Consider the following 69,719-nt stretch of genomic DNA (forward strand, 5'->3'; position numbering starts at 1 on the left):
CCCTTCCCTCCTGCACTTCCCCCCTGCACTCCAGGGGACCCGCAGCCCCTCCCAGGGACACTATCTTCCCTGCACTCCAGGGACCCACAGCCCCTCCCAGGGACACAGTCCTTCCTGCACTCTGGGGACCCGCAGTCCCTCCCAGGGACACTGTCCCCCCTGCACTCCAGGGACCCACAGCCCCTCCAAGGGTGTGTGACTTCAGCTATTAGGTGACAAGTACAGCAAAGCCCCAAGTCAGAGCCATGGTTCGCTTGTTGAATAAGACAGTAAATGTGGCCTGACTGGAGCTGTTTCTTGAAAGAAAACCACCAGCGTTTGTGTGACTCAGGTGAGGAATTTATTGAGCTTGCGGCCAGGGATCCAGGCTGGTGCTCAGTCCTGCTGATAGGGGACGTGGAACCCCAGGGTGGTCCCCAGGGGGAAGTGAGCGAAGAAGGTGCGGGCCAGGTCCTCCAACTGGGGGTAGGCTCCCAGGGTCTGGAAGTACTGCACATAGTTCCAGAAGTCAGAGGTGGAGAAAGGCCAGTAGGGCATGGCCGGCGGCTCAGCATAGGGGTCTGAAAGACACAACCACCTGCCTCAGGGGCTGTCCCCGCTCGTCCTGCCCCGAGGCCGCCCCTCCACGATGCCTTAGGGCAGGTGGCCGGGGCCAGCAGCCCCATGCAGTGAGGGGACCCTCCCAGCTGGACGCCAGGCCCCGGGCTATCCCTGATCCTCTGTGGCAGCATCCCGGAGCCTTGCCATCTGGACAATGACCTGGGTTCTGCCTCTCGGGACTCATGGTCCGAGGGGACAGCTCAGGGGGAGGAGAAGAGGGAAAAGGAGGACAAGGAGGGAGGGGGGAGGAAATCTGGCCCCTGTTCTGGAGACGCTGAGGATGGGGGAGCATCCCGGTGGGATTTCAGACGAGGCCACAGCCCCCAGCCCTGGAATCCAGATGTCGCTGCCCTGGGGTCGGACTTGGTGGGAGGGCCCTGGGGTGAGTCCGGTCCGAGGGCAAGAACGCGAAGCCTCGGGAGTTCAGAGGGTCTCTCCTGCCCTGTGCAGCCCCAGGTGGCTGGAAGGCAGGGCCCAGGGAAGAGACTCAGTCCCTCTGCTTGCACAGCTTGGCCTTCAGCTGACCCAGGCTCCTGCTTCCTTCATTGGGGATAAGAAGCCAGCTCCCACCCAGCTCCCTCTTCTGACCCCACCCCACCCAAACACACACCAGAAAAGGCCAGGAGGACAATACAATACCTCCCTCCTCCTGCACTGGCTTGGCTCCTGCAGAGGAAGAGAGAGCAGTCACCCTGGAGAACCCCCGAGGGTAGGACCCCACCGCACATGAGCTGCCCAAGCGGCCAGGGGGATGGCACGAGGGACAGAACCGCCACTCACCCGCCAGAGGTCCCAGCAGGAGGCAGAGGGCCACCCCTTGCACCAAGCAGGCCTTCATCTTCCCCAGGTGCATCTTCCACCAACCGATGGAGCTCCGGTCCCCCTGCAGCACGAGGACCCCAGAGGGTGAGACCCGCCGCCCATGAGGGCCCCGGCTTCCTCCCAGCACCCCTGCACCGGGCAGCTCCCTGGAAAACATCTCTGGAAAAAGGACAAGCTCTGAGTGTTTTCACAGCAATTTCAGTCTCGGTGGCTTCAGACGGTGGTCCTGAGGCTGAGCCCACCACCCCTCCCCGCCCCCGTGGCCGGCGGCGACCCCGCACCTGCCCCCCGCAGAGGTTACTGGGCTCCTGTTGTTCAGCCTCAGCCGGAACGGGGACAGGAGTCTGCCGCCAGCACGCAGGCCCCTCTTTATAAAAGGCCAGAGACAAGGAGGCAGACGTCACCTACGTGAGCTGTCAAACCGAATATTTCATCCCTGGCCAGAGCACTGAGGGCTCCTGTGACCTTGTTGGCAGCGGGACCTCGAGAGTCCACTCGTGGGAACCTGATCCAAGGATCAGATCCGGAGAAAAACATCTCTGCACAGGCACTGCTAGGATCTCCAGGACTGAATTCAACACCAGTACTCAGACGCGATTTCCTCTCCACCGGATAGAAGGACGTTCTGAGTCTGACACTGAGGCTGAGGTCCCCGCTTACAGGAACAAGGTCATCACAGAGCGGCCCCTGGGGGGACAGGCAGGCAGGCAGGCAGGACGGGACCCTCGGGGAGCCAGGAGCAGCCTCAGCTCAGCACCCCCCACCCCCGCCGACGGGACATGTTGAGCACAGTCCGTACAGGAAGTGTGGGCATCCAGCCCCGCTTCGCATCTGCAGACTAGAGCCTTCCGGCTCACGCACGACGATTAAGTCTATTGTCTGGAAGGCAGCTGTCTGGCCCCAGGGACACCATGGACGACTCCTACGGTCTCCAGACCACTCTGATTACCCCTCAGGGCTGCTCCTCAAGACTGCGGCCATGCCTCGTGGCCCTGCCCACAGGGTCCCATCGCCCACTGAATCCACACAGCTGGGGACACAGCATGTGGTCTGGCTGGTGGCGAGTGGCAGAGAGCAGGTCTTCCGTGATGGATCCAGCCAACACACACCTGGTCTCCCCAAGTCTTTGGGCGCCTGCCCGGACCCGGGACCAGCCTCCTGCATGGGCCATCTTTGCACAAACGGCTAGAACCGCTCCCGGTCTCCTGAGAATCCAGAGGATCCTCTGCCAAGTGGGCCCAGGCCAGCACTTCCGTCGTCTGCACCCTGATCCACCCCATCTATGTTCCCTGGGCTTTGGACGCCACATATGGGCGTATGTGGACCCTCCTGGGGACACACGTTGTGCCTCGCTTTCTAAGTCACATCTGAGCCTCAGGGTCTGGTCACGATTGTGGGTGGGGTCCTCAGGAGGATTAGCAGCCCCTGGCGGATGACAGCTCTGGGGGGGCTACAGGTTTTTCAAGCACGGGGGACTAACCCACCGGATAGGGAGGAAGGACACTTCTGCTGGCAAAGGAGACGCAGCTGAATGTAGGGGCTCAGGACCCCAGCTTCATCAGTCTCCCCACACGTCCCCGTCCAAGTGATAAGAGACTCATTCCTACCCAACAAACCCTAACCTTCACAAAAGATGGCCTAAGAGAGAAAAAGTTCAACTTTCCTTGTGAGTTTCAGACCCACCAGCTTAGACCTCGGGTTTTATTTTCAGAAATCTGGACTCCTCGCCTGCAAGACGTAATTCTTTTAGGGCAATTGTGTCAGGGTCCTCAAGACCACCCGGCTCGGTGACTCACGGGCCCCCCCCCCCCGAGACACAGCACAGGCCGCGCTCCCAGCTGGGATTCACAACACAGAAATGGTAGGGCGCGCAGGAAGGGAGAAGTCGGGGGAGCAGGCCCGAGCTCCCGGGCGCCCTCCCTGTGCGCTCACACAGGCCACCACCAGGTGCCTGTGAGAGACGCAGCGCCCGGGGTTTTAATCGGGGGCTGGGCACGGGGCCCCCCGGGCCTGGCGTAGATCCCGGATGCCCGGGCGGAAGCGGGTGCTCAGCTCGAACCACGCCGCACAGACCGCACAGACGTCGGGGGGCAGCGAGGTCCTCTTATCCATGAGTTCCAGCCGCGGGCCACCTGGCGGGCGGGCGTTCCCGAGGAGGGCAGCGGGGCCTGCTTGTCAACCCTTTCTGCACAACACAGAAGCTTTGGGTTCCTTATCTGGCCCCTGAGCTGGGAATTTTGAGCTCCGAGCTCATAATTTGCTTTCCCCACATTCTCCGGCACATTTAGAAACCACCAACCAACCCCACAGCCCTTGCTTCCACTGCTAAGTGGTCTGTGGCCTTAGCCACAAAGCCCGGCTTTCTGTAGCCCGTTGGCTCCGGGGACGGCAGCGCCCTGTTCCGCTGCAAATGGCACTGCGGTCGGGCCAGAGAACCAATTCCCGATTCCATCCCGAACCCGATCCCCTGGGGATGAATCCCTCCCGGCTCCAGTATTCCACCCATATGGCCCCTGGGCGTCCTGCGGGACGTGATGTTTATTGCAGAGCCGGACCCGGGAGCACCGGGGCTGAGGAAGCCCTGACGCGTGGCCTGCGTGTCTGTGGGGGCCGGGGCCTCTGAGGTGGGCGGCGACCGTGCCGGGCCGGGCAGGGCGTGGAAGGCACAAGGACCTGCCGGCAGACCCGTCGCGCCTCGCCGCTCCAGAGGGTGATGGCTCTTTGTTCATCGCTGACCACTCCCCGCTCAAAGATGACGCCCAGGGAGCCGTTCCCATGATGTCGGGAAAAAGGAAATAAACTGCCTGTACTATATCTTTATAGCTATTTTCTTAATTAAAAAAAACCCGACCTAGAAAGCATCTACGAGTGATGAGCGGTGATGGTATTGGGTGGGAGAGCTGTGGGGATACTAGTTTTGTTTTCTTTCTGGGTGTACGTATATCCCTTGACTTAGCACTTACGTGGTGGGGAGAAAACCTTACAAACCGCCGCCAATAGCTCCTTCTTACTGAGCTGCTGCCCTGGATACACCTCCCAGGTCTCCCACAACCACGTGGCCACCCCAAGTCCAGCCCACACTTTTTCCCTCTTCCCGAGTCCTTCAAGCCACTCTCCTTTGCTGGCCTGTACACAGACCTTCCTGAGACCCACCTGGGGGACCCCACCTGGAGGGCCCCACCTGGAGGGTCCCATCTGGAGAATCCCACCTGGAGGGCCCCACCTGGAGGGCCCCACCTGGAGAATCCCACCTGGAGAGTCCCCCTTGGAGAACCCCACCTGGAGGGCCCCACCTGGAGAATCCCACCTGGAGAACCCCACCTGGAGAATCCCCCCTGGAGAACCCCACCTGGAGGGCCCCACCTGGAGAACCCCACCTGGAGAATCCCACCTGGAGAACCCCACCTGGAGGGCCCCACCTGGAGGGCCCCACCTGGAGGGCCCCACCTGGAGAATCCCACCTGGAGAATCCCACCTGGAGAACCCCACCTGGAGGGCCCCACCTGGAGAGTCCCATCTGGAGAATCCCACCTGGAGAACCCCACCTGGAGAATGCCACCTGGAGAATCCCACCTGGAGAATCCCAGCTGGAAGGCCCCACCTGGAGAGTCCCATCTGGAGAATCCCACCTGGAGAACCCCACCTGGAGAATCCCCCCTGGAGAACCCCACCTGGAGGGCCCCACCTGGAGAACCCCACCTGGAGAATCCCACCTGGAGAACCCCACCTGGAGAATCCCACCTGGAGGGCCCCACCTGGAGAATCCCACCTGGAGAACCCCACCTGGAGAGTCCCCCCTGGAGAACCCCACCTGGAGGGCCCCACCTGGAGAATGCCACCTGGAGAATCCCACCTGGAGAACCCCACCTGGAGAATCCCACCTGGAGAACCCCACCTGGAGAATCCCCCCTGGAGAACCCCACCTGGAGGGCCCCACCTGGAGAATCCCACCTGGAGAACCCCACCTGGAGGGCCCCACCTGGAGGGCCCCACCTGGAGAATCCCACCTGGAGAACCCCACCTGGAGAATCCCCCCTGGAGAACCCCACCTGGAGAGTCCCCCCTGGAGAACCCCACCTGGAGGGCCCCACCTGGAGAATGCCACCTGGAGAATCCCACCTGGAGAACCCCACCTGGAGGGCCCCACCTGGAGGGCCCCACCTGGAGAATCCCACCTGGAGAACCCCACCTGGAGAATCCCCCCTGGAGAACCCCACCTGGAGAGTCCCCCCTGGAGAACCCCACCTGGAGGGCCCCACCTGGAGAATCCGACCTGGAGAATCCCACCTGGAGAACCCCACCTGGAGGGCCCCACCTGGAGGGCCCCACCTGGAGAATCCCCCCTGGAGAACCGCACCTGGAGAATCCCACCTGGAGGGCCCCACCTGGAGAATCCCACCAGGAGAATCCCACCTGGAGAACCCCACCTGGAGGGCCCCACCTGGAGAATCCCACCTGGAGAATCCCACCTGGAGAACCCCACCTGGAGAACCCCACCTGGAGGGCCCCACCTGGAGAATCCCACCTGGAGAACCCCACCTGGAGAATCCCACCTGGAGGGCCCCACCTGGAGAATCCCACCTGGAGAATCCCACCTGGAGAACCCCACCTGGAGAACCCCACCTGGAGGGCCCCACCTGGAGAATCCCACCTGGAGAACCCCACCTGGAGAACCCCACCTGGAGGGCCCCACCTGGAGAATCCCACCTGGAGAACCCCACCTGGAGAATCCCACCTGGAGGGCCCCACCTGGAGAATCCCACCTGGAGAATCCCACCTGGAGAACCCCACCTGGAGGGCCCCACCTGGAGAATCCCAGCTGGAAGGCCCCACCTGGAGAGTCCCACCTGGAGAATCCCACCTGGAGAACCCCACCTGGAGGATCCCCCCTGGAGAACCCCACCTGGAGGGCCCCACCTGGAGAATCCCACCTGGAGAATACCACCTGGAGAATGCCACCTGGAGAATCCCACCTGGAGAATCCCAGCTGGAAGGCCCCACCTGGAGAGTCCCATCTGGAGAATCCCACCTGGAGAACCCCACCTGGAGAATCCCCCCTGGAAAACCCCACCTGGAGGGCCCCACCTGGAGAATCCCACCTGGAGAATACCACCTGGAGAATGCCACCTGGAGAATCCCACCTGGAGAATCCCAGCTGGAAGGCCCCACCTGGAGAGTCCCACCTGGAGAATCCCACCTGGAGAACCCCACCTGGAGGATCCCCCCTGGAGAACCCCACCTGGAGAATCCCACCTGGAGAACCCCACCTGGAGGGCCCCACCTGGAGAATCCCACCTGGAGAATCCCACCTGGAGAACCCCACCTGGAGGGCCCCACCTGGAGAATCCCACCTGGAGAGTCCCCCCTGGAGAACCCCACCTGGAGGGCCCCACCTGGAGAATCCCACCTGGAGAATCCCACCTGGAGAATCCCCCCTGGAGAACCCCACCTGGAGGGCCCACCTGGAGAACCCCACCTGGAGAATCCCACCTGGAGAATCCCACCTGAAGAGTCCCCCCTGGAGAACCCCACCTGGAGGGCCCCACCTGTAGAATCCCACCTGGAGAACCCCACCTGGAGGGCCCCACCTGGAGAATCCCACCTGGAGAACCCCACCTGGAGAACCCCACCTGGAGGGCCCCACCTGGAGAATCCCACCTGGAGAATCCCACCTGGAGAACACCACCTGGAGGGCCCCACCTGGAGAATCCCACCTGGAGAGTCCCCCCTGGAGAACCCCACCTGGAGAGTCCCATCTGGAGAGTTCCACCTGGAAGGCCCCACCTGGAGAATCCCACCTGAAGGACCCCACCTGGGAGGCCAACTCGTCTGGCCCTGGACAAGGGCCCCTTCTCCCCCTCACCCGGCAGCTCTCCCACAGTGCCCCTTGCCGGGGGTCTGCACGGCCAGCCTTGCATCACTCTTGTTCTGCGGGATCCCTAGAGCAATGGTCCTCACACTGCATCCAGACCAGATGGTCCAGGGATCTGTTAAATCCACATTCTGATCTAGCAGGTTGAGGGGAGAGCCTGGGAATCTGCATTCCTAACAAGCTCCTGGGAGATGCCCACGCTACCAGCCCCTAGAGCACATTTAGGGTCTCGAGGCAGGTTCTCAAGCTGGGCAGGGTCAGAATCACCTGAAGGAGCTGCTCGCAGAACGATGTCGGGGACATGTTAGAGGGCAGATGGCCGGGTGCCACCCTGCAGAGTTCTGCCCCAAGGGCTCGCGGCTGGGACCGGGACTCTGCACGTCTGCCGTGTTACCAAGGGTGCTGAGCAGGTTCAGGGCCAGGCTTCGAGAGCCACCGTCAGAAGCAGAGGTTCGGACCCTGACTGCACAGCAGACCACCCGCGGAGCTGCTCAGCCGTGGGGATTTCAGCCCCGTCTCCACGGGCAGGATTTACTCTAACGGGTCCAGGTGGGGCCCGGCGTGCTGTTGCCTGGGGGTGGTCAGGCCCCCTGCTCCTCCAGCCCCTGCCCCTGTCCTGCACGGAGGCCTGCAGGTGCACTGGAGGCCTGCAAGGACCCCCCGCCTGTAGCGAGAGGCAGCTCTGGTTGCATAATCGGGTCTTCGTGGACACGGGTCTGCCCCCAGGCTAACTCAAGGGAGGGCCGTGGTCTCTGCCAGATGAGCAGGAAGGGAGCAAGTCAGGTGGCTGGGCTGGGAGCCTTCTGTCCCCTGCTGCTTCGCCTGAATGACCCAGGTGCGTCCTCCCCAGCCGGCACAGCGGACACTCCTGTCATGAGGTCTCCGGGCGCCCTCTGCCGTCTGACTCGGGAACACTAAGCGTGGCCTCTCGCTGAGGTCACTGGTAGCTGCAGACACCCAGGCTTCGGCCCCGGAGGACAAGGCCCAGCCCACCTCAGATCTCCCGGAAGGGTGGGCAGGACCCCAGGGCTCACAGCCCTTCCAGCCGTCCCCGCGCAAGCCCGAGCCTTGCTCCTTATTAAGTCCCAAAGACATAGGTCCTCCTACCCATGGGCTCCTTCCGGATGTGCCTCTTCTTGGACCCTTCCTGCAGCTGCCACCAGCTCAGCCCCCATCCACGGCCTCGGTTTGCTTCTGGAAACGTCCACACTGCTCATCCACTCCAGCCTGGGAACCTGAGCCCTGGCTGCAGGCCTGCTCCCAGGGTGCCTCCGGCCAGCCGGCCGGCCTTCGGGCCCCTGCGCTGTGCCCCGCTGCTCCAGCACGGGGGGTCCTCCGTCTCCGCCCTCCCCGAGCCCGGGAGCCTTGCCCCCTCTGGAGCCTCCGCCATCCCCAGCGCACAGTCACTCTGCCCCACGTCCTGCCCTCCTGCTTGGCTATGTGTTCGAGCCACTTTCCGAGCCACTGGCTGCTCGAGCGTTCCCGAGTGTCTGGGGCCTGGAACGCTCCCGTCGCCCCGTGGGTGGGGCTTGGTGACGTGCTCACGGGCTGAACACACGGAGGGTCGGTGCCCGGCCTGGGGCCCCCCGTGCGCGTTAGGGCCACATCCTGCAGGCCTCTTCTCACTCAGCTGTAACCTGGGCGTCTGGGCCAGCGCCTGGCTGTGTGTGCCGTTCTCCGGGTCCCCTTGGGAAGCGCCACCCCCTCTGCGCCTGCAAGTGAGGGGGCGCTTCTCACACTCACCTGTTTTGTCCCCAGATTCATGGTTTCTGACTGTGCGTGTCGTTTTGAGAAAAGGATTTAATTAAATATCATAGAATCTAAAGAACATGAAACGTGTGTTGTGGATGAAAACAAAGTTGCTTTGGAAAGGCCCACTCGAGGTGGACGTTTCTGGAAACTACTGTCAAGTTAGATGTGGCTTGGACGATGCTGAGGTTGGGGCCAAAGTCCTCACATTCCCCGGTGGACCTGCCTTCAGAGTCCCCCATCAGAGAAAACCAGACCCTAAAATCTTGGCTGGTGCATCCCCGCAGCGGGCACCAGGGGGCGCCATCCCCACGGGAATCCTTACAGGCCAGAAGGCGCCGTGACCAGAGGATTGATGGTCAAGACGGGTACCGTGTAGATTTGAAAGCTAAGATGTGTAAGGTCCAACGATTCTTTGTAAAACTCATCTTTGTATTTAGCTGATTTGTGAGAACTTCTGATCAGGTCCCAGTTTGGTCCCTGAGAGGGCTTCTCCTGAGCCCAGGACACCTGGGCCTGGGGTGTCATTGAGGCCAGGCAGTGGGGACCCGTCAGGATTCTAGGGTGGACTCATAAAATATGGGAGAACTCGATGCTAACAAAGCACTCACTGATTATTTGAAATCCTAATCTAAACGGGAAACCTGTATTTTTATTTGCTAAATCTGACAATCCATGTGTGTGGCTCTGGGCACAGGCTGGCCGGGAGAGGGGGCCCCAGTCCCGGAGGGGACACGTGTCTTTTCCAAGATGCTTCCTCCTGGAGCTGTGGGACTCTGGTCCTGACCCAGACGGGCAGGTGGGCTGCAAGCCTGCACTCCCCAGGTCAGCGAGGCTCCTGGTTCGGCACACCGAGCGTCTCCACAGCGGGAGAGAAGTCGAAGCAGCCAGAGAGGTGGGGTGCAGCCTGCTAGCCCAGCAGGGCAGGGTGGGGCCGGGACTCGGGGCAGAGAGGCACTGGCCTTAGATGTGCGCTGTCACAGGTGCCTGGGGGCCACGACATGCCCACTCTGGGTGCTTGGTGCCCCCAGGCCCCCAAAGCGGCTAGCACCCCGGCCTTCCTTCTGGAAGTACTCCCTGAGAAGGCAGCCCGGGTCCCCAGCACCACGGTGGTGTGAGAATTCCGCTGGAGGTCATAGTTGTGGTCCCGGACAGATGGGAAGAGAGACCCAGAGGGAGAGGCCCTCAGTCCCCCCGGGACAATGTTCGGGGATGCAGAACGTGGGAACCCCCCATATGTCCTCCTCCTTCCGGGTGATGAGGGCTTGCAAGGGTCGCACCCCAGCACCCTGAGACTGAATCAGTGCCAGCTCAGTGTGTGGGCATGCATGAGCATGGGAGCCCGTGTGTGCTCCGTTGGGGGGGGGAGGTCCCAGGGGGCCCGATGGAGGACCGGACGGGGCTGGAGACAGGCGGGGGAAGCCGGAACCTGCTCTGAGAGCTCAGACCAGGAGAAGCGTTTATCCACTGCCTTCTGTCTCTGCTGCTGGGGGCCGGGCCCCTGGGGGTTAACTCCCCCTCTCCAGGCGGGGTGCCCGCTGGGCCCCTGCAGGCGTCCAGTGCTGGGTGAGGCCTGGGAGCTCTCCCTGCGGCTGACACTGCCTCTGTGGGGCAGGAGGAGTGAGGGGGGAGCTGCCCCAGGACCTTGTACTCCTCAGTCTTCCTGTCTCAGGTGTTCCCTAAGGACACAGAGCCAGACCTGGGTCCACACTCGTGAGGAAGGCAGACCACAGCGCTCTGCGTGCCAGAAGGCAGTGAGCCTCGGTGGGCATTCGTTCCCCTTGTCATGTGATACAACACGGAGACGCTGGCTCAGATGATCCCGTGTCTGGGGGTGTTCTCCCCACCGAGGACCCCGCTTCACTTGCTAAGGGCCTGGTGCCCCCACAGCAAATGTCTCCGAGTGGATGCTCTATGCCGGCCCTTCACGGACCACCCCACTGACATCCTCGCTCCTGGTGAGTCCAGAGCTGTTCCTACCTTCTCCGTTGTATTGGGGAGGGGACCGAGGCTTTCCAAATGAAGGGACCTGCTGGAGACAACAGCAAAGGGTAGAGGCCCGGGGGCGGCCCCGGGGGAGGGCCCGACTCCCTCCTTCCCTGGGCCATCATACACCCTGAGCCGGTGTGCACGCCCGTCCCTCCTGCAGAGTCTTGTTCAGAAGGCCCGGCCTGCCCCAGCTCCGGCAATGCTAACATGCTCCCAGGCCCGGGGGTTGCAGGGCCTGATGCCTTCAGTGGGCTGCCCAGAGAGCACGCTCTGGCCCGTCCCTGGGGGCACAGGCCCCTGGGTGTGCTGCAGGCCCCCTGCCCCGGCTTGAGGTCCGCCCCGGCCGAGGGACTCCTCCAGGATGGCTGCCACAGCAGGACAGCAGCTGACTGGCTGTGGCTCGAGTTTAAATTTGTCCAGCTATGGGTCTGGATCTGTCTGACCGGGGACTTCGAGAGCCAGGTGGGCACACAGGGCCTCCATCCAGACATGGGCACGGGCAGGGAGCAGAAGTCTGGTGGGCAGATCCTGGGAGAGAATGCCACAATGGTGTTCTTCTGATGCCAGCCCTTCCGACCAGAGTCTGGTTCCGCGAGCAGGGAGTAAGCGCAGGGAGAAGAGAGCACCTGGCACGAGTGAGCGGGTTACTTCCGGGCACTCCTCCGTATGGGCATCCCTGATGCCCACGTGATTCTGAAAGGCTCACTAGAGAATCCACTCAATGTCAACCCAGGGACAACCCACTTCCTCGAAACCCACACCCCCTCATGTCCCATAAGTACGGCAGGAAAGGGCTGAGGGGGGAGAGATATCTGTTCTTGGCCAGTGGGAGTGTGTCCCAACTCTTCTAGGCCTGGTGTGTGATGGGGACTTGGGGACAGTGTGGATGGTGGGGACTGTGGGGACAGTGGGAAACTGGGGCAGTGGGAGACAGTGGATGATAGGCACTGTGGGGACAGTGGGGTGCCACGGGGACTCTGGGTGTCGGGAGCAGGCCGGGCGGTTGTCCAGGGGCCAGGCCGGGAGGAGGGCAGTGAGGTCTGACCACAGGCCGCCAAGGTGACGGTGGCGTCACAGAGATTTGCACACAGATTTCTGAGAGCTGGCCCTTCTGTGGGGCTCGCGCAGGTGCAGTGAGGGGAGCGAGCGGGTCTCTGACGCCCAGCTGGCTCACCTTCGCCTGCACCTGCCTGGCCCCGCCTGAGGGCAGGGCAGGACGTGCCTAGTGCCCCAGGCTCCCCTGGTGCACCTCTGCTTCTGATCGAGGAAGCACACCCAGGGGACGGACCCTTCTTTCCTTGGGTGGGTCTGTGTTTCTGCACCCGGAGAGGATTCGGGGTCTCCTGGCCTCTCACCCTCTGGCCCCCCAGCCTCCCCACCCAGGGAAAGGAGCAGCTGGCAGGTGCGGTCCAGGAGGCAGCACGTGAGGCTGGGGGAGAGGGGCTTGCACGGGGCGTGCTGGGGTCCCTGCATCCTGGGATCCAGGACCTCAGAGGGCGGAGGGAGTCCTGTGTCACCCGGGCCCGCCGTGAGGCTCGAGGGGCCCTCACACACTGATCCTGCTTCATAAACAAGAAACGGAGGCCAGGAGGGTGAGAAGCCCCACGGGATGATTGCTCTGTCCTGAGCCTCCCTCTCCCTCTGCTACTCCGGGAGGTGAGGGCAGTTCAAACCCAAGCTCTTCAAACCCAGCTCTCTGGATGCCCCTCTCCCGCAGGGAGACAGCTATCTGCTTCTTCCCGGCCCTTCTCCAGTTGGGGATCTTGGGCTGGGCCGGTTCCCCGTGGGATCTAAGGCCAGCTCCTGGGGTGCAAGGGGCAAGCAAGGAGGGGCGGGTTCTGCTGGCCGCCGCTGCCCAGCACTGCACCCCCTGAAAGCCTCACCTCCCTCTGAGAAGAGCCAAGGGATCCTGGGTGTTGGGACCTGACCGAAGGCACAGCCACGCACGCACGGACCTCCCCCTGGCCAGGTCCTTCCCAGCCTAGGGGCGGGGCACTGGGCGCTGGCTCCAGATCACAGCTGTGCTAAGGGGAGAGCATCTCGGCTTGTTAACCGGGAGGCCCAGGGCAAGTTACTCGGTGCCCTTGGGCCCGAGCGTCCTCATGTGTAAAGTGGAGACTCGGGCGCTGATGTCACGGGGCTGTGAAGGGGACCGAAGGGGCAGGACCTGGCGTGTGGGAAGCTCTCAACAAATGCTAGCTTCGCTGCCCTCTGAGCTGCTATGTCCACCTCCCCATCCTCGTCCCGAGGGACAAATTTTGAGAAACGGACCAAGTGATGAAATAACGTCTAGGGAACCCCTGGCATCTGGCGTTAGCTGCTGGAGATGTCAACAGGATTAAAGGCGTGAGCCCCGATTTAGTGGGACAGGGGGAGAAAGGCTTAAAACACGAATATTATCAGGGCCGGGTAAGATATGGTGCCCATGAAACAAAGAGGGAGTCACAACAAAAGTAGCATTCGGAAGACGAGGACTGTTACCGGCAATTCAAAACATAATCATCTAAATTTTAAAAATCAACAGGAAGGCAGGAGGATAGAGTAGAGAAAGCCTCTCCTAAAGTAAAATAAAAAGACGAAAACATGGAAAGTGACCGGAAATGCAGGAACGTCAGCAGGTCAGTTCGGGAGATCTGGTGTGGACAGCACAACAGTAAGACGAGAAAAGTTCCAGCCTGGAAGAGGGTGTCCAGAATGACAGGGTTCCCTCCCTCTCCTGTCCAGAGGAGAAGACCCAGACAGACCCACGAGAAAGCACAACTTGGGAAATGTCAGGACACTGGAGACAAAAAGCCTACAAGTTTCCAAACTGCAAGGGCAAACCGTATAAAAGGAAAGAGAATTGCAGCGGCGTCTGATCTCTCTATGGCCACACTGGAGGCTGGGAGACACGGCGGGGTGCCCCCGGCACCTGCAGGGGAACCAGGACCTGGTGCCTAAGCACTCTAGCAGCCAACCACCGGGAGATTATGTGGACAGCGCAGACCTATAAGGATGGAAATGTGTTCTCTTTCTTGGCAAGCTGCTGGGCCTGGGTTTTGGGGCACAGTGTGCAGGGCAACTACAAAATATGCGAAATAAGTTGCATCACCCCGGGGAGCGGTGAAGGGAAGCCCCAGAGCAACAGAGGTGCTGACGAGGGTGCTGACGAGGGTGCTGACAGGGGTGCTGATGGGGGTGCTGCGGGTCTGGGCAACCAGCACTCCAGAGGAGACGTCGGGAGGAAGGGAAATGAAAACTACACATGATCTGATACATTTGAGCATTTGGACAAGTATTGAGCATTAAAAACTCTGAGCATTTGGATTGTCAATGGGTATATGGAAAAACAACACTTGTTGAATATAAATGAACAGGGGCGCCTGGGTGGCTCAGTTGGTTAAGCGTCTGATTTCGGCTCAGGTCACGATCTCACGGTTCGTGAGGTCAAGCCCCCCATCGGGCTCTGTGCTGAGAGCTTGGAGCCTGGAGCCTGCTTAGGATTCTGTGTCTCCCTCTCTCTCTCTTTCTGCCCCTCCCTCAACTTGCTCTCTCTCTCTCAAAAATAAACATTACAAAATAAATTTAAAATAATAGTAATACATAAATACGTTTTAAAAAGCAAGGCAATAACCAACTCTGGGAGAAAAAAAAGGATGGAAAATGGGAAAACGTGGTAGTATCATCAGAAGGTGCTATTTAGCTCAGAAGAACATTTCCTTTACATAGTCATAATCCTGTGAGGCCTGAGTACCGATTTAACCTAAACTTGGATGTGGCTGTGTTGGGAGGAAGGGGAAGGGGAAATCGCGTGGAACAGCAAGACTCAACAGATAAGGTCTAAATGTATGCAGGGGGTGTATGAGTTCCTTCTCCCAGTGTAGGGAGTCACCCCAAAGTGTCTGGGCCCAAAACAACAGAACCCCAACTGAAAGACGTTTATCATCCCCCAGTTTCTGTGGGTTAGGAATCCAGGCCCAGGACAGCAGGGTCTTCTGACGTGGGGTCCCTCACAAGGTATCAGCTGGGGCTGCGGTCATCTGAGGGTCTAACTGGGGAAGGGGCCACCTCACTCACAGTGCCATTGCCAGGATTCCGATCCCTAACAGCTGCTGGCCGGAGGCCTCTCTCCGCTGCTTGTCACAGGGCCCGTCCTCCGGGTGGCTCCCACTGAAGCTGCTGCACTCCCTCAAAGGGAAGATTCTGACTCCAGAAAGGGCACAAGGGAAGGTGAGGAAACGCAAGTCTTTCCGCAACCTAGTCTCAGAGACGGCCTCCCGCCGCACTCACCGTACTTGCTAACTGGAATCCATCACTAGCTTCCTCCCACACTCAGGGGCAGGCACACCAAGGGTCAGGACTCACTGGGGGCCGTTTCAGCGGCTGCCCACAACAAGGGTGTCCAGAGAAACAGAATCTACAGGATGTGTCCGGAGAGATAAAGGGAGAGAGATTTAAGGAATGGGTTAATGTGATCGTGAGGTCTTGCAAGTCTGAAATCCGCGGGGCAGGCGGGCGAGCCAGGGAAGAGTTGCAGCTTCCGTGTCTGCTTGAGTCCAAAGGCCATAAGGAGGCAGGGTCCCCTCTTCCTCAGTCTTTCCTCTTCCGTCCTTCAACTGATTGGACAAGGCCCACCCACATTATCGCCGGCCATCTGCATTCATTTAAAAATTCCCTTCCTGGTGACCTCTAGACTGGTGTTTGAACAAATACCTGGGTGCCGTGGGCTGGCCCAGGTGACACACGGAATTAATCATCACAAAGTATAAACCGATTCTTTGGAGATATGTAGGCGAAGGCCAGAGGTATAGCTGATGGAGGTGAACACGATTGCTTCTGAGAGGTAAAGCTGGGAGTTGGGGAGGGACAGGCTGGCGGCCTTTCTCTGCAGGGGTGGGGCGTGTGGCATGAGGCGGCCAGCCAGTTATTCCTTGGGCTGAGTGAGGGCAGTGTGATGCTAAGGTCTCTCTGTGAATCCTGTCCCCTCGAGGTCCTCACGGGGGCTGGGCGATGACAGTCTGCAGAGTATGCCCTTTATGGGACGGCTGCCTGCAGGCGGAAGGACTGGGGGGTGGGTCCTGGGCCACCTTAGACCATGGGGTGGGGACTGCTGTGCAGGAGTGGCTGCCCGGCTCGGTCTGGCTGCCACCAGCACGTGCACAATGGCCACCCTTGGGGGTGGGTGGGTGTTGGGCGCCCACAGGCAGGGCAGCGTGTAGCTGGTGGAGGCAGATGTCACCTACAAGTTGTCTGCATGGGTGGGTTTGCCGCTGCAGGAGAATTGCAGCACAGGCTGACCACCACGGATGAGGACGGGGCAGCAGAGGGGGTCCCGTTCGGGGAGGAGTTGGGAGAGACCAGCCAAGGCCAAGGGCCAACTCCATGCTCCCTGAGATGGGACCAGGGGGCAGTGACCACCAGCCGGGTCCTGCCGGCAACTGGGGCGGCCAACGGCACTTCCTCTTGTGGTTGGGGAGGGGGCCCTGCCAGCAACAGACCCCAGGGGATGGCGGAATCTCCCCCCCCCCCCCCGCCCCCGCCACCAAACACTGGCAGGTGGCTGTCTTTGTGAAGCTTTGAGGCCAGGCACGGGATTCCAGGACCCGCCATGTTGAGGCTCCTAATTGCAGGAGAGGGACCCAGGCTGGGCCAGTTTCTCTGCGGCCTGAAATAGATCCATTGTTCACCCCTATTCATTGCCACATAAAAGCCGGATTTATGGGAACCGGGGCTCAGTGTGTTTCTCAGCCTGGCTGAGGCGTCTGGGCAGCATGGCCCCGTCCCGCCACCATCGGGGGTTCCTCAGGCTCTCTTGTCTTTGAGGGGCTCTGCTGGGTGCTGGGCACCAGCCATCCTGCTCCCCCTGGCCAGCCGCCCACCTGGCCTCCTCCCTCTGACTTTCTGGCTCCTTCTTCCCTGATGTTGGTGGAAACAGGTTGATAAAGGAGCAGGTTGCCTGTTTCCCTTCTAGCTGGTTGTCCTAGATTCATTGACTCATCCAAGAAGCAGGTATTGTGAGCCCGGGGGGACGTGGGGAGCCGGGGGCTCTGGCTGGGCAGGAGCCCAGCTGGGCCGGGAACAGCACCTCGGAATTAAAGGGCTGGAAATGCCTTTGAAACGCACACTAAATCGGTCTCCTTGGACGTCTGGGAGGCAGCCCGAGGACCTTGAAGCAAGACCCAGCCTCCTGCTTTGCTCCCAGGGAGAGGCCCGCCTCTCACTCCGTAAGCACGCCAAATAATGGGCACACGTTGCAAACAAAGAAATATTTTTAAAGTGGAAGAAAAAGAAAAAAAATGATACCCCACCCCCTACCCTCCATTTCCTTTCTCTGAGTACATGCTCAGGGCTGCTGGCCTAGTGTGGACAGATGCCCCCCTTCCCCCATCCCCTCCCTGCCCCCCCAGGCCGCCCCCATCCCCTCTCTGCCCCCCAGGCCACCCCCATCCCCTCCCTGCCCCCCCCAGGCTGCCCCCGTCCCTCCCTGTCCCCCCAGGCCGTCCCCGTCCCCTCCCTGCCCCCCAGGCCGCCCTCATCCCCTCCCTGCCCCCCCAGGCCGCCCTCAGCCCCTCTCTGCCCCCCCCAGGCCACCCCCGTCCCCTCCCTGCCCCCCCAGGCCGTCCCCGTCCCCTCCCTGTCCTCCCAGGCCATCCTCGTCCCCTCCCTGCCCCCCAGGCCGCCCCCATCCCCTCTCTGCCCCCCAGGCCGCCCCCATCCCCTCCCCTTCCCCAGGCCATCCCCATCCCCCCCGCCCCCGCAGGTGCAGGTGCCACCAGGGTGCTGTCCCTCCTGCTCCAGAATCAGACTCAGACCACACACATCCGCCCCTGACTGCCAGGTCCCGGTGTGTTAGAGTCTCTTACGCTTCCTAATGGTTGATGACACTGTGGCGTGGCGCTTCTGGGCCACGGCACGGCGGACGTGGGTGCGTGACTCTCCATGGCGCGGCTCTGCTGTGTGTGGAGGCGTGGTTAGCAGCACCCCCGGCCTCCGTCCGTCCCCTAGACCCGGGTCAAGACAACCCGAAATGTCTCCAGACCTTATCGCGCGTCCCCGGGAGCAAACTCCCAGGAACCCGGCCTCTCGCTCTGTGGTTCGCCCAAAGCCGCGTTCACTCAGCAACCGTGTTGATGAAGACCCAGGCCATTTGAGGGCCCCACGCGGCGTCGCAGTAAACATCTTGAAGTGCGTCTTACATGCGTGGCTTTACTTTATCCGATCGGCCTCCCAGTCGGATCCCCTACAGGCAGCCTGCATCCGGGCAGCTGGGACGCAAGGGCGCGTGAGTCTGTCCAGAGCTCTGCTCACGTGCTCACGCGGGTCTGTAAATTTTCCCAAAAACAAAACACAAACCAGATGGCGATATTTTGCCAACAAGGAGTTAAGCCCATGTCCTTGCTCTGCTGCCCACGTGCGTGTGGTGGGCCGGCCGTGGGCACCTGGGGACTGTGGAGGGGATCGTCCACGAGGGTCTTGTGGGACACGTTTAGGAGGCCTGCGATCACTCCCGGGCAGAGAAACTTCTCCATCGTTGCTGTCTTCGGAACAGTCCTCAGAATAGTCCTGTCACCGCCTTGCTGGTTCACGGTGGGGGACGGTGGGGGTGGGGGGGAGGCAAGAGGTCTCGTCACATCTCGAAGGCGCCCCTCAGCGCCTGGTACCCAAAGTGTGAGCGGCGAGAGGAAGCCAGGCAAGGCGGGACTTGCAGAAAGGCAGAAGCCGCTCCCGAGAATCGAGAATCGAGAATCGTTTAAGTGACGGATGCCCTTCTCTCTGATGCTCTGGCAAAACACGAACCGCAGGGGGTCCCGGTTTCTCGTGCCACGGGGGGTCCCCATTCATCTCCTGTGCCAACCTGCCTGGGCCAGAGGGCACCCCAGGAACTGGCAAACGTTATTTCTGGGCGTGTCTGTGACGGTGAATCTGTGAACTCTTACATGGTCTGCCCCTTCCGCATTTAAGGACCCTCGTGAGGACACGGGCCCCACACGGACACCCCAAGACAAGGTCCCCGCTCATGAGCTGAAACTTAACCCCACCTGCCATGTGGGTTCTGGGGGTCAGACGTGGTTGGGGCTGTGATCCTGCCCCCCGAAGGCCCAGTTCTGCCCAGCAGCCGCTACCCCGCGCATGATGCAGACTCAGATACAGAAAGAGGCTCCGTGTCTGCTGTCTCAGGGACATCGGGGACACGTCTGGAGGGGAGGATGCCCAGGGAGAGGGACGCGGCACTGGCTCTGGCTGAACTGGGAGTGCCTGGCCACCCCTGCACCTTCCCTCCCGGGTTGCTGCCTCCGCGCCTCTCCCTGCCTGGCTGGTGGCTGGGCCCCCAGGAGGGGCCTGTTGTACCATCACAGAGCCCTTCACGTGCCCCAGGGGTGCTCGGGGCCCGCCAGGCAGCCTTCGCGTCCTCGGAGGGTCTTTCACGAAAGTGTCTCCCCAGCGCCTGACACGCCCCCACCCCCTCCCGCCTGCCTGCAGGTGCGCCCGCCTGGGTCTGTGGCCCTCACTGCGGAAAGACGGACGGATGGAGGCCAAGCCGCCGCTCCTGAGCTCTGAGCTCTGAGGCAGGTGGCCGTGCTGGCATCCCAGGGCCTCCGTGGGGCCCAGAGGGAGGCGCTGAGGTTGTCCCGGTCCTCGGTGGTGAGGGAACCTGGAGGAGGGCCAAGGCCTTGGCCGGGAAGGTGCTGGGTCAGCTCAGCTGGGTCCTGGGGTTGGGGGCGGGCCCGTGCCAGCCCAGAAGGAGGGGGAGGGAGGACGGGAAGTGCAGGGCCAGCTCAGGGAGAATCCTGGGAGAGCAGCAGTGGTGGGGGGATCGGGGGCACAGACCCGGGAGACATTGGGGGTTGGGGACGGCTGGGCTCAGGCGGGAGGTGGTGAGTGTTGTTTCAGGACGGGGTCCACGTTAGGAGCAGCTGTGATGAGGGCTCTGGGCTGGGGGCCGGTGGAGGGCAGGGCCGGGTGTGAGTGATGTCCCCGCCTCTGGACAGTTCAGCAGGTGCAGGTGGTGGGGGCCTCGGAGGCTTCTCCACCAGTCAGTCCTGATCCCAGGCGCGGCTGCCTGGAGGAGGAGACCCAGTGTCTTCGGTGAAGTGCAAGCCCATCCACCGCACACACAGCAAGCGTGCGAGGCCTCCCTGCACAGCTCTCCCCGGGACTCTCACTGCCTCTCGTCTTTCCCCGACACGTGCTCCCTTCCGTGGGAGGCTTTGTGGCTCTGTGACCTTCTGAGAATTGACTTTCAGCGAACTTGTGGCTGACGGCCTCATTCTTGAAGCCTGAGCCTGGCCTTCCTTCTGGAGAGGGGCCTGGGGTAGGGCGTCCGTGGCTAGAGGCCCCCCGTGCCCAGGCCATCCCAGGGATTCTGCGCAACCGCTCTGATGTGAGTCACAGACGGTGGCCACGGGATCCAAGCCGGGGGGAGGGAGAGAGGCCTGCCGAGGGCAACCGTGTCCCCGGAGGCCTCTGCAGGAGCAAAGGACCAAGCACCGAGCGGGAAGACAGTACCTCGTTGTTAGGAGTTGAGCCGCGTCCCCCCAGAAAGATACGGCAAAGCCCACCACCCCCGGTGCTCCAGCCCTGGGACTTGTTCGGGAGTAGGGCTGCAGCAGATGTGATGAGTCAAGGGCAGATGAGGTCCTGCGGGAGAAGGGTGGCCCTGATTTCAAGCCGAGGGACGTCTGGAGCCAGCGGAAGCTGAAAGAGGCAGGAGGGACCCTCCCCTAGGTCCCCCGGAAGAAGCTGGTCTTGCCCACACCTTGATTTGGGGCTTCTGACCTCAGAGCTGGGGGAGAGGTCATTGCTGCCGCTTCCGGTCCCCCAGTTTCTGGTGCCGCATTATGGTGGCCCCAGGACGCTTCCTTTCCCCCGTGTGCTCGTGTGTAAGGGGACTCTGGCCTCTGGGACCGCTGCAGCCCCCGGGTCGGCCTGGGCTTCCACAGCGCAATCTGCCCCCTGGGATGACGCAGCCACGCTGCGCGGTCTGCCTGGAAGCCTGCACTTCCTCCCACAGTCAACCCCGGCTTTCTCTTCCGGGAAGCCCTCCTGGCTGTCCCTGCCCGATCGCAGCCACTTAGCAGCAACATAAGCGGCAACGGACCAGGGCTTCTTGAGTGAGACAGGAAACGCGGGGTCCCCACCAACACAAATAAATGAGCTCACGGCAAGTCTGAAGAGGGACGGGATACGTACGCTGTTTCCGAGAGTCTTCCACAAAATGTACATTCATTGCACGGGACACGTCAGAGTTACCTAGTAACACAACAACACGGTCACTCTACAGTTTGGAAGCGTGCTGGACAGCACTCAGTCATGCGGCAGAAGGGAGTACCTTCCGTGGTGGAGAAGCTGAAGCCACTCGCCAGCCGGCAGATTCCACCCCCCCCCCTCTCCCCGGGAGCTGTCTGCCGCGCTGGGCGCCGGGACCCAGCGTGCTGGAGGGAATCAGAGGAGCCCACACGGAGGGGCGGCTATGCAGGGACTGGCCTGCGGGCCTGGCAAGTGTCAGGGTCGGCAAAGCCAAGAAGAGGAGAGGTTCCTTCAGGCGGAAGGAGACCCGGGGGGGGCGAGACAGCTGAAAGTGACGTGTGCTCCTGAGGGGACTTCGGCTGGAGGGACCCTTCAGGGACAACAGCAAACTGAATCGTGGAAATCTGGGTGGCAGCAATGTGCCACCATCAATGCCCTGACCGGGGTGGCTCCCACGGGCACCAGGCAGCCGGCGGGCAAGGGGAGGGGGTGTGTGGGGGCACGTGCAGACAGGCCGACACGCAAGTCGGGGTCGGAGGCACCCAGGGTGGGGAGGAAATGCCCGTTTTCTCTAAAGCTACAGAAAAAGTGATCCAGGAGCCCGGCCCGCAAGCCAGGGGCCGGGCTCCCGGGCTGCTGTGTCCCAACTGCGCCGTCAGAGGCAGGCCGGGCCCTCCGGGGGTCTTAGCCGCCCGGGGCTGACCCTCCCTGCTCCACAGTTCGGGCGCCTTCTGCCACGGCCTCTGTACTGGGCTTCGGTTCAGAAGCTCAGCGCTTACAGCCCCAGGCAGCCCCGGGGCAGAACCGGACCAAGGGAACCGTGTCTGAGCTGTCCTGAGTGCCCACAGGTGCTGCGGTCCCGTGGTGGGAGGTGCCCATGAATCCACGAGGCAGGGGGTCCGCGGAAGGGATGGGCCCGTGTCAACGGCCCCGGGCCTCGCGGGTGCCTGTCGCTTCAGGCGGCCGTGACTGTGGAAGGCAGATCCGTGATGCCCTGGGTCCATGCTTTTAAAAGCAGTGCCACCAAAGTCAATAATTTCCGGTTTTTCCCAATTCATGACTTTGAGCTCAAAACCGCACCAGCGGGCAAGGACGGCCAGCGGAGGCTGGGACACACAACCGCTCCCCCAGCTCCCGGGGCAGCTCCTCTGATGGGGTCTGGGCTGGGACGCGTGCCTCCGGAGTCCTGAGCGTCCCCAGCCCAGTCAGGGTGCAGCGGAAGCTGATCCGGGTGGGATCGGCAGAGGGCAGCTGGCAGGGCAGGGTCGCACCGGACCGCTCGTGGTCCGGGCGTGGGCTCCTCTCTAGACACGTGGCCCACATCAGGGCCGGGGCCCGGCTTCCTCCGCGTGTCCGCAGTGAGACCTCAGACAGGCTGTCTGACCCCCCCTGAGGCTGTCTTACCCGCAGCCGGGTGGGGGTGCCTGGATCACGTGCGCCCCTTAGAAACGCCGGCAGTCCTGGCAGGAGAAACTGGGCACGGCTTAGGACCTGCCGTTGAAAGAGCCTCCTGAAGGAAACTGGGGACAAAGGACGTTTTCTGGAGGAGCCCAGGGGTCCTGATGGTCCCCAGGACCTACAAGAGGACTGTCGGCCAGACCTCATGGGGACCGGAAGTTTAGCAGGCGATGCCACCCCGGCCTCCCCGCCCCTCTCCCCAGACCCGCGGCCTCCATCCGTCTGTGCCCGCTCTCTCTTCTCTCTGACGCCTGCTGCCCCCACCCCAAGCTTCATCTCTGCTCTCCGGCCACCGGGTTTGGGCATGGCTGTGACCAGCCCTGGTACTGGTGACTTCATGTGACCTCCCGGCTCCAGGTCACTTCATGTCCTGGAGACACCCTGGTGCTCCCCCGGGTCACGATCCAGCCCAGCCTCAGCCGGCTGTGACCACAGCCTGTGCTCTCCCGGGGTCTCGGGCACCCCATCACCTGTCCGGCCTGATGGCCTGGAAACGCGGAGCGCCGTCTGGGGGTCAAGGAAGCGCCAGCCTCGGGGACCCTCGGCCCGGACCCTCTCCCTGCCTCCAGGGCTGACTGTCGCGGAAGCGCCTCCCACACGCAGTTTTTCAACACTGAGACCAGTCCTGCCGGGTGCGGGCTGGTCACGTGACTGTGACAAGCGGTCACAAGGAGGACACGCGGGATGTGGATCTCGCAGCTGGCGCCGGAAGGGCGACCGCGCATCCCGGCCTCCCGAGGGCTCCCGTGCGCGCCGGCCGTCCACGCCTCCCTTCCCTGTGGCCAGGATGGAAAGTCCACCCTCGTCACAGTCAGGCTTTGCTCCCGCAGACCAGCCCGTGGGCTCAGGCAGGTGGCGTCTGCCGGGGAGCCGTGTGCCTCTTCCCGGCTCGGGGCAGAAACGCCGGGACTTGACAGAGAATTTCTGAAGACGCAGAACTCTTCGCTTCCTTCAGTCTCGAGTGGCAAGTGGTTCAAATGCGATTATAGGCTTGTTTATTAAATCGAGATTTAATTTGCTGTTTTATGCGGTCCACGCTGCTGAGTCAAGTGAGAATCTGATTTTCGGGGCCGACGTAGACGGTTGTTCGTGTCACGAAGTTAACCATGGAGAAGGTGAATCATGTATTTTCCACCTATTTTCAGTCATTTAGGTTTGGTTGAGAGATTAAGGACCGAACTCCGGTCGGGTGACCTTTTGGCTGCCGCCCAGCTGCTTGGTGGCGGTTCCTTGAGTTACGTGACGTCAGATCAAATGCTGGCGCTCCCTTTGGGTTGTTGACAAGAACCCGGGCTCCCCGTTGATAGTGCGCGAAATAAGAAGCCCATTTTTATCCGGCCGGAGGGCGAGCGCCCGGGCGTCTACACTCCACAATCACGCGCTCGGCCACCGGGTCCGCGTTGCCTCGCTGGAGGCCCAGCTGGGCTCTGGGTGCCGTGGAGTCACCAGGCGGGAAGCTTCACAGAAGGTGACAAAGGCCATGCTTCTGTTTTGCAGGCACTGACCACGTTCAGTCCTTTGCGTCTTGCGCGTCCCTAGTCGGGCCCCTCCTGTGCCACGTCCTCCCGTGAGAGCGTCTGTTTTAGGCAGTGTGTCGCTGGCCACGCCTTCGCGGGGCTTCCCGGTGTGCCAAGCCCCGGACCCGTGATGGGGACGCACGGCTGGTCTGGGTGGTTGGGCACGAAAAGCCTCACGAGCGGACGGTGGTCGGTACTCCGGGCTGCACGGCAAGCTCCCACCAGCACGGCAGCTCGAAGCAGCCTCATTTCTTACCTCTCCGCTCCTGCCGGTCCCGAGTTCAGGCACAGCTCAGCCCTGCTGTCCGCTCAGGGTCTCACCAGATCGTAACGGAAGTATCAGCCGGGCTGTGTTCCCACCAGCCGGAGGCTGCTGCTGTGACTCAGGCCGGCTGTTGGTGGGACTGGTGGTGGGAATCCCTTTGCGGCTGAAGGATTCATGGGGCTGCTCCTCCCAGGCCTTCAGGACACCTGCCGAGACCTGAGCCTCACATCACACACTCACGGAGAGGCCCCCCTGCCGTCTCTGCCGTATTATAACCGCTGGAAGCAGGTCATTCTTTCGGCCACACTCCAGGGTGGGACCACGCAAAGGCAAGACTCACTGGGGTCCCTTTGGGTTTGTGACCCACGTAAGGGAGGCTGGTTGAGTAAAGGGGTGTTTCTAGCCAGGAAGGGCAGGCAGGGTTTGATGTCAGCCCTAGGCCAGGAGCTCGAGGGTGAGGGGTCTGGGGAAAACGGTGAGCGAGGCTGAAAACGTGAGTGTGCTGGGTTGAGGGATTTTGACTTCATTTTATAAATAGCGGGAGCCAATCATTGTTTTCGGACTTTTCAAAAACATTAATATGAAGATAGGCAGGTAGTGGGATCGGGCCAGAAACCTGATGTTCCTGAGGTTGTGGAATCCCGAACCGCCCCCCCCCGCCCCGCCCCACCGCCACCTCCGCGCACGCCCATGGAGCCCAGCTGGCCCAAAGTGGCCTGTGGTTCCCACCATTGTCCAGAATTGGCCACATTCTTGCAGGAGTCACGTGGAGCGGTACCCACGGTTTCAAGTTACTTCCCCAGGTCACCCAAACGTTAGGAAAATGAGCTGATCGGACTCTGGCGGCTGAACGTGCCAGCCCTTCCGGGATACTGCTCTTTTGTTTACCTGAGTGAGGCTTCCACGGTAGGATTTCGAGCATTCTCGCCACGGAAGTGTTTAGGTTCGTAAGGCCTCCAGGAATTCTCCGTCACCATGGCCCACTGCCCTGCGCTCTCCGCTCCCCAGCGCAGGCGTGGCTTACGAGGACAACTTTCATCAAGCAAAACGTTCCTGTGGCACAGAGATGCCTTGGATGAGGTCTCTCATTTTTACTCTTTTCTCCCGGGTGCCCACTGGAAAGGCAACAGGCTTTTCTCCTGATCCCAAGTTTATCTTTGACGTACATGTTCGTCCGTTGGCTGGCCAAATGCAAACCAGCGCGCGCCAAGAGGGAAGGATGCGCACCAAATGGGGGCTTTAGCGGAAACTGACGTGATTTCAATACTTACTTTTCAAGCATTCTTAAAATAACAAAGGGGTTTTAGAAACAAAACCAGCAATCTTCCAGTTCTCCGTTTATTCTTATAAGCTGCCTGCTTGGAATATTTAGAAGGTCCAGAATAAGTGCCAATGTTTCCTTCCTTTGTTTCGCTTGGGTCCCACCCCCTCCCAAAATGGAAACACCGTTATTATTCGGTGAGGATAAATATGTACCTGATGAAAAATGTCCAAACTTTACAGAAATGTATAATGTCAAACAGTGTGAGTCCTCCCCTCATCTGTATGCAAGTTGATAAAGGGAAACCTCATTTAGAATAGCGTAGGGAGGCCAGCAGGCACAGCCTTGGGCTCAGCGCGTTGGTTGACAATCGCAGGCCCCAAGGGAAGGGACCACCCTGCAGGTTCACACTACTATGTTATCCCAGCAGGAGGAGGGATGGTTTCTTCCTGTCCCCCAGAGAATTACAGCTCAGCCAATGGGAGACAGTCCCTGCCCAGCCAGTGAGAGACTGTTACAGTCCAGCCAAGACGGTCAAAGCCCAGCCGGTGAGAGACAGTCAAGGCCCAGCCAGTGAGAGACAATCACAGCCCAGCCAGTGAGAGACAGTCACAGCCCAGCCAATGAGAGACAAAGCCCATCCAGCCAGTGAGAGACTGTTACAGTCCAGCCAATGAGAGACAGTCACTGCCCAGCCAATGAGAGACAGCCCAGCCCAGCCAATGAGAGACAGTCACAGCCCAGCCAGTGAGAGACAGCCCAGCCCAGCCCAGCCAATGAGAGACAGTCACTGCCCATTCAATGAGAGACAGTCAAAGCCCAGCCAATGAGACACTGTTACAGCCCAGCCAATGAGAGATAGTCACAGCCCCAATTAGAGACTGCCTCAGCCCAGCCAAAGAGAGACAGTCACTGCCCAGCCAATGAGAGACAGCCCAGCCCAGCCAATGAGAGACAGTCACGGCCCAGCCAGTGAGAGACAGCCCAGCCCAGCCAAAGAGAGACAGTCAAAGCCTAGTCAATGAGACAGTCACAGCCCCAATTAGAGACTGCCTCAGCCCAGCCAAAGAGAGACAGTCACAGCCCAGCCAATGAGAGACTGTTGACAGCCCAGCCAGTGAGACACTGTTACAGTCCAGCCAATGAAAGACAGCACAGCCCCGCCAATGAGCGACAGTCGCAGCCCAGCCAATGAGAGATAGAGCCCAGCCAGTGAAAGACAGCCCAGCCCAGCCAATAAGAGACAGTCAGAGCCCAGCCAGTGAGAGACAGCCCAGCCCAGCTAATAAGAGACAGTCAGAGCCCAGCCAGTGAGAGACAGCCCAGCCCAGCCAATGAGTGACAGCCCAGCCCAGCCAATGAGCGACAGCCCAGCCCAGCCAATGAGAGATAGTCAAAGCCCAGCCAGTGAGACACAGCCTAGCCCAGCCAATGAGTGACAGTTGCAGCCCAGCCAATGAGAGACAGTCACAGCCCAGCCAATGAGAGACAAAGCCCAGTCAATGAGAGACAGTCACAGCCCAGCCAATGGAGACAGTTGCAGCCTAGTTAATGAGAGACTGCACAGCACAGCCAATGAGAGACAGTCATGGCCCAGCCAATGAGAGACAGTCACTGCCCATTCAATGAGAGACACTTGCAGCCCAGCCAATGAGAGACAGTCACAGCCCAGCCAATGAGAGACTGTTACAGCCCCAATGAGAGATAGTCACAGCCCCAATTAGAGACTGCCTCAGCCCAGCCAAAGAGAGACAGTCACTGCCCAGCCACTGAGAGATGGTTACAGTCCAGCCAATGAGAGACAGCCCAGCCCAGCCAAAGAGAGACAGTCACAACCCAGCCAATGAGAGACAGCTCAGCCCAGCCAATGAGAGACAGTCACAGCCCAGCTCACGAGAAGCCACTGTACTTAGAACGCCCAGTCCAACTCTGATGGACTGTTAGCTTACAGTAGCTTTCCCACCCCCTGCCTTTCCTTTCCTCTATAAAGGAGCCTCCTCTCCTTTGCTCTTGGGACTTGCCTAGGGTTTTGCCATAGCTTGCTTGTCCTGAGTTGCAATTCTCGGCTATTCCCAAATAAGACCCTTTTTTTTTGCTGGTGAAGTAACTGGCAGTTTTATTTTTAAGGTTAGCAGCTATAATGAACAATTTTCAGTGTGTTCTTTTGTGTATGCATAATTTATTTGATATAACTGAAATCCTCTCTGTATTCACTCTGGGATCTGCTTAATTTGCTTACTGTATCTTGAACATCTATATGCAGAGACATGTGGGTTTTAAGGTTCTATTCTGGCATGAACTGAACTTGGAGTTGAGGCAAAAATTAGGGAAGTGGATTTTTACCTGACGGTGGGAATTTCTTCTTTAGATTCCATTTCCTTTTTTTTAATATTCAGCCTGTGGAGGGAGAGAGTATACAATTTGGCCCAAAATGAATCAAAACTAAGCCAGAAGAATTTTCTTTCTTTTTTTTTTGTTTGATTTTTAAAAAATGTTTATTTATTTTTGAGAGAGAGAGAGAGAGAGAGAGAGCACGCACAAGTGGGGGAGGGGCAGAGAGAGAGGGAGACACAGAATCCGAAGCAGGCTCCGGGCTCCGAGCTGTCATCACAGAGCCTGACGAGGGGCTCGAACTCACGGACCGTGAGATCATGACCTGAGCCAAAGTCTGACGCTTAACTGACTGAGCCACCCAGGTGCCCCAGAGTTTTCTGATTTGTTAAACTTCTCTGCCTAATTTTTTTTTTTTTTTTTTTTTGTAATCAGTGCACTTGGCAGTAATGATAAATCGTTCTCTGCCCCCTTCTCCTCCGTTTCTGAGCTGACAGCCTCGGGAGAGTGGAAGGGGAGCCGGGGTGAAGGGCAGGGTCAAGGTCAAGGGGGCTGGGATGAAGGGCAGGGTCAAGGGGGGCTGGGATGAAGGGCAAGGTCTGCTTCCGGGTCACACAGCAGAGAGGCAGCAGCAGAGCTCAGGGCACAGACCGGGCTTCTCCAAGTGGAGGCACAACTGATGTGTCGGTGGGATGTCCCGAGGCCTCCTCGGGAGGTGCCGCTGGGTGTCCCTGCAGCACGAGGGCAGGACTATATACATAACTACACTTCATTCTCTTCTACCGGGCGTAAGATCTCGCTGCGTCAGGATGGATCTTTAGAGATCCCGACAGAGGAGCATTTGCTCATTACTTTGCCCCCTTGCACAGCAGGCTTACTGAGTGCCTAAACAGTGACAAGCCCTGTTCCAAGATTGGGGTGTCACAGGCAGCAAGTGGGACTTGTCCTTGCAGAAGCATGGGGGGAGGGTGGCCGCAAAAGACTGAATATAACCTGTAGAAGGTTGATAGGTGCCATGGGTGAGAATGAAGGAGCAAAGTGGGCCAGGACTCGTGTGAGTGTGTGTGAGTGTGTGTGTGTGTGTGTGTGTGTGTGTTGGCAGAGAGGGGTGGAGACGGCTGATTTTAAACAGGGTGCTCAGGGAAAGTGTGCTGGTGAGACAGAACGAAGCAGACCCTGGAGAAAAGCATTCCAGGCATCGGGTACGGCGTGTGCAAACTCCTTCAGGCCCCAAACCGGTAAAGAGTCCTCCGTGGTTGGGGTAGACCAAGCAAGGGACAGAGTTTTTGGAATTAAGGTCAGACGGTGAATGGAGGACAGACCACATAGGCTCTTGCAGGCAAGTTTTTACCTGCAATGAACCACACGTTTGAAGAGTACAGCCTGGTAAGTTTCAACCTGTGCTTAACAGATACAATCATCACCACTGCCAAAATACAGACATTATCCATCACCACCCAAAGCTTCCTTGTGCTCCTCATGGCCCTGTAATCCTTCCTTCCCATCCCTCCCTGCCTGGTATGGATCTTTTTTTCCAAATGGATATCGAATCATGCCAGGATCATTTGTGAAAACTTCCCTTTCACCACTGAATCACCTCTGCGCTTTTGTCGAAGGTCAGCTGTCCGTGTGCGTGTGGGTCTCTCTCTGGACGGCGTCCTGTCTCGATGACCTAGACGTCTATCTTCACAGACACACTGTCTTCGTTACTGTAGCTTTACGGTAAGTCCTGAAACCAAAGTCTTGAAACCACATAGTGTCAGTCCTCTGACTCTCTGTTTTCTTTGAAGTTTATTGTATTTATTTTGAGAGAGAGAGGGACAGGCGCGCACACATGGGAGAGGCAGAGCCCGACATGGGGCTCGGTCTCACAAACCATGAGATCATGACCTGAGCCGAAATCAAGAGTCGGATGTTTAACCAACTGAGCCGCCCAGGCGTCCCTGACTCTCTTCTTTTTAAAGTTGTTTTGAGTATTCTAGTTCCCTTGCATTTCCAAAAGAATTTCAGAATCAACGTGTCATCACATTTGTTTCAAAAGATGCTCTGGGGATTTGTGATTGGGATTGCACCCACAATATCCATCAAAACGAGGAGAATTGCCACCTTGGCTACATCAAGGCTTTGGGTCCATGAACATGGGATATCACTCCTGTTTTTAGTGCCTCACGTTTTCTCAACTTTGTGGTGTTTACACTCGGTCAGGTCTGTCCCTAAATATTTCATATTTGTGACACTACTGTAAGTGGTGTTCTTTAACTTTCAACCTCCAGTAGTTTGTTTCCAGGATGGAAAGATATAGTTTATATCAATATGTTGGTCTTTTACTCTGCGACTTCGCTAGACTCAATGGTTAGCTCCAGTAACGTTTTCGTGAACTCTATTGGGCTTTTCGACATAGACGATCAGGTTAGCTAGAGACAGTTTAACTTCCTTTCCAATCTAGATCTCTTCACTTTCTCTCCTGTGACTTACTTTACTGACCAGACCTTCCAGTGGTGTGTTGGGTAGAAGGGGTGAGAGCTGCATCTTTGCCTTGTTTCTGATCCTACAGAGAAAGCAGCACTCGGTGTTTCCCGTCAAGAAATGTTAGCAGTGGGGTTTTCACAGATGCCCTTTATCAGGGTTTTCACAGATGCCCTTTATCAGGATGAAGGCTCTGTTATATTACTGACTTTCCCAGAGTTTTATATTGGGAGTGGACGTTGGGCTTTGAAGGGTATGTTTTTAGCAATCTACTGAGGTCATCTATTTAGAATTTTACTTTAGTTTAATGTTACTTTTCAAATGTCAAACCAACCTAACGTGGCTAGGGTAAGCCACACTGAGTCCTGGCGAGTTATCCTTTCTGTGTATGATTGGACCTGATTGGCTAAAATTTGGTTAAGAGTAGTAATATCTACATTCATGAGAGACACTGATCTGTAGTTTCCTTTTTAAAGCTTACCTATTGATCGTCTCTACACCCAACACGGAGCACGAACTCACGAGCCCGAGATCAAGAGTCACCTGCTCTACTGACTGAGCCAGCAGGGCGCCCCTCTCTGGTTTTCTTATAAAGTCTTCGTCTGGTGTTGGAGGCAAGGTGATGGCTTCATAGAATGAGTGGCGACGTGTTTCCTCTCCTTCGATTTTCTGGAAGAGTCTGTGTAGGGGGTATTATCTCTTCCTTTCACGTTGGGTTGAATGCATCGGTGAAGCCATCTAGACCCGGAGTTTTGTCGGTGGGAAGGTTTCAACCACCAGTTCAATTTGCTTAATGGATATACGGTTATTAACATACATGTTTCCACTTGAGTGAACTTTGGTCATTTCAAAAAACAATTATTCATCTCACATAAAGTGTCAGATTTATTAGCATCAAGTTGTTCGTAACATTCCCTGAAAACCCTTTTAATATCTGTAGTGTGTCATGTTACCTCCTCGTTCCCGACACTGGTCATTTGTGTCTCGTCCCTTCTCTTTACCGATCAGTCCGACCAGAGATTTATCACTTCTATTGATCTGTTCTGAGAACTAGCTTCTGGTCTCATGGATTTTCTGTATCTTTTTTCTGTTTTCCATGTTATCGATTTTCACTCTTCCTTCTTCTCTTTTCACTGGATCAGTTCCCGCTGCTTGTTGTATTTTCTCCAGACGGAAGCCGAGGTCACTGACGTGTGACCTCTCTTCTTCTCTAGCGCAGGCGTCCGGGGCCAGCTAGTACGGCTGCCCGGCACCTGCAAATCTCGACGAGCCTTGTTTTCGTTTTCATTTACTTCACATTTTTTGAGCCGCGGGTTAGTGAGAAGCGTGTTTCTTAGTTCCCAGGTGTGCGGGAACTTTCTAGATGTCCTTTTCCTGTTTCCACGTTAATTCCATTTTTGCCTGGGAATGTGCTCTGTATCCCCAGAATCTTTTTAAATGTATCGAGCCTCACTTTACAGTCTGTTATAAGGTCTGTATTGGATCAAAAGGGCGCCTGAAAAATGCATTTTCTGCTGTTTGGGGGCCGAGGGTTCTGAGAATGTTAAGTTCCAGGTGTTTGATAATGGCATTCAGGTCTGCTATGTCCTCGTGGGTTTTCTGTCTACTTGTTTTTTTCACTGTTGAGAGAGGGGAGTATTAAATGCCCCTTGGACACTTCCACTCTCCCTTGTTAGGAATAATGCTGCGCTGAACAGGTTTGTGCCTTTGCTGGTGGCCTGGTGTCCATCTGGTTCTTCCAGAAACCTTGTGCCACTCTGTGTTTCTGCCGGCGGTGTGTGAGCTCCCCGCGTCCCCAGCCTCTCTCAACTCTGAGGTCACACCATTGGTCTCCACACGTCCGCAGCGTCCCCGGATTGTGTGTCGCCGAACGGCAGCCTTTCACGGGGAGGGGACAAAAGGCCGGGCCGAGTGTCCCAGTCTTGGCTTCTGTAGGGCGGCCTCGCCTAAAGCCAGGTCTCCCCTCGTGACCTGGCCCAGCACCCCCTCGGCACCCCTGCGCCCACCTCTGTCTCTGAGCTCAGTCTCGCCCTGCCACTGGGAGAGGAGGCAGGGCATCTGGACGGCCTCTGTTTCCTCAGTGCTGGGTGGCTCACCTCCTCCCCCGCGCCCTGCCCCTCCTCCTCCCTCACCCCCCCTGTGGTTTCTGCATCCGCCTGTGAATCCTGTGCTCGATGCACTTCCCCGGTAGCTGTCTGTGTCGGGGACGCTCCGGAGAAGTTGCCAGCGGGGCCCCCAGGAGCTCGTGGGCTGGATATGGAGGACGAGAGAACCCTATTCTCCGGGTGAGGCGGCTGTCGTCCGGGGGAGAAGGGAAGGAAGAGGCCACCCCGGCCCCTTGCTTGGATGTTCACCTCTGGCAAACCACGTGCTCAGGACACTCAGCCTCTGGGCCACTTTGGCCACGACTGACCCCTGCTGGCATAGGGACGCACGACACCGTGGCCTTCCAGGGTTCACCCAGTGTCACCCATGGAGGGTGGACACCGTGGACCCAGATGTCCCCTCGTCTCCCCATCACACAGCTGTGGGAAAAGGCAGGGGACATTCACAGCTTTGGGTGGGTCTTCCTAAACCTGCCGATGGCCACACAAGTGGTCCCGCTCTTGGGACCGTCCACCTGCTCCTTGGGAGTGTTTTCAGCCCCTGACGCGGCCCTTGAGCAGATGCCCACGGAGACGTCCGTTTTCCCCTGGAGGAGCCTTGAGGAGAGAGGCGGCTGTCGGCAGAGAGCCGCCTTCCGTGAGGAGGCCGCGTGTGGGAGGGAGTCTGGACGGCCATGTGCGCGGCGGGGAGCAGTCGGCCCCCTGAGCCAGAGCAGTCTGGACCCCCGGGCAGGGATGGTCCCTCCAGGGAGGCCCGGGCTCGGACAAACGCCTCAGACTCTGTCGTCTGTCTTCTCCGCCAAAGCGCTTCAGGGAGGTGCAGTGAAGAATGACGGAATGTATGGCGCCCCCCCCCCCATCCTCTTTGGCTCGTTTAGGGTAGCCCCGTGTGCCCAGCATCTTCTCCTGTCATCCCAGTGACCCTGGGAAGGCCATCCTATCTCCCCGAGCCTCGGTGTCCTTGCCCGTCCGGTGGCCGCCTGACCGGCCTGATCTCTGAAGGAGCTCACGTCAGTGTGCCTGGGGGACCCGCTGTGACGGGCTGGCTCTCCTGAGAGCACGTGTGCACGCACGCACACGTGTGCGTGTGGGCCTTTCTGCCACCACACCGCACCCACACCCCACCGTAAGTGGGCCCCCATCCGGGCGCTGAGCTGCGGTCGCCTCGTGGGAGCGGGTCTCAGGACCCTCTGGGCGAAGGCACTGGTGGAAGAGAGGAAGGGGAGAGAAGGGCCCGCTGGGGCGTCTCCTGGGTCTAGACCGGGTCCGGGCCGGGTTCCGGTCACAGCCTCGCCCAGGGGGCCCCAAGGGAGCAGGTGCCGAACCCCGTGAAGTTGAGACTTTTGGTTTTTATCTGGTCTCTGGGGCCTCCCTGGAAACCGTGTGTGTTTGTAACGGGGGACTAAGATTCGCACGTGTGGTGCGGGCGAGCAGTTGGGTCTGGGATCCCAGCACACGCTTGGGACCTTGGTTTGTGGTGACTCTGGGTGGCCGGCCCAAGGCCCCGAGGAGGAAGTTCAGGGACACGGGGCCCAACGGGCTCCCTCTCAGGGCCCGCCGAGGGCACCGCCTAAGCATCCAGGCTCCCGTCCGGAAGGCGCCCAGCCTGGCCCGCGTGTCCTACACTGCCACGTCCCAGACAGCTGCCCAGAGGCTCTTGAAAACGCTGGAAAGTGTGATCTGTTTCTATTCCTCACTCCTCAGGATACAGCCCGTCTGAGGGCCAACAGCCACGGCGTCCTGTCCATCCACCTCTCCTTGCCCTTCACCACCCACGCCCCACCCCTGCCCAGCGCCCTCCAGCCGGGCCAACCTTTCCAACGTGTTTCCTGGCCACATGTGGCTCCACCCGTCATGGCCACCTACCTCTCTGCTGGATTCTGCTCACTCTGTGCTCCTTCTGCCCCGAGGAAGCCAGACACATCCCCCTCTTCCGGCCTTCTGGTATATTCCAAGTCCAAACTCTGCCTCGGCCTGCAAAGGAAGGTCCTGGGCACCAGGTGCTGGGGCTCCGGGGTGGGCAGGGGGTGGGGGTGCTAGACACAGTTTACAAACCAGGAGGATGCTTCTGGGCCAACGCAGGCAGCCGGCCAGCCTGGAGTGTAGGGGTGGGGCTCGAATGCAGGGGCGTCGGATCAGCTGGGGCAGGGGGTTGGGAGGGCAGAGGGTGGGCCGGAGGGAAAGGGTGTCATCCTCCCCCCCCCCCCCCCCCCCAGCTCAGCCGCAGGCCCGGCGCGGAGGCTCAGGGCCCGCACTGAAGCATGTCTGTGCAGGAAGCGAGCTGTGCTTCGGGCTGGCAACCGGGGCCATGTGTCCCCGCTGTGCTTTTACAGGTTTAATTAAGTCTCTCCAGGACCTTGGACTTGTCAAGTGCTCCTCAGAATGACCTAGCGGGGTTTCCCCAGCAATGCTGCCCTAATTAAAACGAAGATTAAAAACCTTCATACCACGGCCTCGCCTGCAATAACAAGTTAGTCCCGGAAGTCTTCTGGTTAGAATTTCTCCAAAGCCCCTCATCTAACCGCCTTTCCCGCGGCAGCAGGTTCTGGGTGACGGTGGGGGGACCTACAGTCTTGGTGCTGACAAGGGAGGGGCCCCGAGCCCCAGTCTGTGCCCCTTGGGCAGAAGTCCCTCAGAGGCACCTGTGGCCCTGGGGTCCCCTCCACTGAGGGGGAGCCTTCTCCAGAGGCAGTCCGAGGAAGGCCCAGTGACCCCCGTCTTCACAGCCGGTGACCCGTCCCCACGAGCGAAGCCCAGAGAGGACAGCCCAGCAGCGGGTGCCCTTCTGGGGTTAGCGTGAAAGACGAAAGCCGCCTGCCAGGCTGTGAGCCGCTCAGTGCAGGGGCTCCCAGAAGGGGAGGAAGCGTTGGGTGGGGGCGGGGGGGGGGGAGCAGGGCACGGGGGTGGGGGGGCTCTCCCACGCAAGCCTTCAGGCCAGACCTCCAGCCAGAGGAGTCCGTTCGGACCACAGAGACTTCTAACTGCCTGTTGTGTCCAGCTGCTGGTTAGCTGCTGGGGCCACAGCTGCTGAGTTTGGGGCAATCGATGCCAAGTAGACAAGCAGGTTCTGTGACCTTGAGACGGGGCAGGGTGCCAGGGAGCCCCCCACCGCCCACGGGCCTGCGGGCCCCTCCCCCAGCTCCAGGGTGCTCTGTGTCTGGGCATCGCGCACCGCCCTGGGCTGGGCTCCCATCCCGTTCCCATACAGCCCCTCAGGAAGCCAGTGCAGAGTTCACACCCCAGGTGCCCCCCCGCCCCCCACCCCAGGAGGACATCCTGGAGGAGTTGGGGTGTGACAAACCCGGAAAAACCTGGGGACCATGTGGGTGGGGCTTCACCTGAAATAGTGCCCCCGCTTAACTTCTTGCCCTTCCCTGTCCTGCTCCCTCCCGACCCCCGCCAGCTACAGCCCCGGACTGATCTGTCTGTAGCTCAGAATCCTGTCTGGGTCTGGGGTCTGCTTCTGGGAGGACAGGAGCTGAGGAGAAGGCGGAAGGCGGCACCTTCCTCCACCTGCAGTGCGACCAGGAAGTGGGGGCCGCATGAGGGTGGGCCTGGTGGCTGTGGCCAGGGCCCAGGACACAAGGAAAGTCTCCGGGCGCCTGGCTGGCTGCAGGTTGGGGGGGTGGGGGCCACGGCAAGGACCATGAGGCCCGGTCCTGGACGGCAGGGCTCCTGAACGGGGAAGGCCTGTTCGTGAGTCCTGTGGGTGCTGACTCGGTCACCCAGCTCGCTGTCCACACCGCCCGCTGCCCGTCACCTGCATGGGCACCGTCCCCTTGCAGCCAGCTCCCCTGGGACCCTCTGACCTGCTGGTCGGCAGCGTGAGGAGTGAACCAAAGTAAGCGCCCCCCCCTCCCTGGACCCAGCCCGGCTTGTCATTCCTACCCATCCTGGAGCCCATGGGCCGAGCACCAGGCAGGGCAGGCCGCCTGGGGTGGAGACAGGAAAGCAGACATGGCAGGCGCAGGGGGAGCGGGGTGCGGTGGGGGAGGAGAGGGCAGGGATGTAGACACAGGCTGTGTCCTGGTGGCCTGGCCATCGGGCTCTGGGTCCCCCCCTCGAGGGCCGGAAGGAAGCCGGTGCTCAGAAGTGCTGAGCGTCTCTTCTCCCCTCAGTCCCCAGCTCAGAGTGGGGAGGGGGCTTTCCTGCGCCAGCTTCCTGGTGCGCCGTGGGGTGGGCGAGGCGGTGGGGAGGGTCTCGGTCTCAGCCGTCCAGCCCGCCTCCCGCAGAGCACCTCTCCCAGAAAGACCTAGAACGCAGTTCGGATTCCGTGCCTGCCCTGCTGACAGCCCCCAAGGCTGCCCACTGCCCGCTGTGGAATGGCCACCTGACTGCGGTGGCTGGGGAATCCTTTGGTCCCCGAGGCCCGCCCGCCACAGGCGAGCGCTGGATGCATCTGTGTGTGTGCGTGACCGTCCGCGAGGTTCCCGGGAATTACCGTAAGGAGAAATCCTGGCTCATGATGATAAAGTACAGAACAGCTCAGGGATGTTAAAAGAGTCTTAGACACTCGTAGAGACGTAGGGACGCGTTCTGCTCCGGGTCGGAACAACAAAACGGAGGCAGGGATCAATCCTTTCCTAAAGTAACTGATACATTTCGCGCCAAGTTCTCCTGCAATCGCGGTGAGCCTTCAGTCGGACTCCAAGGCGCACGCAGGGTTGTGTGTGATATGGTTGTGAAGCGGTGGTTACATTTCTGAAAAGGAAGGGTCGTGAGGCATGGCCGGCTCCCGCGGACGCCTGGCAACAAGGCAGCGATCGGCCTGTGCGACGCTGGCACCGAGTAAACCCATTTCTGATGGGGCAGGTGTCCTAGCGCACAGCCCGAGACGGGTTCCCGTGGTTCTCAGGAGGCCGGGACGGAGGAAGGAGCGGGCAGGGGGAGGGCTCTGAGCAGCAGCTGGTCAGCCCCGGTCCACGGGGGCGCCCGACTCTGAACGGCTCTGGTGACCCAGAGCTGGTCCCAGCTGGAGGCGGGCTGACCTGCCGTCGCTTCATGCCAGCTCGTCACTGACGGCAGTTGGCTGTTGGGACCAGGTGGCTTCTGCTTGGCCTGGGGCAGTTCTCCGGGGAAGGGCGGCCGTGTAATCGGCCAGCGTGGGCGGCAGCCAGGGGGTCGGCGAGGGGGATCTGAGCTGGGCACGGCCCCAGCTGCTGCGGTCTGCGTGCCTGGTGCCAGGGGGACGGCGCACACCTTCCTTGCGGTGCGCCTGCCATCCGGCCTCCTCTCTGGGGAAGCACGTAGGCAATTATGTTGCCAATTTTTCCAGCGGGTCGTCCGCTGTTTGTCAATGTCTTCTCCGGGGCTTTGTCTTTTTATCGACTTCTGAAGCTGTGGAATGCTCAGCCTGACCAAGGACACCCTCCCCTGTCTTTCTGGGAATCGGGGGAGGGATGCGGAGCCTTGTCTGAGCAAACAGAGCCCTTTCACCACCACACCCGCTTGAAAATTATGAAATCTGATTAAAATGAGAAGGGAGAATGCATTCTCCACAATGCTTTCTGCTGGAAAGGCGCGGTCGAAGTAATTCGGTGTGGTGCAGATTTAATTCAGATGCAACCACTTGCACAGGAAAAGGTGTTCTCGTTCAGCGTCTTGCCTCCTAGACCCTCACTGAGCGTGACAGTCACAATTCAGGGCATTCGAAGTCCGTTGTTTTGTTTTTGTTTTTGTTTTTGTTTTTGTTTTTGTTTTTCAGGCTAGACACTCATGTGGGTATTAATTTGGTAAATTCTGAAAGTTACTCACATCCCCTCGGATTTCCTGCTTTACAATCACCTGGTGGAAGGGGAGACTCCCACTTCACCACCATGTGGACCAGAGGGCCGGGCTGTCCCCGCAGCCAGGCCTCCGCCTGCTTTCTGGGGGGGCCGGGCCCGCGCCTCCACTCCGTGCCCCGCACCCCTCAGGCCGAGCCTGCTGCCGCGGAGCCCTGCCCTGCACCCCGAGCCGGCTGTCCCCAGCTCGCTAGCCATACTGTGTGGTCCGGCCCACACCCACCGCCCGTCACCGATGCCACACCTCCTTCCCGGACCCATTCCGATCCGAGTCTGTGGCCGTTCTGGTAACGTGGCCACGAGGCAGAATGCTTGTGGAGGATTCCTGCCCCTTTCTGAGTCGGGCACACAGTGCCCGATGTAAATCGGTGGCTCTCAACCCAGGCAGGGCCTGAACCTACCTGGCTGTCCCGGCCGCGGAAGGGTGCTTGGTATCCAGCGGGCAGAAGCCAGAGGCACACGAGGTCGCCCACAGCAAGGTGGTCCAGCCCAGAACAGCGGGCGGGGAGCCTGCTCACCCCGACCGCCGACCCACCTCCTGCCCCCACCATCCCCCGGTCTCACGGTCACGGTGAAGTGTTCCTGTAACCAGTGGCATTCTCTGGGTTTTCCCGTCCTCACCCTAGACTCTGAATTGACTTTTGATGAGAAGGATCCACGCCTGATCTCTGTGGCTGGCAGAGTTGAACAAACGATGTGGTTCGAATCTGGGGGCTCCCACCACACCCCTCAGGTCTGGACCTCAGGCCCCGGTGGGGGAAGCTGGGTCGCTCACGCAGACCTCGGTCGCCAGCCCTGTGGCCACGTTCCGGGGACTCTTGCCGCTTTGAGAGCAGGGGGCAGACTCTGCCTTTATGTTTGCGTAAATCGAGGTCCCTGACGTGAGCAGTAGGGGTCACCGTGAGGGACCAGGTGCTCCCCCCTCCACCGCCACCAGAGCAGCCGGCCTCCCCCACAGGGGCCCGTCCCTTCCTTTCAGGTCACGTGCCAATGTGGCCGTATAGGCCACACTGACACTGTCTCAGCGATGGCCTTGCGTGATGATAACTCGTGCAATTAAGTCCCGTGAATTTCCCCTGACCTGGTGTTCAGGCCATCATAATCCATCCTGGGCGCTACTGTTGGGTACAGGGCTGGCGGCTGGACTTTAATACGACATGGGGCTCATACTCTGTTGGGGAAGCGGTCTTTGTCTCCTGCCTCTCACAGAAGGTTCCCTACCTCAAGTGTGGGGGTGGGCTTGCCCGCGTGTCCACACGCTCGGTGACCCCTCCCGCGCCCGGTGAGTGGCACACTGTGGAGGTGACGGGGGTCGGGTTGTCACAGGCTGCAGCCACGCTCTTGGGCACGCTGTCTCCAGATCTGTCGTCCCGGGGGGAAGCCGGCTGCCACTCTGGGCCCCACGGAAAGGCCCACGTGGTGGAGAAGGGAGGGAAGCTCCGGCCAACAGCCCTCGAGGCCACAAGAGTGAGCTGGGGCGTGACGCCTCCCCGGGGCCCTCCGGATGGGAGGGCGCCCTGAGCTGCGTCTGGAGGAGGCCGGGAGGCTGGGAGGCAGCTGCCCAGCCACGCCCGGACTCCCGGCCACAGGAACTGCCAGGTGATGCGTTTATAGTTTCCAGCTGCTGACTTTGGGGGCAGTTGGTCACACAGCCCTTGGTTACTCATCAGCTAACATCGAGTGCCTTCTGAACATCTGTTCAAAGTCCTACTTCTCTCTCTTTTCGCGATCAGAGTAACGAAGCATTTCCTCGTATTTCCTGGATGGAAACTACGTTGGACACACTTCAGGCCCCAAAGGGCCACCTCGATCCTTGTCATCTGTGTCCTGTGCACAGGCCAAAGGGTGAGAGGCTCCGGCCACACGGTGTCTGTGTGGCCTCATCGCCCCCGGAAGCTAGGAGAGGCCCGCGGGGTGTGCTGGGGAAAGGGAAGGACCTGGGAGGCGGGACCAATGAAGAAGCCCAGCAGCCCTGCCTCAGTCTCCCCACCACCGCTCAGGCGGGCGCTGCCTGTCGGTCCCCAGCTGCCTTTCCACCTAAAGCTGAGGGCGTCACCTCCGTCCCGCACACCGTGCGGGCCTCCCACCCCCGCCTGGGTTCAGCCAGGGGTTAACTCCACCCTCACTGGCCACGTTGTCACGATGGTGGGAATGTCCCCTGCGCTGAGCCCCGGGCCCAATGTGCTCTCGAGGCTTCTCTGACGTGGGGTCCTGGTTCCATTTGCTCACTTTTCCATTTCACAAGTGCTCCCCTGCTCGGACCCGCCTTCCACCCCGAGGAGGGACGCACAGGGAAACGTGTTGCTTCTAAGTTTGGTTCTTCCCGGAGCCACCTGTCCTCCACCGGGAGCCCCAGGCGTCCACGCTCTCTGGCCATGCTCAGGCCCTGCGCCCCAGCCCCTGCTCTGCTCTTGGTGACCCCTGTGATGGTGCCACCCCAGAGCCTCCCGAGGAAAGGACAGGGGGCTGTTTCCTCTCACAGGTGCAGGCTGACATGCCTTATCCTCATATTCTAGTGTATTTTTAGTATTTTCCTTCTAGACTTGGAATGTTCCATCACCTTGTCTCTTACATTAGAACAATCCGTTTTGTTGTCTCTCTTTCAACTTCTTTATGTCTTTTATCTTACTGAATTTTATTTAAAAAAAATTTTAATGTGTATTTATTTTTGAGAGAGAGACAGAGAGAGAGAACAAGCAGGGAGGGGCAGAGAGAGGAGACACAGAATCCGAAGCAGGCTCCGGGCTCTGAGCTGTCAGCACAGAGCCCGACATGGGGCTCAAACTCACGAACTGTGAGATCATGACCTGACCATGAGCTTAACCAACAGAGCCACCCAGGCGCCCCATCTTACTGAATTTAAAAAATGCAATCAAATTTGTGTTTTCAAATAATTTTCTAGCCTTGTTGTGCAAAGGAAAGACTTCCCCTCCTTACCCTTATGTTACATAACATTATTTTTATGGGTTTGTAAAATATGTGAATCTTTCATACATTTGAAATTAATTTTTGTGAGGCAACAAGAATTTTACTTACTTCTTTAGCCATAAAATAGCGTCGAGAAACATCTGAAAACATTTTCATCTCACTGATAATCTTAAAAGCTGAAGCTGAAGTAACAAGCGAACGTTTGCTGCCTCCCTGGTGGCCTGTGTGTGTGTGTGTGTGTGTGTGTGTGTGTATGGCCCGAGGCCCCACCGCTTCGGCACGGCTGATGGAAACCCAGCCTGACAACGGCCATCAAACTGTAATTTATGCATGCTTCTGACCCGGCAGTGGCACCTCCAGAAATCCGTCTACGCAAACTCTCACACGAGAATACAAAGATGCTCATTGTGGCGTTATTGTTTATTCGAAATGAGTAAAACCGGGCCAAGTGTCTATCAAACTGGAGTTGGTTAAATAAACCACTCTACATCCATAATTTAAGGCTGCCCTGAAAACAGATGGAAATATAAGTGCCTGTGTTTGCATATATAAATATTAGGCATGTTGTAAGTGTATGCAAAATCACACGACATATTTATATATCATATAAATTATATATATTTTATATGTCAGACATTTATATATGAGTTGCATCTATATCAACGTGGAAAACTCTCCAAGATCATTTCTATGCACAAGTGCAAACGTTAATTGATAGACTAATGTTAATAGTAGGATCCTTCTCTTGAAGCAATCATATCTGCATCTATCTCGTGCCAAGAGATTGAAAGAAGGACAGTGAGATCTCCACTGATTTTTTTCCTATTTATTTTCTTACACTTTCTGCATGTGTGACTTTTTAAAACTTGCAGTGAACAAGCATTATTTTATAAATGAAAGCAGTATGGCCATTTGTCAAAGGAATCGCTCAACTGTAAACAGGAATGACAACAGACACACCGCCCGCTGAGCCGTGCTGGGCCCCATCGCCTTCCCAGAGGGTGCTGACCTCTGTCCGTCCATCCCTCGAGGCCACGGCTGTGGTCCCGGGCGTCTTCAAACAGAAGGTTGGGGGTGAAGCCGCCTGTGTTCGCTAGGACCATTTCTTTTGCATCCACTCCACTCCAGGCCACGTCTGCCCACGGGGCCCCGTCTATCCACGGTCCCCCGTCCATGCACAGCCCGGTGATCTCGTCTGCCCTCACTGAGGCTTCTGAGGAAGAGCTGGGCCTCTGCCTTCCATGACCCTTCCCGGCGCGGGACACCGGAGGACAGGAATGGGGGACAGGCATGGTCACCAGGGTGCAGTGAGGACACCTGGGGGCTCTGGGGGGTACACGGGGCATGTGGGCCTGTGCTGGGATCCGGCAGGCTTTCTGGGGAAGACGGTGACTGAGGAAAAGCGGGGGTGGACAGGTGGGTGGGATCCGGGCAGAAGCCACCTGAGCACAGCTCATCATCCAATGTGATATTCACTGAAGCCCCACCCTGTGCAGGGCTGGTGCTAAATGGCGGGGTCCTCACCCTGGGCAGGGCGCGTGTGACCATCGGGAGCCACGGGAGATGGGGGTACAGGAGGGCGAGTGGGAGCACGGAGGAGGGCTGCACGCATGCCCAGCACCGGGGCTGACCTGTGTGGGTTGCCACAGGTGAGGAGTGTCCACCTTGAGCGAAGAGGGGGAGGGTAGCACGGGGTTCCCCCAGTGCCTGGCAGGGTCAGCGAGCCCTCTGCCGGGGTCAGGGGTCAGGGTCAGTGAGCCCTCTGCCGGGAGCCAGGGGTCAGGGGTCAGGGTCAGCCAGCCCTCTGCCAGGGGTCAGGGATCAGGGCCAGAGACAGGGCCGTGGTCCATTTCCCCCGAAGTGCCCGTCCCAGGTGATCCTTGCGGGCATGAGGGCGTGTGGATGGAGGTCAGAGGAAACACAGGAGGGAAGGAGGGAGGGGTGCAGGGAGGAGGTGAGAACCGGAGCAGCGTGTTGGGAAATCCCATTAATCACATCAAGCATCGCTATTAATTACATTAAAATTAACCGGCAGTAACTCAGGCAGAAAGCATGCATTTGGCGGCCCTGCCCATCCCCCCGACAGGAGCTGCTCAGGGATCCTCCTGTCCTGTGTCCTTCCTGTCCCAGCTCATGGGCGCTGCCCGCGTGTCAGCATCCCAGCGGCCCTGGGCCCTCTCGTGGGAACCCGTGAGCTCAGGAGCCTGTCCCCTCGCTGTCCAACCAGAACGCCCCCGGACAAAGTCAGCCGGGCACGAGACGGGACAGAAACGTGCCCTCCGCCGGGGCATCGGCTCCGGGGGTGCTGAGGACGGGGGCCTCCTGTCTCTGCAGCGGGGCCGCCTGGCGCCTTCCTGGGTCGGGGACACGTGCGAGTCCTGGGCTTCTCTCTGCACCACGTGTGGGTGGAACGCCTGGCTGTGCTGCCCGCCTCGTGGTCTCATGGTCTCCCGTCCTCCCGTCCCGGCCACCCGCTCCTCTGCCCTCCGGACAAGCCGCTTGGCTGGCGCACATGGGACTTGCCCTGAGTGATTTCAGTGGCGGCGGGCCGCGGCCCGAGGGCTCCTGCTCACCCCCTCTCCCCAAGGGCTCAGCGCTCTCCGGACGTGGGCCTCGGGTCGGGTGGATCTCTGAGGACTCTGCCTGCAGTGGAGCCCATGGGAGACCCGCCCCTCGGGGCCCCACTCTCCGGGCCTCCGGGCTTGGCCCCCCACACTCACCCCACCCCCAGCGAGCTCGCCTGTGGGGGGCCAGGGCCCCCGTCTCCGTCTGAGCCCGGGCCTGCCTCCGGCTCCTGAGCTTGCTGGGCCTCAGCACGTCCCGGTGGGATCAGCTCCCCGAAGAGCCTTCAGGGACAGAAACAGAGTCCCCTTCCCAGGCCTCACTTAGGGGCGACCCCTGCCCCCCCACCCCGCCTCCCAGCCACTGACCTCTGCCCCTTGGCCTGGGCTGCCGGTAGGCCGTGGATCACAGCTCCCAGCGGGACCAGGACTCACCCCTGCAAATCTGCTCTCTCCTGCCCACAATGGCCTCTGTTTCCCCCCCCCCAACCTTTTATACAGACATGCAGTCATTCACTCATGTGTTTCCCCATTGCCTCAGGACAGAACGCAAGCCCCTTAGCAAGCTGTGTTATTCTGGTCCTTTCTTCTGGAAACCCAGGGCCGGCCAGCTTCCTGGCCCCCAGCGGCCCCCAGACCCCTGCACACCCACCCCATCCCCCTGTCCGCAGGTGTGGCGTACTGAGGGGCCGGTGGAGGCTGAGGGCTACTGGCACAGCCGGCCGAGCTCTAGCGGCTGCTGCAGAAGTCGCCCCCTCCAAGGGCATCCAAACCCAGAGCTGACGTGGCCCCTGCTCCAGAAGGAAGGTGCTTTCTCAGAGCAGCACATCTCAGTCGCGCTCGTGTGAGATGTGAGCTGGGGCTGGTCACGTCTCCCGGGCTGCTGTCACCGTGGCTGCCCTCCCTGCAGGGGGGGAGGAGGCGGGGAGGGGGAGGGAGGGGACGAGCGCGATCCGCGTCCCAACCCCCCCGGACACCTGTGCACAGGGGCGGTTCCAGCCAGGGTCAACCCTCTCTTTCATGTGAACAGCACATGCACCAGCATCGCTGGTCTGAAACCCAAAGGAACACCCCAGGCCGTGACTAAAACGGTGATGATCACCCACAGCGTCCCCCGAGCCGGCCCTGGCCCCTCCTGAGGGACCCACTACAGGCAGAACCACAGGCAGGGGTGCAGACGGGGCTTCTGTGCATGTTCACATGTGCACATCAGTCTGTGCTGAGCCCCAGGCACGTGGCAGGGGCGTGGCTGGGGGAGGACACGCGAGCAAGAAGGAGCCAGCTCTGGCCACGCCAGGTGAGCCGTGATCCGGGCACTGTTCCGAACAAAGACAGTCCCCCCGGGGGACTTTTCTGGCTGTCCTTAAAATAAAATTGTTCACCTCTTTAGAGGGATAAACTTACTATCCGAATGCGGACTGTCCACACTGCATCCGAAAAGTGAATACGCAGATACGGTTGTTGAAAACAAAGCCACCCAGAGGGATCGGGGGATGGATGGTCACACACACAGCAGGCCAGGCACACCACCCTCACCCCAGGAGAAAGGGCAGGGCCGGGTGGTAATTTCAGGTTAATCTGCGTTGGAAGAAGACAGGCATTCGACAGGATAAAAAGGTCACGCATGTTATGATGACCCAGCTTATAATCCACATCAAAGCTATTATTCATGAACAAAATGCAACGACTAAATGGCCTTGTGCCACGGAAACAGCTGGAAACCATACAGAGAGAAAGCCACCCCCCACCCCCCCAGGAGGTGTGGGAGACGTCTCTCTCGGCCCTGAGCAGATCAAGAGGATGGACACAGGCGGGAACTTAGAATGCGAGCACAACAAAATTCATGGGAGCTACGCGTCTGTGTTGAGCGTGTATCCTGCACTCAGAATATGCGCTCCTGTGCGTACTCGGGAGACGGTCGCAGAAAGAGGCCACGCGTTGTACTGGGGGTGTCTACACATCCTCCATCCTGTACCGATCCCTACAAGTCTGTCAATCGTACGTCCCATATAGGGAGGGTGCGTATTAACTTCTTTACAAATTACGATTATGTATATATATACATATGTATACCGTCCGTCATAAAACACGGTCCCCAGGCACAGACACTGCACAAGGCCGCTCCCCCCTCTCCGCAGTGACGCGGGCACCTGCCACGACACACACGTGCCTCCCTGTGGGGGGTCGTATCACAGACAGGAGCTCAGCAGACCCCCCAAAACCAGAAACCATGAAGACCATACGCCTACGTCACAGTTAAGACATAAGGACAAACAGGAAATCACTCGCAAAAGTAGGGCCGATCAACGAAAATAGTGTCACAATCTGAAAAAGCACTTAGAACTTTAAAAACGTTTTCTCAAACCAACACTGGGTCAAACAGAGCGGCAGAGCGCAGGGGGTTTGCAGACCAGGACTGCAAATCCCCGCCCGAGAAGGCCTCCCGGAGGGCTGATGCTACGTGGGTCAAACGCGCCACATCACAGACATGCCCGTGAGGAAAAAGAGGGGTGGATCAATTGGAGTGTCTGAGAATTTAGAAACAGGGCAGCAGCTTTATTTATTTGCAAAACTGAAGTGCAGCGAGCAGAAACGACAGAATCAGAGGGTAATGAATTAGGAACACGTGTTAGAATTGATCACCAAGTCGAGGTGCTAGTTCTGTGGAAAAATCAGTAAAATAAAGAAGTCTTTTTTTTTTTCCCCCCCAGCCAGGATAACACCACTGGAGGCCGTCGGGCACAGACGTCTGATATAAACACTGTAAGGAGAATGCTGGGAAGGACTCTGCCTCATTCACTCAATGCTTCCGCGCTAAGAAACCTATTAATGTTACATATTAACAGGTGAACACAGAAAACCCGCATGCACGTTGCGTCACTATTTACAACAGCGAAACCTCGGACGTGGACCAAATACCCATCAAAGGTGGGTGGGATCAGTCAATCATCAGCTACGGGTACCCGTCTACACGGATTAGAGAATCCATGCGTCCTGTAGGGAGAGAACGGCAGCATGAATTTTTAAGTGGAAATAGAGAGCAGAAAGGCGGCATATTACCATCTGAGCACATGAAGCATAAATGCGGAGAAACACTCCATGTATTTATATACAAATGCATAATTTATACGTAAATTGTGCATGCATAATTCACAGCCGATTAATGCAAAACACAAGACACGATGGCCACGCGCAATTTACACACGAACACGTGTGCTCATCCCTGGTACGTGACAGGCCTCCACAGGCTGGGAATACTAGCGAAAGCCACATTCACTGCTATGCCCGAATTCCCGGGCGGCCCCCCGGCCCCACGCGGGGCTCGTGCCCTGACGAGCTGCCCTCCTTCCTTTCCCCGCCGTCCCAGGCCGCCCAGTGGGTGCCGAGGGTTAAGCCCCTGACATCCCCGCCCCCTCACCAGTGTCCTGATGGGACAGCCTCTGAGCAGGGTGTGGCTTTCTCGGGGGGTCCGTGGTTTTGTCTGGAGGGTCAGGCCTGTGGTCTCTGCACCTGTCCCAAGGGCCGCCTGAGACCTGGCCTGAGACCCCTCGGGCCCAGAGAAGGAAGATCGTCGATGGGTGGAAAGGTGCTCGTGGGGCCCCTCAGACCCTGTTTCCACCTGAGGCTGCGCCACGTGCACATGCGAATCTACTCCTGGGCCCCCGCAGCCCCAGGGCGAGACCCCACCCAGCTGAGGACATTTCTTTCCCTACATTGTGTCACCGCTCTGGATGACCGTCAGCAGCCCACCAGGGAGCATCCTCCTGGGAGGTCACAGCACTCCAGGAGACTGCGGGGGCCACCGGCCACCTTTTACATTGTGGAGAATTCCGGAACAGGGCCCGCGTGGGGAGCCAGGCAGCCCTGTGGGTTGGGCGTTTAGAGAAACAAGAGGCCCGTGACTGGGGCTGCCCAGCAGGGCCCCCGAGAGCGCCGCCCCTCTCTGCACACGGGGTGCGCGTGGGGGAAGAGACCCACGGGGGCGCCTTTGGTCAGATTCGTGGCTCTGACCTTCCTCCCCAGGGTTCACCTTCGGCACGTGCTACGCTGAGTGCTGTATGATGTTGCCACTGGCGACCTGGCTGCCGAGGTACCTGCAAGGGTCTCTGGAGAAGCTGTTTCTTCTGCCTGGTTCCTGCACCTGCAGCCACCCCCCCACCCCCACCCCCCCACACCTGCACAGGTGTGGCAGCTGCGAGCCCGGCCTGCCCTGTCCAGCTCAGAAGGCCCTTCTGGGCCTCCCACCGTGCCTGGCTCCAGCCAGGACCCCAGGGCACGGCTGCTCCCAACCGTTTCCTCCGGGCGTTCCGTTGGCCAGGGACACTCCACGATCCCCTCGGCCGGAGGCGCCAGGGGCCCGAAGGACCCCACCATCCTTGCTGCCTCAAGGCCAAGCCCGAGGCTGACGTGAGCAGGACCGAGGCCTGCCTGGCAGAGCCGTGGCTCCGGGCACAGCCGAGGAGAGGGGAGGGTGAGCGCCGGCCTGGGGTGGGCGGAAGTCGCCACCAAGGGCAAGCAGATCCCGCGTGCAGCCAGCGGTTGTAAAACGCCGCTTAGGATCGTAATCGTTAGCACGCACACAGGAAAGCCTGAAACCCGTCCGTGCGCCGGGTCCTCCGGAGGCCAGAGGAGCCGCACTCGGAAAGGTGCTGCCGTCCATGCGAGCTGCTGCCTCACAGGCACTGGTCGCAAACGACCTCCAGGAGCGAGGAGGACCACATCGGACCTCCCGTGGCCGGCCCCACCCCGCAGCCGGCTGCCCTCCGGGCCCCGGGCCCGCTTCCTCGCTCTCACAGCCGGCCGCCAGAACTCGGGATGTTGTGCCACGAGGTGTGTGAACGAGGACTTGTGTTTCGTGTAATTCCAAGGGCAGTGACTTCTATTTTCTCCCGCTTTAGGCCTTTCCAGTTCATGCTGCAGGGGCCTGTCCTCCCCAGCCCCCAGGGGAACCTCCCTGTGTGCGGCCATCCGGGCGTCGGGAGCTTCCGTCCTGCAGGAGGCGTCTGCTCAGGGCTGCCGCTCGTGTGCACTCGGCGCCCCGCACCCCTGCGCGGACACAGACCTCTCCCTGCGTCCGCGGTCGTGGACCCGGGCTCCGTCCTGGCTGCGGGTCTGGTCTCATGCGAAGCACCAAAAGGAAGCTGGGGGCATGCTTGGTATTTAATCGCCCCCTGGTCCACGCCAGGCAGTGCCCCGAGGCGGTCCCCAAGGCCTCCCCTGCCCCACAGCCAGGAGGTGAGCCTTACCTGTCCTCACCAGGCACCTTCTACCCCACTTCTCACAGCTACGGTGACAGGCAGTGCCTAGTACAGACCCTTCACAGAATACGTGTGGTTCGGTGACTGGGGACGAGTCCCGAACCTGCTCTCAAGCCCCTGGCCAGGACACGCCAGGACAGCCCTCCCTGTCTTCTTTCGGGCTCGGCCCCCAGATCTGTACGGGCTCTGCCCTCAGGACTCAGGCCTTGCACAGACCCCACTCCCCGCGGCTCAGTAGGTGGTGCGGCCGGCCGGGTGAGCCCTGACAGCTGGCCTCTGGCTCAGCCACTCGAGCATCCCCGAGAGGGCCCCTGTGGTCCCACTAGGCCGCCCGTCCCCAGCACCCTACTCCTCAGGCCCCTGCCCCCCGCCTCCCATGGGGCCGTCGCAGAGGGCTGAGTGAGCGGCCGGCCGGCTGAGGGCCAGGTAGGTGCTCAGCACCTCGTCCCAGAGTGGAGGGTGGGGACCGCAGACAGGCTGCTGAGGTCGAGGGACAAGGGGGCAGTGAAGTCATGTAGGAGGTTCTCTGAGAACGAAGCCTCACGGCCGATGGACGCCTGGCTGTTGGGTCCACGGGCACCTAAATGTGGACCCTGGAACCGGCCGCTAACGGAGCGAGTGCTCCGGGCAGGGCAGGACTGCCTACCCCCCCCCCCCCCCCCCCCGATGGCCCAGCACCTGCTTCTCCAGGCCTAGACGCTGCCCACCCACAGGACTCCAGGAAGGCCGTCTTCCATCCACTCTCCTGGCCCCACGTGCCTGTCATGGGCTATCATCCCCAGGCCTCCGAGTGTTGACTACTGCTTCCCGTGCCCCCTCGAGACCCAGAGCCTGGGACGTAGCAGCACCCCCTGAATATTTACCATGAGCAGGCCGGGGCAGGTGGCTGGAGTGAGGGACCCTGTGGCCATGACCGTGACCGCTGGGAGACCCGGGGCCCCCGGGCCAGCATGAGCCGAGGGGAACAGCCTCCCGAGAGGGCAGTGTAGCTGTGGGGAAGCAGGCACACTGGGTGCGGTGCCCGGGCCAGGGGGTGACAGGGCAGCGATGTGGGTGCCTCGGTGCCAGTCCCCCTACACAGACGGGGTGGGGTGCAGATCTCAGGCCCCTCGGCAAGGTGCTGGGTGGGACCCCAAGGGGAAACTGAGACGACCACGGGGTCCCGAGGAGTTCTAGGCGCCAGGGACCAGGGACATCATTAGACCACTCCTCGTAGGTGGTTTCTCTCTCCTTCTATTGCAGGAGCCTGTGCAGGCAGAGAGGGCAGGGGAGTCTGGGGCTGGTCCACAACCTCAGGACCCCAGAAGGGGGAGCAGGAAGCAGGGGCAGAGCACCCCTGGGTGGGGCCAGCCCCCCCACCTGCCCGGCTGCGCTCTACGGCCCCGCCCTGCGGGCTCTGTCCTCACACTGTGACCTCTGCATGACACCCTCCTGATGGGCTGACAGGCCCTGTCCTGGGGTGCCCCCGCCGTGCCCGCCCGTCCTCTCTGCTTCCCGAGTGACAGATACGTCTCTGTTCTTGTCTCTTGCATGGCGTTTGTGGTGACCCAGCTGAAAGAGGACAGGCAAGGACTCAGCTCAGCAAGGGGGGGGCGTCCCCATCCTCCTGCTGTGGGCGGCGGGCCAGAGCCCGGGCAGGAGACTTCTCCACAGAACTAAATGTGGCTGCCACCAGGCCCAGGACGTGCCCGTGGCCGTCCCTGGGGCCAGCTGGAGGAGGGGCAGGCGACTCCTGCAGGGGCTGGTGTGGACGGGGGTGGGAGCAGGGAGGGGTGTGCCTGGAAGGGGATGTCAGGCCTGTGAGACACCTGGAGACCCGTGGGGCCACCTGGAGCCTGGTGCCGGGTCGTCCCCTCCACCCTCCCCGAGGCCAGAAATAAAATGTTCCAGCCCACCGTGGCTTTGCCTTAGATGCGTCTGCTCTTCATTCTAGCTCCGTGTTGAGTAACGGTCACCAGCAGCCTTGTCCCCATTGCATTGGGGTCCTGCTCCGGGGGGTCCTTTCCTGGGGTCCCGCCCTAGCGTCCAGCCCTGGGGTCCCGTCCCGGGGCCCTGCCTGGCCAGCAGAAGGAAGCTGCTCCCGGCCCTGTGTTCGAGCACCCTGCTGCTGGCCGAGGTCTGGGGGGACTGGCCACGGGGCTCTAAGGTAGAGGAGCTTCAGTCCTTGAAACTCCAGGCCTCGCTCTGAGAATCACGGGGGAGCTCCAGGAGAGAGCCCTGGCCTGCCTCCCAGGAGGCGGCTGTGCGTGACCAGCGTGTCTCACAGGAGATAATGGCCGCGAGTCACCGGCGGGGCTCTAATGACAGACACCCGAGGACTACCGAGAGGTGGCGGCGAATCAGAATCCAAACCTGAAGCTCTTTCCCAGACACGGTGGGTGCTGGGGGGGCGCAGAGGGCAGCAAAGGGCCCCTCGGGGGCGCTCCTCGGGCCGGGCCCCGAGTAGCTCTGAGCCTGCAGAGCCCTGGGGGCTCCTGGGGGTCCTCAGCACCTCTGCTTCCCGTCGCCTGCGTGTGACCAGCCTTAGGGGTGACCAGGGGGCCCTGGTCACGAGGCGTGAGTCACCTTGGTCATATTGGTGCCACTGAGAAATCAGCGGGGCACAGAGCACTGCCTGTGTCACGGTCAGAGTGAGCATGGGGCGGACGCCGTGCAGACGGGCACGTCTCCCTCGGGGCCTTTTGGCCAAGTGTCCCAGAACGTTGGACGAGCGAGCGGGCCCCGTGGCCCAGCTCCATGCCAGGCCCCACGCAGACGTTTCCCGGTTTTTTGACAGACGAGAGTCCACATAGCACCGGGTGCTGACCCCGCACATCCCCTAAGGAGGCTCTGGAAGCAGAGGGCTGCCTGTCTTTACTCACTGCATCCAGCTCCCGTGTCCCCTTATCCGCAGGCCGGTCGTGGCCGGCTCAGCCCTGGGAACCAGGGCCTGTCCCTGCGCCGGTCCCCACCCTGCCCCGGCCCTTAGCCTCCAGACACAGCAGCAGTGCTCCCCCCGACCCCCCTGCAGGGACACAGAGAGGCCGGCTGGTCCCCGGCCTCGGCCCCTGGAAGGGCCGCCACTAAGGAGCCTCCAGGCACGGCTGTCTTCTTCCTGTGGCTCAGACCCCTGCCCCAGCCCCCTAGCCCGTGCTGGCCTCCCCCTCACGCCATTCCTCTCCCTCCCCCGCCCCCAGCACCACATCCCAGCCCCAGTAGCCAGACGAGCGGCGGGGGGTCAGGCACAGAAACCTCGAGCCGACGCGGGGTGTGGGCACCTCGTGTGGACGCATCCTGTCCCCCCACGTGAATACCCACGTGAATAACGGTGACACCAGTGCCAGCCTACGGCTGTCGGGGGAGCTGCTGACATGCCACCACGTCCTAAGGAGTCCTGGTACCTCGGCCATTACCTGGTGCCATGCTGTGGCCGGTCGGGTTTGGGCTGGGGCATCTGGCTACGTACCGGGTGCCAGGCCTCGGGTGCTTCTCAGGCAGGGACCCAAGAACGCACCGGAGGCAGAGCAGCGAGTCACGTCCGTGGGCGCTGATGCCGTGGGAACAAGACCAGGGCGGGGAGCCCAGCCGGGGCTGCCCTGGCCCTCGAGGAGGGAGCACAGCCCTGGCCTGCAGCCGCCTGCTCGGGGAGGAGCCTCAGCCTGCTGGACCTGCCGGTGTGGCCCTGAGCACAGGCTGGCGGCCGGGAGCAGCGGCCGGGAGCAGCGTCCCGGAGCAGCAAAGCCCCTGCCCACGTCCCCATCAGCCCAGGCGGGAAGGAAAAGCCCCCGGCAGAGACGACGCGACATGGTCCACCTGCCTCTGGCCCCGGTGTCAGAGCCGCTCCCCCACCGGACAGGGCTGGGGCTGCTCCCTGAGGCGGGGCCCTTACTGAGCAAAGGAAGCCAGCGCCCTCTCCATAGGAGGCTTGCGGGGTCCTCGCGGCCTCATCAGCCCTCCACGCAGAGCCCTCCCTGGCTCCCCATCCCTCCTGGCCGGGGGCCGTCAGGACAAAACACCACACACGGGGGGCTCACACGACACGCACTTGTTTCTAAGTCTGGGACCCCAAGGCCAAGGCGGCGGAAAATTCCGTTCCTGGTGAGAGCTCACTGCATCCTCTTGTGGTGGGAGGGAGGGAGGGGGGGAGAAAGGGACAGAGTGGGGGAAGAGGGAGAGAGAGGGAGAGGGAGAGAAGGAGAGAGAGAGGAAGGAGAGGGGACAGGGGAGAGGGGGAGAGAGACAGGGCAGAGAGAGAGAGAGAGAGAAAGAGAGAAGGAGAGAGAGAAGAGCGGGGGAGACAGTGGGGGGAGAGAAGGAGAGAGATCAAGCCTTCTGTGTCTCTTCTTACAAGGCCACCCACCCCACCACGGGGGCCCCACCCTCATGACCTCATGGAACTCTAATCACCTCCCAAGGTCCCCACCTCCTAATGCCATCGATTTGAGGTTAGGGTTTCACTACACGAATGGGGGTCGCGGTGCATGTGGGGTCCACACCGCCAGTCACCAGCCATCCTACTGGGACGGTCTCTGTGGCCCCTGGGGAGGCAGCCGGGCTCCTCTCTGGAGGGCATCGCTCTTTCCCGCCCGCACAGGACCCCATGTCTCCCAGGCAGGGGCCGCCGGCAGCTACCTTGAGCGACGTGCTCTGAAGGACAGGCGGGCGGGCCCCGCACAGCAGGCTGGGGACGGCCAGGACATCCGTGCAGCCTGACTCCGTCTGGACGGCCGCCCCGGCCTGTCAGGAGCTTGATCCTCCTGTCACGAGCCTGTGCTAATGAGGGCTCAGCAGGAGGGAGCCTGGCCCGCAGCCTCTTCTGAGCGTGACCCGTGGCAGCGAGGGGCCGTCTGTTCTTGGACAGCCTGTGGCACTTCAGGACCTCGGGAAAGGAGTCAGAATTCCCACGGGCGTCGTCACAGTCTGAAGATCCTACCAGATCTCACGAACGCAGAAAATGCTGTAGGCACAGTGTGTGACCCTCGGGGTGGAGGTGACACGAGAGGGGAGACCCCACGGCTGCGCTGGACCGGGCCGCAAAGGAGGGGCCAGGGACACCCGCCCTGGGATGGGGACCTTTCCTCCTCTTCCCACAACTGTTGGTCCCTGGGCTGCAGGGGTGCGGGGCGGGCGCCCCTCACAGGGTCGTCCCTGGGTCTGTGGAGGGCGGCAGGCGCAGGCTGGCCCCACAAGACCCCCCTTGTTCTCCAGCCGGGGTGGCCACAGACCACATCTCCGCCAGCCCGTAGGGGCCACCCTGTGCGCAGGGCTGAGTCTGCATTCAGACCCGGGAAGGAAGGAAGTCCCCCCCGACCGGTCAGCGGTGCCTGGTGGGGGCCCAGACACAGGACAGGGACAGGTGTTTGTCTTTGCCCAGAACGACCTGTCGTTAGACCCGATGGCACCCCTGAGACCCCTCGGCCCCCCGTGTCGGGTGCACCTGTCAGTGGGTGTCCCTGACTCAGCAGCGTGGTCGTGGTGGGGGCGCCCAGGGGCCCAGCAGGTGGCTTCCACAGGTGTGTGCACCTTGCCCTGAGGGCAAGGGCACCACGAGGGATGCGAGACAGCGGGGACGGTCCTCTGTGGTTCCCCACGTGGTGGGCACTTCGGGCCCTTCTCTTCATGCTCAAAGACAACGCCTCGGAGAAGCTTGTGGCTTATCTCCCCCTTTCTTCAGGCGGACTTCTAGTTCTTGATCAAAACCAGATGGTCACGGCCATCAGCAGTGTCCCTACTGAAACAGGAGCAGGGTTGTAGGAAGCCACGGGCTCCTTGGGGACCCCAGCCCAGGTCGGAATGTTTGCTGCCAGCTTTTCTTCTCTGTCCTACCAGAAACTGTGACAGCTGCTGTCACCTCCGTGGACAGAGAAGCCCCACAGGGCAAGTGAACCCGGCCTCCCGCTCGGATAAACTCCTCCCTTGGCAAACCACACAAAATGAGATGCAGGCTGTCACCGGGTTTTTTTTTAAAGATTTTTTAAAATGTTTATTTTTGAGAGAGAGACAGAGCATGAGCAGGGCAGGGGCAGAGAGGGAGACACCGAATCCGAAGCAGGCTCCAGGCTCCGAGCTGTCGGCACAGAGCTGGACGCGGGGGCTTGAACCCACGAACCACAAGATCATGGCCTGAACAAAAGTCAGACACTTGACCAACTGAGCCACCTAGGCACCCAGAAATCAGTGTTTTGGTTTTTTTTTTAATTTTTTAAATGTTTATTTATTTTTTTTAGAGAGAAACAGAAAAGTCGGGGAGGGGCAGAGAGAGAGGGAGACACAGAATCCGAAGCAGGCTCCAGGCTCCGAGCTGGCGGCACAGAGCCTGACGCGGGGCTCGAGCTCACAAACTGTGAGATCATGACCTGAGCCAAAGTCGGTCACTTAACCGACTGAGCCACCCAGGTCCCCTAGATTCTTTTAACCCTAGAAAAACAAAACAATGTTGGCATCGGGGTCCTCTCGCCCTGCCCCCCATACCGTCCTAGGAATTAGCACCCCACTGCTTTCTCGTGGCCAAATAATACTCACTGCTTTCTCGTGGGTGGGCCACACACTGTTCCCCCAGCCAGCAGCTGGTGGGCTTGGGTTGTTTCTACTTCTTGGCCATTGTGAACACTCTGTAAAGCCCCGTGTGCGAGCGTTCAGGTGAACGTGTGTTTTCTCTTGGGCCTGAACTAGAAACAGGGCGGCTGGATCACAGGGCGGCTGAGTCTCATCACATCAAGACTCTCCGATTATTTCCCGCAGTTCTGGCACGGTTTTGTGCCCCACCCGCTGCACGGGAAGGGGCCGATCCCCACCAATACGTGTCATCATCCAACGTTGGCGTCCGGCCATCCCCATGGGCGTGACGTGGAAAACCGGTTTCTGCAGGTGCCTTTCCCTGTAGGGACCCAGGTCACATGCCGTGCTCTCGGGCGGCCGGAGCCCCTGCAGCGGGGACGGACTTGGCCTCCCCGGAGGCAGCCTGTCAGCGAGGGATCACGAGGAAGTAAGTGCCCATGTTCAACCCGCCGTTTTTATTCAGATGGGCGATGCTGCCGATGGCAGGTTTCTTCGCGCCTCCCCGTACGGCCAAGGCAACACCCTCCCTGGCACCCCTTTCTCCATGACGCGGTCTTCACCAGCCTGTGTGATGTGCACACAGTAGGTCCTCTATAAACGCCAAGAGCAAAGAGCAGGAACATGAACTGCCTTGACCTCTCCCCGCAACAAAGGAGATGAAAGGATGGGGTTTTGTTGTTCTTTCTTAAGAATCCTTAAAATGCCAAAAATAAAACGATACAGAAGTGTATGAAGAGAAAGTGAGCAATCTCGGGTCCCGACCTCCCGCCCTTCTCTCCGGGGAGACCCAAACTTTCCGTCTTGTTGCTAATCTTTGTTCCCCTTTCTCTGTGCTCATAAAAAGTGGACACACATTTCCCCCGTATGGGTTTTGCTTTTTTCAAAATGGAATCATTCTGAGCACTTTACTGTAAAGACACTTGTAAAACGTTCGAATTCTCTCTATGTGAAGGATCGCTGCCTTTCGAAGTCTGGAGCCGTCCCTGCCTACAGCACGTAAAACTAAGCAAAGGGGAATTCAGATTCCAGAATAGAAGGAATGCCTTTACCTGCTGTGAGCCCCAGCCCGTCCCTGTCCCGCCGCTCGGACAGCTGAGGAATAAGCTTCAAACCATGGCTGCAAATGCCTTTCCGACAACTCGGTGCTCAGTTCTGCTCCAGACGTGGTCCTGCGTTTCCCGGCTGAGATTCCCGGGACAACCTTGCAAGTTACAGGACCTGCGCAGGCGGGGCTTGCTGAGGCTGAGCTGGAGAAAGGTGGCCACCCGGTGCCGAGTCCCCCCCCCCCCACCCTGCTCCCCCACGTCGGTGCTCAGGGCGCCGGGCTGTAGTCGTTGAGCCACCTTGCAGCCAACGCTGGGATCCTGACTGCCGGAGGGCCGTGTCATGGAGAGCAGGAAGGCCATTGGTGGTCACCCGGACGCTCCACTCCCCTCCTAGAGGGCAGAGGGGTCTCCGAGCCCACAGAGACTTGGTGAGGCCAAACATGCTCCTCCCCTCCAGACCCTGCCCCCCGCTGTTCCCTTTGGATCTTTGCAAGCGTTTGCCCAGGTGTGCAAGTCAAGACGGCTTCATCATGCAACTCCAACGGCTGGCAGAGGCTAGGAGGTCGGCAGTGGCCGCCGACGGCTGGCGGTGGTTGGCGATGACCCCCCGCGTTCCCCAGCAGTGGGTGCCCATCGGGATGAGGGCACAGGCGCAATGGACCCGTGGGATTGTGAGTTTCTGTCTGCAGGGCCGTGAAGAACCTTGCTTTGGATGGAGGCTGAACAAGGCCCTGGGGGGTGACCTGTGGAGGTAACCGCCTGAAACGACCCAAACCCCAGCCCCGGAGAACCGACGGCGGCCATGACCCTGCAGCGCCGGGCTGGGCGGTAGAGGCGGCTCGTTCTCCCTAACGGCCTGACGGAGGAGGCTGGGGGAGTCTTTGCATCCTCTGGCCTCCGGCTCCCCCACAGCACCTGCCGGCCTACCCGCCCCCCCCCGGGGGTGTGGTTCCGGAGGGGTGGACAGCCCGGGCAGGCCCCAGGGGAGCGTCCTGCTTCCCAGACGGACCACTTCCCATGGGGGGAGGAGTAAGGTCAGGCCACCGCAAGACAGACGGAGCCTCTGAGGCTCTGCACACACTTCAGGGCAGGTATCAGCAAACAAGCAGGCCCTCCTTGGGCCACCAAGCCCAAGACCGTGTGGCTGGACGGCAGGCCTGACCCTGAGTGGCCACCTCCGGGCCTGAGACCCGCAGCACAGGCGGTTGGATGGGAGGGGGCCGGGGGGACGCCAGGGTGCACACCCCATGCAGCTCCCGCGTGGGCCAAGAGCAGACAGCGCGGCGGGCGCAGCAGCCTCTGAGGCCTTGGCCAGGGCCCCCATCGGCACTGGGATTCTGACAGCCGTGTGCGGGCACCAGCTGTGAACCTGCTGACTCTGCAGGGGCAGTTCCCGGGGCTGCGGGTGAGGCAGGGGACGAGGCGGGAGAGCCCGGGGAGGACTCCCAGCCCTTCCCTGAGCTCCACGGACGGCCCCGGCCAAACAGATGCTGCTGGACAGAGCCTGCGGCCAAGCACAGTGGGCGGCGGACCGGACGCACAACAGCAGGCCGCACCACCGGATGTGTGCCCGTGGGGGGGAGGAGGGAGGGAGCTGGCTGTGGGCATAGGGAGGACCTGCCCAGATTGGGGGCCCGCATCACAGGACCTGCTCAGATTGGGGGCCCACATCACAGGACCTGCTCAGATTGGGGGGGCATCACAGGACCTGCTCAGATGGGGGGAGGGCATCACAGGACCTGCTCAGATTGGGGGGGCATCACAGGACCTGCTCAGATGGGGGGGCATCACAGGCCCTGCTCAGATGGGGGGGGCATCACAGGACCTGCCCAGATGGGGGGGGCATCACAGGACCTGCTCAGATTGGGGGGGCATCACAGGACCTGCTCAGATGGGGGGAGGGCATCACAGGACCTGCTCAGATTGGGAGGGCATCACAGGACCTGCTCAGATGGGGGGGCATCACAGGACCTGCTCAGATTGGGGGGGGGCATCACAGGCCCTGCTCAGATGGGGGGGGCATCACAGGACCTGCTCAGATGGGGGGGCATCACAGGACCTGTTCAGATTGGGGGGGCATCACAGGTCCTGCTCATATGGGGGGAGGGCATCACAGGACCTGCTCAGAGGGGGGAGCATCACAGGACTTGCTCAGATGTGGGTGAAGGCAGGGTGGGGGCTCAGGTAGATGAGCTGAGTGTCATCACGGGAGGCTGAAGCCCCTTTGTGAGGGACAGACCCCAAGTCTGAGGTCAACGTGAGTCAAATTTCGCAGCCCGTACAAGTTCCCCCATAGATCATGATGCCCAGGAAAGGCAGGAGGCAGGCAAGGACCCATAGGAAGGCTCAGGGAGCAGAGGGGGACTGTTCCCCGAGAGGATGGGGCCAAGGGGTCTCAGCCGGACGGTTGGATCTCTGCAGCCCGTCCGTTCCCTAAGCAGTGCACACCTGCCCCTTCCAACCTGCTACAGGCACAAGAACCAGATGAAGGGGCTGTTCTGCAGGGTGCTGTGGCCTCGGACTTCCCTGGGCAAGAGGCAGTGGCCCTGAGAGCCTCTGCAGGTCCCCTGCAGGACCACCACACAGAGTTGCATCACTGAGGCCAGCTGTGCCCTCCAAGGTAGCTTCATTCGGCTTTACAGGGGAGGCTTCGGGCGCCCAGGGTTGTCGGATTAGCCCAAGGCCCCACGTCTAGGAAGGGGAGGACCATAGGGACCATCACAGGCCCGTGTAGGGAGGACCTAATTCAGGGCCTGTGGGTAAAGAATCCTCCAGCCAGGGGTGCTGGTCCTGACCCAGGTCCTGAGCTGTGTCCCCAGACAGGGAGCCCCCAAGTTTCCCCGAGGTTGCTGCAGACACGGGCAAGGGCTCGCCCCCACCCCTCAGAGGTTCCCGGCCTGTAGAGGGAGGCGGTCTGGGCGGTCAGGTGCGGAGGGGGTGAGAGCTGGGGGCACGGGCGGCAGGGGCTGGCGCTCCCGTGAGGCCCCCGCAGCGGCCCCACCCCCGGCACCAGATGGTTCTGGCCACGGCTGACTTCTCCCAGAAGAGCTGACACCTGTCAAGGGGGCTTGTCAGGGAGAAGAGCTGCAGGGGTGGGGGAGGAGGCCAGGCAGGGTTGAGGCGAGGCCGGACACCTGACCTTCCCTGTGTCTCTGCGGAGCAGAGCTGGGAGGTCACCTCATCTACAAACGGATGACTTCGGGGAAAATATTTTTGTCCATTATGAAAGTCATGCATATTTATTATTGAATCAATAGATAAAACAGAAAAATTTTCAAAAGAAAATACCTGTCGACCTTAATCCCACCTCCTAGTGATAATTTTTTCGTGTTCTATTTCTTCATCGTGCTGTGCATGCATTTTTTTTTGTTTTTTTTTCACAAAGCTGAAATAATTAAAATCACTTAGCAAGGATTAAACAGAGCCACTTGACAATGAATCATCTGTGTCCACCCTCCGCCCTCCTGGGGCCACACGGAGCTCTCCACTCACGGCCCCTGGGCCCTGAGGGTCGTGTGCCTCGACATCTAGATCTCTCCCCCAGAATCAATCTGGGACTTTGTAGCCAGAAGCCAGGGTCTGGAAGGTCTCCAGGCTGGAGGGTCTCCCTCTCAGTGGATGGGGTCCCTCCCTCAACAGACCCTGCTCTACTTATGCTCTGGGGGCCCAAGAACAGAGGCTTTGAGAGTTCCGTCGAGTTCCACGAGGCAGGGGGTTGGGTGGGAGGTGGGTGGTCTAGAGGGAGAGCTGGGAAGCAGGCCTGGTTCCTGGCAGGGGCGGGGGAGGGAATCTAGGATTCTGTTGCTCGGTCCCGGGGCAGGGGACACAGTAGAAGGACCGGTCTTTGAGGAGATGCCAGTCGCAAGGGGGGACCATGTTTAGATGCCTGTGAACCGTCCAGGCAGAAACGTAGCAGGCGGCCAGACAGAGCGGCCCAGACGGCGCTCGGGGGGACGGCCAGACATGGGAACGCGTGCCCACCGACGGCAATGGAGGCCACAAGCCCTCCGAGGACACGGCCCCGCCGCTCAGGGGGCGTGTGAGGTGAGCAGACAGGAAGAGGCGTGTCTGGAGGAAGGGAGGCCCGTGGAGGAGAGGCCGCATCGGAGGGAAGATCTGCTGTGAATTTCAACATTTTCAAAAGCTCGAGGGCGCGGCAGAGTCAGGGGTGAGAGTCGCGTGAGTTTTTGTTCATTTGTGGATGAAACTATAAAACTGGCCGCAGAGAAAAACAGCAGGTCGGATGTAACGGCCCCACACGCGCACCCGGGTTCAAAGTGTGCTCTCCTTAGCAAGACATCAAGTGGCACGGTCGTCCTCACACGGCCGCAGGGCACGTCTCTGTACTTGTTTTTCTTCCTAATTTTTTTTAACGTTTATTTTTTGAGAGACAGACAGACAGACAGACAGGGGGCGAGTGGGTTAGGGGCAGAGAGAGAGGGAGACACAGAATCCGAAGCAGCTCCAGACTCCGAGCTGTCGGCACAGAGCCCGACGCTGGGCTCGAACTCACGGACCGCGAGATCGTGACCTGAGCCGAAGTCAGATGCTTAACCGACTGAGCCACCCAGGCGCCCCTCTGTGATTGTTTCTTTTTTTTTTTTTAACTTTTTTTTTTTTTAACGTTTATTTATTTTTGAGACAGAGAGAGACAGAGCATGAACGGGGGAGGGGCAGAGAGAGAGGGAGACACAGAATCGGAAGCAGGCTCCAGGCTCTGAGCCATCAGCCCAGAGCCCGATGCGGGGCTCAAACCAACGGACCGTGAGATCACGACCTGAGTCGGAGCCGGATGCTTAACCGACTGAGCCACCCAGGCGCCCCTCTGTGATCGTTTCTTTACACCTGCGTGTGGACAAGGAAGGGGAAAAAAGCTAAGAGGCAGGGGTGGGTGGTGTTCTGGGTGATTCACGGTGCCCGACGCGGGACGTATCTGGCATCCAGTAGGGACGTGTTTTATGGGCTCTGCTCTGGACCCCGTGCGCCCCTCATCCGAGGACCCCTGCTTATCTGCCCCAGGACAGCTGTGTGCACCATCTGCACACACATGTCCCTCCCTCCGGGGCTCCTGCTGAGCATGTGTGAAACCCTCTAGACTTTGTCCCAGCCCTGAGACCGTAGCCTTTTCCTCTGTACCGTCTTCCTTCTCGCTTGTGTCCTGCGTAACTTATTGAATTTGTTGGGGCCATCCGCTCAGGCCGCCATAATAAGGTACCACTGACCGCAGCTTAAAGGGCAGAAATTAATTTTGTCTCTATCCTGGAGGTAGGATTCTGGAGGCTGACACACCAGGGCTCTCCTAATAAGGACACTAGTCATACGGGGCCAGGACCGGAGAAGGGGCCAGCAGGAGCCCACGCGCTGGCATGGCGGGGTTGGCCGGTGGCCTCCAGCAGGGCCCCAAAGGAGACGTCCTGGGAGTCCCCGTGGAAGGGCCGGCCTCCTCGGGAAGAGCCTCGTGCTCTCAGACACCCCCGGCCGCTCTGCCTGCCGTCCCAGCGAGGTGGCCTCCAAAGGACCAGGTGACGCCCTCGGCACTCAGGAGAGGAGGAGGACGCTCCAGGACAGCCGTGGGCTCAGTCCCCCGGTTACATCGGAGCCTTCTGGGAGGCAGAGGAGGGCCGGGCGCTCAGAGGGGCTCCCGGCGTCCTCTGCCGCCCGGAGAGGGCGGGTGAACAGTCGCGTCCCCGGCTCCGACGGGGAAAGGGCGAGCAGCCGAGGGACTGGGACGGAGACCCGGCTCTGCAGACATGTGAGCCGGCCACTCATCCAACGGGAGCCAGTGCGGACAAGGGCACCTCCCGGGTGCCATGCACGGTCCCGGCCAGGTTCACGGTTGAACAAAACAGAGAGCTCTGCCCTGGAGGAGCTCACCGGGCTCCCGGGGAGCCAGAGACCTCGGGGCATGTCGCCGGCCCAGGCCAACGGTCCTTCCCTGGGAGCCGCCCGCCTGGGGTTACGTGGCAGCCGCTGCAGGAAGCCGAAGTGTGGGCAGCCAGGTGGCCGTCCCGCAGGGGAGGCCGGCCTCCACCCCCGGGTGCCTGGGGCCCCACACAGACCCACGGTCCCCTCCCGCGGCTTACGTCTCGCGTGGCAGACAGCACACTTCGCGCCCGTCACGTGGCCGTGTCTGGGGGTCCTCACATTGCTTTCTGGGAAGATCAGACAGACACAGACGGCCCTCGAAGGCCGGCGGATCCTTGAGCGACGAGCTGGTAAGGAGAGGGCGGGAGAGGACAGGAGTGGAGAAGGGCCCTGGGTGGCCCGGCAGCTCCCCCCACCCCAGTGTACCTGAAGCGGGAGCCCCGATCACAGAAAACCAGGCGTGTTTCCCTGCCTGACTGCGGTCCCCAGGGGGCCCCGTCTGCTCAGACACTGGAGCCATCGTCCTCGGCCAGGGCCTTCAGAACTTACTTTACACCTAATGGCCCCGCTTACACCTGCTTGCTGATCCCAGGGGCGTGACCTTAGGGACGCCGGTCCGTCTGAGCGGTGTCCCCGGGAGGCCGCGAGCCTCAGCGCGCCCCCGGGGCCTCGGGGCCGCGTCTCTGTCCACCTCTGCCGAGCGACCTCTGCCGAGCGACCTCTGGGTTTGTGACCAGCGGCCCCGTTTGCCTTGCACACACGTGGGCTCTGGTGCAGAGTGAGTCAGGAGCCAGGGAGGTGGGGTGCCTCTGACACCAGCGGGGCCACACCAGCCCCTCTGTGGGGACAGCCCTCACCCCACTGTAAGCAACCCTGAGCGAAGCCCAGTGCTGGCTCCCAGAAAGGAGCCGGGTGGGGAGGGAGCCTCAGGGGCAGATCTGTCCCGCGTCCCACGGCCTTGGGGCCCCGGGCAGAGGCCCGCACGCCCCCCCATTTCTGATCCCAGACCCACAGCGTCTTTTCCCTGGTTCTCCATGGCTTTCCTGGGTGTGAGAGTCCCGGGACGGAGGGGGCCGGGTGGGGGGGACCCTCAGAGCGCCTCCTCCCCCCGCGCCAGCAGCAGGGGGCGCTCGAGCTCAAGAAAGTGCCCACGAGGCCTGAACAAGCGTCTTTCCTAGATAAAGCTAAGGAGGCCCAGCCCTGTGCCCCTCTGTTCGCTGGCGGTGGTGAGTTTGCTGGGGTGCCTGACCGCCCGACTGCTCCGGGGTCGATGGGGACGCTGCAGGGCCAGGCTTGTGGGGGTACGTGGTCACATCAGTGCCCAGTGAGGAAGGAGCTCCACCCTGATGTTTGCCTGGGCTGCCCTTAAGAGTGGGGACACCGTGGTCCCAGAGGAGGCCCAACCCCCAAGAGCGGGGACACTGTGGTCCCAGAGCAGGCCCAACCCCTAAAAGTGGGGACACTGTGGTCCCAGAGCACGCCCAACCCCAAAGAGTGGGGACACTGGTCACAGAGCAGGCCCAACCCCCAAGAGGGGGGACACTGGTCACAGAGCAGGCCCAACCCCCAAGAGGGGGGACACTGGTCACAGAGCAGGCCCAACCCCCAAGAGGGGGGACACTGGTCACAGAGCAGGCCCAATCCCCAAGAGCGGGGACACCGTGGTCCCAGAGGAGGTCCAACCCCCAAGAGTGGGGACACTGTGGTCCCAGAGCAGGCCCAACCCCCAAGAGCGGGGACACTGGTCACAGAGCAGGCCCAAGCAGGAAAGGAAACCTCTGGTTCACTGGAAGGTGAGAGACAGGTGTGGGGTCTTCACGATGTGTGCTGTCATCCTGGGCTGTCCCCCTGCCCTCACACTGAGGCCCCACCTGTGGGCACTCGCCCAGTCGTGAGTCTGTGTCCACAGGACTCTGGCGTGGCCCCCGGCCACTCCCTGGTGGCCTGGTCAGAGCACAGGGCAGACAGGGGCCGCCTGAGGCAGGCGCATTCTGTGTGGGCTTTGTGCCCACGATTTGCGCAGTGTTCCCACTGAGCTCCCTGCCCAGTGGGACGACCATCATGGGTCTCGGAGAGGAAGCTCAGCCCCAGCGGGGTTAAATGACTTGCCCCAGGGACACAGCCCAGAAGTGGCAGAACTGGGACCCAGTCCAGGGCTGTCCTCCCCCCGCACCTGGGTATATGCACCCCGACCTCTCCACTGCTCTGACAGTGCACGAGAGGCTAGGTAGGCGGCCACCGAGTTAGCCTCCAAGGAAAACGGGCTCCCGGGGCTCCAGCCCCCTTCCCTATAAGAGCGGGGACCAGGCCTACACGCTGAGCCCCCGGGGCAGCTGTGCGGGCAGAGACGCAGGGAGTGCGAATTCGCAAACCAGTGAGGTGTGGGTCATTACCCACCCGCCTGCTCTCAGGTAATTACCCACGGGACCCAGGCGTCTTCCGGACGGGCAGGTCCACGATCACCGCTGTGGCATGTCCTCTGTGCCCCGAAAACGGTAGCCAAGGCCTCCAGCCAGAAGGAATCATGCCGGACACCAACCATGAACACAAAATGCTTTTGGATCGTCTAACACGCAAGGGAATTCTGTGTGGCCCCCCGGCCACCCAACAGCTTCGTGGCTGGGTGCTGTTTTCCCCACGACGCTTCCAGCTTTCGGTCCCTGTGAGCTGGGAGGCCGGCAGCCGCGGAATGGGCAAGACCCAGGAGGAAGGAGACACGGGCTGCAGGCACCCCCGGGGGCAGGAAGGGGGCAGGCAGCCCACGGCCCCTGTCACCCTCTATAGTGAATGTCCAGCTGTCACCCTTGGGCCCCGGCATGTTCCCGTAGGGCTGCTTCCTGGTGACCAGGTCTGGGGGGCCAGCGGGGGCAGGGCTGATGGAGTGCCAGCCCCAGGGTCAGACCGCCGCCCCCGCCCCCGTAACCCCACCGGCCCCGGCCGAGGACCGGGCCTCTCATCGTACGTGGGCCCCTGTGAGCATGGGGTGACCCCTGACGAGGTCACTGTGCCTGCCTGGCCTCGGCCGCGGCCTGCCTTGAACGGGGCTAAAAACGGCTGCGGCTGCTGGGCACCAGGCGGCCAGCCAGGGAGGCCAGCTCGGGGCGTGGGCCAGGCTGCGGCCTCCGACCCCGGGGCTCAGCTCCTCCTCGAGACCCCCCCTCTGTCCCCAGGGAGCCTCCTCTTCCGGCCTGCAGGTCATTGGGAACACGTCGCCCGGGGGTTCGGGACCACCACGCACCGAGGCCCCACGGCAGCCAGACCTTCAGCCCCGTCCCAACTGCCGTTGTTACATCTCACAGGCCATCGCACAGGAGACACGTGGCACTGAAGCTGTTACCAAATATTCGACAGCTAAATTTGCACTGGGGTGATCTGCCTGCTTTTCTGTCACAGGGGACAGAGGAGTCACAGGGGAAGTGGAGTGATTCCCGCCCCCCTGTGCCGCAGGCAGACTCAGCGGCCTCGTGGGGCCCCGTGGCGCCCCACGCGTAAGGGGGAAGCCCCAAATCAGTTAGAGCTTAGTGACGGGAAGAGGTCGTCCTTTCCCACCCACATCCACAGGCCCAGGCATGTCCAGGAGAGAGTCCCCTCCCCCGCCGTCCCCCCTCCAGGCCCCTGTCTTTCCGCGTGCCCACTGAGGTCCTGGACCAGCTCCTCCAAAGTACCTGCTCCGGGTGGCCCTCCGGCCTCGCCCTTGGCCTCCAGCCAGCTGGGCCCGTGCTGGCCCGACACTCCCATGGTCCTCCTGTCCGCACCTCTGCTCGCACCCAGCAGACCCGGCCCGCCCCAGGCAGTCCCCTCCAGCTGCTCTGCACCCCCACCGCCCCCCTGTAACTCATCCCACTCCTGAGCCTGGCCCCCCACTCCCCGCGGACTCTTGTCCCACCCAGACCCGTGGGGCGGGCCGCAGCCCCACCTGCTGGAGCTGGGAGCCCGGCCCCCCGGGCAGGGGGGCTGCTGGCAGGGGCTGGGCCGGAACAGGAGCTCCGGGCAGGCCTGGCAGTCTGTCCCTGGGCCTGAAGGGCTGCTGACGGGAGGCAGCTGGTTTCCAGCGACAGGCGGCCTGGAGGCAATGGCACCTGTCATCATTTCCGCCCTTCCATGCTCCCCACGGGGCTGCAGGAATCTGCCAGCTCAGACCTGCGGCGGGGGCCGGGGGCTCCCGGGGCGCACAGGTCCCGCGGTCTCGCTGCACGAGGTTGCCCCTGGAGCCGGGCCCCGGGCCGGGGTCCCCTGTCCCCAGGCCCGGCGGGGAGGGTGGTGGACGCACTCTGAGCCCCGCCCCCCGGGAACATGCGGGGGGGTCAGGTGCCCTCCGCGAGAACTCACTAGTTTCGCAGCCTCAGTCTGGTCCCCATGCCTGATTTTCTGTGGCCACATCTGGAAGACGGGCGTAGGTTGTTGACGTCGGGGCCTCAGTACAAGCCTCCCGAAAGTGCCCCTCCCATCAGCTCTGGCTGCTTCTTTTCTGTCGGCATCCCTTCCCCCGCACCCCCAGCCTGCCCCCGCCCCACACGGGAGCCCCAGAGGCGCTCCCCCCCCCTGCCTAGGCGAGGCCGGGTTCCGGGACAGGTAGCGAAGACCGGCCTGGGGGTCCAGCCTCAGCGAGGACTCCTGAGCCAGGAGGCACAGTGGGGTCTTTCCTGCTCGTCCTGAACATGCGTGAATGTCTGGCAGTCCCCTGGCTCCCCTCACCCAGAGGCCTGACACCCCCGTGGCAGGTCGGCAGGGCAAGCAGGGAACCTCGGGCGGGAGGCCCGGCGAGCACAGGTCACTGTCTTCCCCCGGCCTCGTCCTCAGTCTCCAGGATGACCCCTGGGACCGTCCAACCTCCTGTCTCCTCTGCGCCCGGCCTTGGAGAGACTTCACATAAATGAGGAGGGGGTCTGGTGACGCTCTTTCTGCTTCCCCCCAGGGAAGAGACCATTTCCTTACTTTTTTCTTTCTGTTAGTCCTTTTTCTTAGAAGAACATTGTAAGATTTTTTTTTTTTGGCCTCAGAATATAGTTCCCTAAGAGTCCACACTCTAAATACTGATTTTTCATAGCAACACCAAGATTTCTCACCACCAACTTGATCAGCCGTCGGGTTCGTTGCTCCCGTCTGCGCCCAAGTGGTAGGGACACCTTCTTGGTGACCTCACTTAGCAAAGCATTTACGGGGCTCCGGAGCAAGAGGGACCTGCGGGAGGGCGGGAGGACCACGGGAGCCTTGCCCCTTCCTCTCCCCCCCATGCCCCCTCACGACCATTTCCATTCTTTGGGGGGTTCTCTGTCCACCAGTCCTCTTAGAAAATACAAGAAGCACGCGCACACCCACAAAGCCCCCTCCGCACCTTGCTTGGCTCAGATGTCACGGCACACGGGTCCTCATGCTGTCCCTCGAGCCCGCCCCCCCCACCCCCACCACGGCCGCAGCACACTCCTGGGAAGGTCGGCCAGAGTTTAGTCAACCGACGTCCTGTGATGGGCATTTGGGATTCTCAGCCTTTGCTCCCCCCGCGCACAACCCCGGCGAAGGCCTTGGCGTGACGGACCCCGTTCCCTCCAGAGAACACACCGTTTTTCTTTCCCACCGAGATCAGTGGCAAGACCTGGATGGCCAGTCTCGCCAACGTAATAAATTGTTCAATCCTTGGACTTTTGCCGATCTGATAAGTGAGAGAATATCAGTGGTGTTTTATTTCACGTTTCCTTGACGTGACCAAGAAGGGGCACCTGTTCATGTATTTGAGAGACATTTGCCTTCTTTTTTCTGCACAAACTGCTAATAACTTTCACCTGTTTTCTTACAGCTCATGGGACTTTTTCTGGGTTGTCGGGGACTTCTTGTGTGAGCGATTTGAGTCCTGCAAATATTTTGTGCCTTGCTGTGTATTTTGCCATACGAATGTGTTAATTTAATGTAGGCAAATTTATTCATCTTTGCTTGATTGCTTTTGGGTTTCGAGTCATAGTTATCAAAGCTTTTCTCTGATTTAGGTGGCAAAAGTCATCCAGTGTTTTCCCAGCACGTGGCATGATTTCGTCTCAGATTCACCGGCGTCTGTGGACGTAGCTCCAGCCTGGCTCTCCAAGTGTCCCAAAGCCGTTGACCAAAAAGCTCATCTTCTCCTCTGTCACCTCACCCTCTCCCTGGTCACCTCACCCTCTCCCCGGTCACCTCACCTTCTCCCCGGTCATCTCATCTCCTCCCCGGTCACCTCCCCTTCTCGCTGGTCACCTCACATTCTCCCCAGTCGCCTGAGAAGCCACCTTGACCACATTCCACGTGCTGCGGACCTATTTCTGGGTTTTCTACTCTGCTCCACGTTCTATCTGTCTATTAACAAACTAATGCCACACTGTTCAATCAAAGAAGCCGTATAATATGTGCTGTATCCATACCTCCATCTTCTTTTCCAGGCATTTCCTGGCTATTTATTCCTCTCTGTGAAAGAAAGAAAAAAAACACTGAAAAGTGCCTGGTCTTACTGGACAAACACCAAGTCCCCTCACTTCTCCCGGTCCCCTCATACGCTGTCCCCTGCATGGCAAGCTCGTCTCTGTATGGCAAGCTCTTGTTCTTTGAGACCCAGCACAAACATCCCATCCCCTTCGCCCGCAACCACTAAGCTCCATGCACACGGACCTTTGTCCCATCCCTTGAACAAGCCACCTCCGTCCCTGCCTATGGCCTCTGTGTGTGTTGACTCTTCTGCCCGGAGCCTCCCCTGCCTCAGACTTTCCCATGAATGGCTCCTCCTCGTTTCAAACTGAGCTCAAACACTACCTCCCTGGAGAAATCATCCCCTGTTCCCAGACTTTCACATTTGTTATTCTGTTTCATTTTCCTCATGGTGCTTTTCTGTATGTAAAATTATTTTACACGTTTGTTTTATGTTATATACACTAGAAGGTGAGATCTAGGAGAGAACTGACTTACTTTGTCCTGTTCTGTGGTGAAGCCCCAGCATCTAGAACCATAGGGGTGAAAGGAGTTCAATAAACAGCTTTGGGCAATGGATGGAGGGAGGGAGGGAGGGAAGGAGGGAGGGATGGATGGATGGAGGGATGGACAGATAGAGAGATGGAAAGGTG

General features: G+C 60.3%; 1 protein-coding gene across 1 annotated transcript; it reads right to left on the minus strand.

Moving 5' to 3' along the window:
* Positions 1–375: 375 nt before the first annotated feature.
* OTOS (otospiralin) lies at positions 376–1,438 on the minus strand. Its single transcript, XM_007085052.1, has 3 exons — positions 1,381–1,438; positions 1,240–1,266; positions 376–560 (listed from the first exon to the last, which is right to left on the minus strand). Exons 1-3 carry the CDS (start codon positions 1,436–1,438, stop codon positions 376–378), a joined length of 270 nt encoding a protein of 89 aa, XP_007085114.1.
* Between the last annotated feature and the right edge of the window lie 68,281 nt (positions 1,439–69,719).

Source organism: Panthera tigris, chromosome C1 (assembly GCF_018350195.1).
Source record: "Panthera tigris isolate Pti1 chromosome C1, P.tigris_Pti1_mat1.1, whole genome shotgun sequence".
Taxonomy (NCBI): domain Eukaryota; kingdom Metazoa; phylum Chordata; class Mammalia; order Carnivora; family Felidae; genus Panthera; species Panthera tigris.

Bases quoted from the DNA above. Each gene is read 5' to 3' on its own strand.
- OTOS (XM_007085052.1), bottom strand. From the start codon at position 1,438: ATGAAGGCCTGCTTGGTGCAAGGGGTGGCCCTCTGCCTCCTGCTGGGA. The intron at 1,267-1,380 runs GTGAGTGGCGGT...CTTCCTCTGCAG, and splicing joins CCTGCTGGGACCTCTGGCGG to GAGCCAAGCCAGTGCAGGAG. The intron at 561-1,239 runs GTATTGTATTGT...TGTGTCTTTCAG, and splicing joins GCCAGTGCAGGAGGAGGGAG to ACCCCTATGCTGAGCCGCCG.